This window comes from Centroberyx gerrardi, chromosome 22, assembly GCF_048128805.1.
Source record: "Centroberyx gerrardi isolate f3 chromosome 22, fCenGer3.hap1.cur.20231027, whole genome shotgun sequence".
Lineage (NCBI taxonomy): Eukaryota > Metazoa > Chordata > Actinopteri > Beryciformes > Berycidae > Centroberyx > Centroberyx gerrardi.
In genome coordinates this window covers 5,113,577-5,173,050 of record NC_136018.1, presented here as the reverse complement: position 1 = coordinate 5,173,050, position 59,474 = coordinate 5,113,577, and the positions used below count along the sequence as shown (strand labels likewise).

General features: G+C 42.5%; 2 protein-coding genes across 2 annotated transcripts; both read right to left on the bottom strand.

The window, feature by feature from the left end:
• Positions 1-1,312: 1,312 nt before the first annotated feature.
• On the bottom strand, positions 1,313-9,619 carry LOC139908675 (integrin beta-1-like). Its single transcript, XM_071895418.2, has 13 exons — positions 9,454-9,619; positions 8,208-8,378; positions 7,590-7,834; positions 6,790-6,945; positions 5,278-5,373; positions 5,033-5,122; positions 4,788-4,928; positions 4,424-4,629; positions 4,088-4,329; positions 3,688-3,910; positions 2,592-2,827; positions 1,768-1,895; positions 1,313-1,378 (listed from the first exon to the last, which is right to left on the bottom strand). Exons 2-13 carry the CDS (start codon positions 8,308-8,310, stop codon positions 1,313-1,315), a joined length of 1,932 nt encoding a protein of 643 aa, XP_071751519.2. The 5' UTR covers positions 8,311-8,378; positions 9,454-9,619.
• A 6,120-nt stretch (positions 9,620-15,739) lies between these two features.
• Positions 15,740-27,920, bottom strand: LOC139908676 (serine/threonine-protein kinase H1-like). The gene is made up of 3 exons (XM_071895419.2): positions 27,652-27,920; positions 25,084-25,792; positions 15,740-16,150 (listed from the first exon to the last, which is right to left on the bottom strand). Exons 1-3 carry the CDS (start codon positions 27,918-27,920, stop codon positions 15,740-15,742), a joined length of 1,389 nt encoding a protein of 462 aa, XP_071751520.2.
• Positions 27,921-59,474: the final 31,554 nt, after the last annotated feature.

The following is a 59,474-nucleotide window of genomic DNA, read 5'->3' as shown; positions in this document are numbered from 1 at the left end:
AGTGATGAGATGCAACAGCTACAGTGCTTTGCAAACATGGTTGCAGTGTTTGTTATGTAACTGTCTCTGGGGCTGGTCGCCTCCCTCCCTCCCCCCCCACTCACTCCCTCCCTCCTCCTCTCCCCCTGCCCCTTCACATCAGTCTTGTCGCAGGGCAGGGCTGCCTCCACCCCGGCTGCCTCTGCTGGAATCGGCTGACGCTGTGATATTTGCAGCCCACATTTTTCATCAGACACAGATGAAAGAGAGTGCTGCACGGTGGAAGCATATGGAATCATTTTCTCTGATGCTCCACCACCACCACCCACTGGCTGTTAAAGCTGCATGCACGCCTGCCCAGTGACACCGGGAGTGGAGGAGGCTGGCATCGCTATGATTAATATTGCTTTACTCAACTCTCCCAGCAAGGTCATCAGCAGCCATCTGTAGGCAGTGAGAAACCCCTTAATATCCATCTAGATTTCAGTATCCCATTGTTCCTTTTTTTACGCTTACACGATTCAGTCCAATGCACTGCCTGGCAAACCGCTCACACACCAGCCATTCTTCTGAACTCTATACAGCTATGGCTTGTACAGTCAGTGTATTGCAATGTATCAAGTCTGCAGCGATCTGAATGATGAATTCAGCGGTGTCTGTTGGACTATGAGAGCACCAGGGAGCGCCGGAGGCTTGGTTTCGTGTTACTGTCAAAAAATAGCTTGCTTCTATGACTAGGTGCTATAATGAACTGTAAATAAAATGGGAAGCTGCCCCGTCATTTCCAGCAGCATGACACTTTCTTCTCTTCTCATCTAGAGGGCAGTGGAGACCCATCTAAAGGCCTGTGTTTCACTGGCATCATGATGCATAATGCAGAGTGCTCACCTCCCTATCTCTCGCCTTCTGAGACCTCAGTAACACAGACGAACCCAAGCATCAGCATAAATACGAGATTTTCTTTACACATGGTTTACAAAATATTACACTCCACATATTTAGCAATTGAGAAGTAAAATAATGTGGGGATGTTAATTTTACGTGTATTCCACAGACAACTAACCTTGTAAAAGAAGCAGTTTATGTGAGAGGAAAGCTGTTTGAATTTGTGTGCGTGCAGTGCATGCAGGGAAGGGAAGGGAAGGGTTGGAGACTGACAGTCCAGAATAGCATATTAACATCAAAAGAGAATAAGTCAGACATCAACATCCGTTTCCACCCTGCCAAACAAGTTGGACCTACTGCTGACAACAGTTCAGGTGAAGGATGTTGTTTCATTGTGTTGCACAACAGGGATCCTGATTGAAAAGAGGATCTGTTCCCATTTCCGCTGTCACTGTTCTTTATACTTTGGGTTGACAGTAGTTGTGATGGCACTCTTGTAGATTGGATTGTCCCTCTGCAACAGAGTAGAAGCAAACATCATCCTATGTGTATTAATCTTTGTGTCACATTACTACCGGTAAATTGCAGGCACTTAAGCTGAATTCATGTTGTTACTGTGCCATAAAAGATCCATCTCGACATGTATGCATACAATACTGAATGTATATTTGTAGAGGAATATATTATATATACAGTCTGCTGCTTATTTTGTCTCACGCTGTTGCCTTGCACTCAATGTGTTCTTCTGTCGTCTCTGCACCATGTTTGCCAGTGTGCTCTTGTGTAACTGTGTTAGTTGTCAACATGTTCCTGCACCAATGTCACCAAGACAAATTCCTGCATTTATTGTACTGACTCTGACTGACAGACACTGACAGAAGGGTTTGTTTGGGCAGGGCTCACCCTGTTCCAGCGCCTCTTCTCCAGCTCGCTCTGGAAGCGGGCGAACTCCCTGCGGTCATGGATGCTGGTGAGTAGTTTCCATAGCAGCAACAAAGCCACACCCAGCACCACAACGGAGGCTGATACCACTGCGGTAATCACAACCACATTAGGACCTGATGGGCATTCTTGAGAGACAGAGCCAGCCATTAAAGTTTATTAGGAAAAGAACACTGTCGATGGATTAACTCCAAAAATGTATTTCAGATTAAATAACCATGTTTGCTGAATCTGTGTTATACACATTTAAAGCTGCACTAGGCAACTTCTCATGTTAGCGGCTCCAAATAGCAGTGATACGTAACTTTTAGGAAAATTTGAACTTCAATACCCAGAAATTATGTAATGTGACGTCAGTAAACTTCACACAGCACGCTCATGTTTACCAACCCGACCAGTCTGTGATGTTTTATACTAAAGAATACCAAACTGATGAGAGGCAAAAGATCTAACACTGGTGAGTCCAGCTTTCTCTGGATGGAGCGCTGCTCACTGCTGTTTAGGAGACAGTTTGCATTTCACTCTTTAGTTTGGATTTGTTGCTTCATGTGGGTGGTGAATTTCATTAAGGCAAATAGGGGGCCTCTAAGGGGTCTCAATTAGAGGGACGGGACACTTTTCTCTGTAGCAGCAGCACTTTGTGTTTTAGCCTCATAAAATGGGTGTATTTTTACATAAAAGCCTTGCCTAGTGCAGCTTTAATTGATAAACTGATTGGTTCTTATGTGTTATTCATAATATATGTTGATAGAGTCATTAAAAAATAGAAACTCTGGCCTGTCTACCTCGTTCCAGGGCTACCCGAATGTGGGCAGAGCCCTCTTTTTGTCCCGTCCTCAGCAGGAAGTGCACCCTGCAGCCCTCGGTGTCCAGTTCCATGCACCTGTGCAGACCTGCAGAGGGCGGCACCACTGCTAGCACAGCAGGCTGCCCCACCAGAGTGAGGTTCAGGTGGGCACAGCTCATCTCACACTCCCTCAGATCCAAGCCCCGGGAGAAGGCCCTGCACAAGATGCACTCCCTACGGAAAGGAAGCCAGTATCACCTAAACTGCAAATGTATTCTCAAACAAATAGCAGTGAAAGAACCAGGAAAGTGAAAACAGGGTTCACCTGTATCTCCTTGTAAATTATAAATATAGAGGACTTTCAGGTGATGTAACACTCTGGCGGCCATATTGGAGGGCCTCAAGAACAGTAGGGCTAGTTGTGTTTCTAACAGAATTGAATAGACATGGTTAATTTCTGTGGTTTTGGGAACTGATCATTTCGCCACAGATATGTCTGATCGACTTTGTGTTTAGATAATGTCAGCTTGTTAGCTAGCTAACCATAGTGTCTGGTCAGCTAACCATTGTCTTGTTGTTAACACATCTGATTTGCACACTAGCTAAGTAGTAGAAGTTAGCATTAGTAGTGGCTAGTAGTTGCATGTTTACATTAACATTGGTTTGTTTGCTAAATTAGCTTGCTGGCTAGTTAGCTCTGTAACAAAGCCAAAAAACAGCAGTTTGTTCAGGTTAACTGAGCTGACTAGCTACAAGCTCAACTCATAGTGCTTTGAAGTAGAGCCTAGGGCTAAAGACAAGACATTTTAATGTCTCAGTAACCTACATTTGGAAACAAATGTACTTAATCAGACTAGTCACTTTTACTTATGACATTACTGAACTGACCTACACCCACACCACAACAATCTTTTTCTGATATCCTGTCTTTTTTCAGCCCAGTTTTTATATATTTAGACATTTGTGCACAGCCAATTATCCAGCCTCCATGATGGCACCAGACATGGTTTCTAGCAGATTTGTTACATAACTGCAAAACCTATAGTCCATTCACATTTTGAATGAAATTAACTGAACTGGCATGTTCATAGAACCTGTGCAAGGTGCAGATGCTGGGGCAGGAAGGGCAGAGGTCACAGGTCGGGCCCTGGAAGCGGCGGTCCTGGCAGATGCAGGTGCCACAGTGGCAGACCCCCCTGCCGGCACAAACCTGTCCATCCTGAGACAAACATGGCTCCATGCTGAGAGGACACTCGCACGCTCGGCCGCTGAATCCTGGGAGACACTCACACACCCCACACACACACCTGCCCTGCCCTGGGACCGTAAAATAGATGTTCATGAAGAGTTGAGCTATTCAACACTCGGAAAATGCAATATCTGCTCTTATTTTACTGCTAGGGAGCACAAAACAAATATGAAAACATGATGAACTTCAGGTGTTTTTATGATGACCATGTATTGTGCAAGTGGTTGTCTGAGTCTTACCTACACCTCCGCACTGCAGCCCCTGGTACTGATCACAGTTGAAATCATTGCATTCGCAGTACTGGCCATAATAAGCACGGTTGTGCTTTTTGCTGCTCTTATGACAAACACACTTCCCACAAACACACTCTCCATGTCCGCCGCACTGCTCTGATGCGTTGTCACGGCGACAAACGTATGAGTCAACAGCCCCATCTGACTCCACTTGATCACATTCACACAATGTCCCGACTCGCCCCTCTTTACACCTGTAACAAAAACAAATGTCTGATGCTTGATTTCTTCGTTAACAACCTGGAATTAGGTTTCTCAAAAACAATTGATGCCATCAGGCTATTTCACCTGCATGCTCCACACTCCAGAGTGCCGTTGCCATGGCTACACGAAGGGCTGCGTGGGACCTTGTCCTTTTGACACGAGCAGTCACATATGGGGCTCAGCAGGACCTCCACCTCTTCACTATAGCCTTGGGGCTTAATAATAACACGGGACGGCCTCTGTGAACTAGTCACACACAGAGGTGCGGTAATGCTTACATTAAAGCTCACCTAGAAGGGAGGTGAAAATTCCTTGAGTGCAATCATAATGCTCCACTAATGAGGTAATCACAATCAGCATTACTGTCAATTTAACCGCGAATGGCCACATGCTAACAGCGGCACTTACACAATTTACCACACACAGAGCCAAGCACGCAGCTACGCACCTCGTCACCGATGGAGATGTTGGAGCACCTCCTCCCCTGCTCCCCGTCCCTCGGTTCGCGGTCCTTACAGTGTGAAATATAGGAGATGCGAAAGCCTGGAGGCAGCTTGCTGTTTTCCATAACAACCTCAGAGGTCAGTGCCTGGGGTCAATAGCACAGTTAACCTGTTAAGTTGAGGAGGTGTCAGCAGGCTACACATATGAGGCTAATGACCTGTGTAGGAAGGGAGTTTCTGCCTCACTTACATTGTATGCTTCGAGTATTATTTGCAGGATGTTGTGGGAGTTGTTGGAGAGCGTTCCGACGGCGCATTTTGGGAAGATACTTCTCAGGCCCTGCGAGCAAACAATCACAGCAGCAAAACAACGTTATCCTCGTCATAAATGAGCGAATGCCTAAAGGGAACCGTCTCGCCGTAGCATCAGCAGTCTCCATGTACGAAAAGAACCAAACAAACAATTGCACAGATTGGAGATTGACTCTGCTGTACCTTGTACAAGTGTGTGACGTCTTCAGTCACCGCAAATATGATCTGGATGTTCTTCTGTTTCAGCTTCTCGGCAACGTGAGCCACCGAAGGATAGTCCTAATGGAGGGAGTCAGGGAAGATGCGAAAAGCAATGCGTAATACTCAGGACAGAATATATATGCAATCAGTATTTAAGCACTCTCTGCCTCTCCCCTCTATCTCTGTCCTCCCCCTTTCCCTCCCATCTAACAACTCTTTCTGTCGCTCATTTCATTCACTCTCCCTGACAGACATTCCATTTCCCCCAAATAGATAAATAAATACCATTTAGAGAGGAGCGACATCCACATCTCGCACATCCATTTTCAGCCCTGGGTGGCCATTTATCCCAGACAGGAATAGATTAATAATGTATCTATATTCACTCCAACTGTCAACTGCCTGGACCGCTACGAGGTCAGGACATATAACACCCTCGTGAACCTAATGAGACGGCTATATAGGATGTGTAACGCACAGGGGCAAAGACACAGACGCACACAAGAGGATACACACACAAAAACATGCATGGAAATAGACACACACACACACATACACGCACAAGCACCCCCTCATGTACCAGCGGTGGAAAAAGTACTCAAATCCTTTAGCAATACCATAATGGAAAAACACTCCAGTAAAAATAGAAGTCCTGCATTCAAAAGTTTACTTACTTAAGTAAAAGTATAGAAGTATTATCAGTAAAATGTACTTAAGTATCAAAAGTAAAAATACTCTTAATTCAGAGAGTCCTCTTCTTTCAGAGTGTTAAATTATTGATGCATTAACCTGTAAGAAGTATTTTAATGTCAGTCTAACTGCTCCATATACTGTTGGGGAGTTTAAACTCTAACAATGCAACATATTTTATGAGCTTATCGTATGTTTTGCGCGTAAAACCTTATTCTGCAAAGTAACTAGTAACTCCAGCCGTCTGATAAATGTAGAGGAGGAAAAAGTACAATATTTCCCTCTGAAATGTAGTGGAGGAAAAGTAGAAAGTCTCACAAAATGGAAATACTGTATCTGAGTATTTGAGTAAATGTACTTAGTTACTCTCCACCTCTGTCACGTACACACCAGCACCCATCCACACACAGACACAGTCAGATTAAGAGATGAAAGCCTCGGTTTGGATTACTCCACAGCCACTCCAGCTGTTTCCCATCAGGGTGTGCCTGTCAGCATCCTCTTTACCCAGGGAACTGTGCTGTTGATTCTGACCTTTAAATCACTGTCTTTGACTTCTGTCTACAGCAGCTCGGACCTCTATTTCGCTGCTAGGATTGCAGACGGGAATCAATTTAACACGCGCTCCAATATCTATTCCATAGGATAAACATCATGCACTCTTCGGGGCGGCTGCTACGGAAAGCAGCAAGGGGCAACAGAGTGAAAAAAAAACGCCACTCCACTGTAATGGCTTGTTCTGCCGAATTTGAGCTTTGGTCTTTCTCTGTGAATAGCAAAAATGATCTAAGATTGATAATAAACCTGGGAATTTCCTCGGGTGTACACATTATTATGCAAGTGACACTTTCCGTCGTTGGGCAGAACGATGCCACCCAGCTTGCCGTCTCCAGCGAAGTGGAAGCCGGCGTCGGTGGAGAACACCAGCAGACGAGTCACGTTCCTCCAGCCGATCTGCTCCTGGAAGTGAAGAAAGGGACTGTCATATAACTGTCAATCAATAAACCACCAATTGGCGGTGAATTGGGAACCGTGACTGATATAAGTGTTTCTGACAGGCTTTGGGAAAAGAATCCCCCGTCTGCTTTTGTACATAACGATTTGAAAATGGCTGTAGATGAGTAATGGTCTATGCTTCCATGCTCTTCGGGCCTCGAATCTTAAAAAAAAAAAACCCTTATAATGAAATTATTATAATACAATTCTTCAATTCTTCATTCTTCATTCAATTGGTTCAGTTGAATGGGAGGGTTTTATTTTACGTGAGGGGAGCGGAGGGGCGGGATTGTTAAAAAATCTGATGGTTTTATTGATTAGAAATTTATATTTACGCCTGCTAATGTAGCATGAGGTCACCATGAAAGATACTGTGTTTTCCAGGGAGTAAAAGTAATGGGACTTTTCATTTCATGGGGACTTTAATGAGTTAAAAAATGCAGCCGAAACTGGTTAGTATATTTTCCCACAAAATGCTCAGTATTCTGAAATACACGTCTCATCTATTGTCTGCGCTGTTTCCACTTCCCCCAGCTCACGCCCACCGAAACAAAAAACAACAATCTCTGTATTGCAGTCCCGCTCCCCGCTGTGCGTCCTCACTGTACCTCGCACACGGCGGCCTGCATCAGGGCATCCAGCCCCCCCTCCGGTGAGTCCAGGTTGCCGGAGATCCGCTGCCCCCCCACCAGCTCTGTGAAGAGGCTTCCGTTGGCGGTGAGGCTCAGGACGTGGCGGTAGGCGAAGGGCGGGGAGCAGGGCCACGGCTCGCTTCTCTTGCAGGGGTTCTGGAGCATGTCGTCGGCGGCGCTGATGTACGGCATCACCGTCTTATCCACAAACGCGCCGAAGCCTTTCAGATTGGGGATGAATGGCAGACAGGTTGACGATGAGGGCGGAGGTACAGCGTAAAAGTTTGGAGAAGTGATCCTGTGGCTGAAGGGTGCAAAGTGAATGAGTAATGCTCTCCCCTCCCTCAACGGCGACCGGCGACTTGTCCTTGAGCAAAGCACTTAATCCCCAATCGCTCCAGTGGTGCTGCTCAGTGGCCAGTAGTAAGATTAAGATTGTACTGGGCAGCTCCCAGGTGTGTATGTGTGTAATGTAATGCAAGAGCATTGCTGAAAAAGAGCACGCCTGCGTAGCAAATCTTCTCGGATAAATAAAGATTAGAAACGGTAGACGTACATTTCTGGTGACAAAGAAACTGAAATCTTATGACAGACCCATTCTGAAGTCGCTGGTCGTGTTCCTCATCTCTTCCATCAGGTCGGCCCCCAACTTCTTGACGTTGGGCAGGTCGTCCTCCATGGAGAAGGAGAGGTCCATCAGGTAGTACAGGTCTATGGGGTAGTCCTCCACACGCTTGAACTTCACCTCAAACGTCTGGGGCTCGCCTAGAAAGGGCAAATCTTGAGTTGCACTACACAAACAACACCACATATTTTACAGGCAGAGTGGAAATCCCAAGACATCTTCTCATCCATCAAGTAAATAACACTTTTTCACAAGAAAGTATTCAAACTTCAGAGGTCAGTTAGACTGAGACAAACTTTAACATATATCAGCCAGTGGTTTTGTTAGTGCTAGTGTTTCTCTAAATTAAGAGGATGGTTTCCCATAAACCTGTCACAAAGAGGATCTTTGCTTCTTAGGCCAAAGGTTTCTCTTTTGCTTTACTGAGGATAAACATGTTGGAAGTGATTTTTCCATCGGCCTTTCACTCGTTCCACCATCTGCCGTCGCCAGAAACTCTGAAAGCTTTAGCTCCGTTTGCTCTGGAAGAACAGCGCCCTCTTCCTGTTTTGTGCCATAAAGCGTTCCAGCAGATTTCCCGCCAAATCCGACCCGGTGGTACACAATGTAAAATGCATATGAGTAGAGGCTGGTAGATGCTGCCAATCTTCTCAGCAGTGGTCTTGTTTGTTTACGGTAATTATGCTAATGTCTCAGAATTAATGTGGTAATGATTTATTGCTGTCAAAACATAGCTACACATAGCACCTTTATGTCAGACTTGCCATAGACATCTACATTTACCTGTGGCCTTGGCTCAAAATATGTCTTATAATCTTATATCTGACTGATTCTAGACAACTAACCATGCCAAGTAACCATGACCCATTATCCCAGTGGCTCTCAACCTTTCTGACCACTTAAAATTAAGTAATGCCTACTCACGGCCCCCTGCCACAGGCTGCATAATAGAGAGTTCAACCAAAGAATGATTTTCCCTTTTCAGGTTGTTTCATTTGATTAATTAACAGAGGAGGCCTAGAGGATGAATTCAGTATTTCACAAGAGAAAAGCAAAAATTTTAGTAAAATAAAAAAAAAAAGAGGCAAAAAAGAATAAGTTTCTTTCCTAGCCCATAAATCATCTCACGACCCCTCAAAATTATCGTGCGACCCCCTTGGGGCATCCCGACCCCCAGGTTGAGAACCACTGCATTCTCCTCCACACGACACCCACCTGGCCTGAGGTGCAGCCGGACGCTCTGAGGCTGGAGTTGGGTGACATGCCGGTGGTGCGGCCGGTGCCTTTGCTCTCTGGGATGGAAGGTGATCTTCCGGTTCTTCAGAAGGACGGCGGAGCCTCTGGGGTCCTGCAGGCGGTCTGAAGGACAGCCCCTCCTCAGCAGCGCCCCGGCCGTGCCACAGCGCTCCCATATGTGCTGACCCACTTCTGTGAAATTCTTGACACACAGGTTCTAGGTTTAGTTCATTTACACATACTTTAAGGTTAGCTGTTCTTTAAGGCAGGGTGACCCACTGCATCTGTGCAGTGGGAGGGGAAACTCTGGGACACATTACTGCCTTTAAATGAAGAATTAATTCCCCAAATCATCAATTACATGAACAAATGACCATGTACAAAGAAAATAAAGAGACTAAAAAGACTGTTTATGTAGCTGTGGTCAAGGAGGAACCTCCATCATATCAGCAGTGGACACATGACTGACTGATATCCAATATTTCAGTAAAGCCCAGACAATATATATGTATAAACGCTTGTGTTGTTTTTTTGAAAATGTACAATTTGTATTTTTGGCAGTGTTGCTCCTGACAAACAGTCATGCCAATAAAGTAATTGAACTGAGGATTGCATTTAAAAGCATCACACGCGTGCGTCGCCCCAGGCTATACGCAGGGATGTGTTTACAACGCTGCTTTTCAGAGGGAAGCAGCGAGTGTTTTCCAGCGCTCTCACCTCCTCAGTACACCAGGCACAGTGTGGCCCGGCTGCCAGGCACTCTCCGCAGCTCCTGACCCCTCGACTTTGGCACTCGTGATCTGAATGGTCTGGAGGTGGAATAGAAACCAGCAACGCTACATCTAAACAGGCAAAGCACGGTATTGTTTTCTGTTGTGGTTTGTGAACACTCTTCGTAGGGGTTCACTCCGTTTTTCATTTCCATTTTTGACATTTAGCTGATGCTTGTATCTTAGGCTGTTATGGGACGTTCACATTACGGGCTACTAAAGCTACAAAATGGTCCGTTGGATACAGAAATTAATAATGTCATACTGTCATAGCTTTGTTTTTGTCTCGTTTTTATTTTATTTGGCAAATAACCGTTCTTGTTAATTGAAATAATGAATCAAGTACATAATAAAATAAATGTACCTGGCTGATCCTACCTTCCCTCTACTCTGATTGGTTCATGCTTCACCGCATCAGCAGAGTGTGGAAAAAAGTTGAATCCAGCTGAAGTTTGTAGCTGCTACATTTTACACACTGGCGTTTGTAGCTTCATGTCACTTCCATTGAAAATGAATGACTTGCTGTTGCTTTGTAGCCCGTAGTCTGAACGTGCCATTACACTTGTTTCACTGTGACTTTTATCATTTCATCACGCCAGAAAACATCACTGTAACAAAACCAGATATGGAAGTGGAAATGCAGACACAGATTTTAAGAAGTACGGCCACAGGAGATGCTTAAAGGCCATGTGTGGATCCACAGCGATCTGATCTCATAAAATCTGATCTTTAGAATCACATGGAAATTCCTAGTGTAACCACAGCCTCACTCAGAGTTATAATGAGTGGGTAGGTGGGGGCTCAGCATCTTGCTACAGGACACATAGCTGTTGATGGCTGTTGTGGGGATCGAACCTGTGACCTTTCAGTTACAGGCCGGTCTCTCTAGCCACTAGGTCTCCCTGCCCGGGCCTCCTGGAAGCGACACCCAAAACATATCAGGTACTGGACCACTTTCAAAGGGTGTTTGAGAGGATATCGTCAAGTTTATGTTCCTTTCCTACGCAAACAGCACCAAACGTACTCGGTATTCCAATGTAATAACCATAGTAGGCCCAGTACAGATACAGCACAGTACTGAAAAAAACAAACCACTCACAATAATCCCGATCTTCACAATTTAAACCATGTTTGGATCCTACCCGTTTCATTTTATCAACATGACAACATGCTCTACTAAAATGTCAGACTGAAGGGAATGTATTTTCACCCGCTGCTGAAGTGTCACATCACGTCTGAATCCACTGAATCATCGCACTTTAAAACACAGCTGCCCAGCATTAAAGAGACAAGAAGTGCAAATTTAGAGTGGCAAACCACCGGTATAGGACCCGGGCTACAATCTAAATGAGAATTTCTGAATAGGAAAGAATAATGAGACAGTTTACTTTTATTGCATCCTCAATGAGAAAAGTATTGACCTACCTCGAGTTCCTGTAGCGTTGTATCTGCAGCACAATAACAGGACAGCGGCGAATAGCAGGCTCATCTAAAAAAAACAACAAAAAAAAGAGGAAAGCAATTTACTGACTAAAAATGTGGATCATTCTTTCCTTTCAAATCATTAAGGTGGAGTGGAGTTGTAATTGCTGTTTAAGGAAAATAATCTCTACAAAGGGGCCGGTCACAAAAGACCTCGATGGGAAAACCAATGGGTGTTTGGTTTACACAATCAAAATAAGAAGGAGAAGCACTTACCTTGAGAATGAGAGTGGCTGTGATGGAGCCTCAGATTCAACCATGTGGAGATAGAAATGGGAGGAGGAGGAGGAGGAGAAGGAGAAGGAGGAGGAGGAGGAGGAGGGGGGGGGGTGTCACTCCTCTCTGGGGGAGGGACTCTTTCTCTCTTCCTCTTTCTTACAGCAGCCACAAGTGGATCTGCCAGCTTATGTTTCAGGGAGCCGAGCACCAAATGATCTCTTCAAGTGAGGCCAAAAGATAAAGAGAATAAGTCCTCGATTTCTGCTGAGGAAAGCTGAAGAAAAGCAAAAAAAAAAAAAAGGGGGAACTCTCTCTCTCTCTCTCTCTGTCATACTTGTCCTCACACCACACAGCGGCGGGCTGATGCTGGAAAAACAAACGCTATCAACGCGATGATCTTTCCTATACGCTCTGCCTGCTCGATTGTTTGCCCTGGCTGCCCGCTGTGCGAGACTGAGGCCTACACAGGAAGACAACGCTGACCTGACCGCATCGCAAATCTCTGAGCCTTCTGAGGACACAGTTCTCTGCTCAAAATCCATCTTAAATATGCAGAGAAATCAGTTTCCCTTCTAGCAAAAAGGGTGGACCTCCGCTGCCTCAAACCATTGTGTTCATATCTAATGCCTTGTTACAGTAGATAGAGGAGTAAAATAAATGATATGAAAGATGATCCACGGCAAACGGCAGATTTATTTGCATCCAACTGGTGGGATTGTAGTTTTATGCCACAGACGAGCTGGTTCCCAGAACTATGTGGCAATAAACTGTCGAATGATCACATAGCATCACACGCTAAAATAATAGAAGGATTATGCACGGTACTCCATTATAGACTGGGAGTAAATAGGCTGAAAATTTCCTCAAGATCAAGCAGCTTTCACTGCCCACTCTAAATCCACTGTATCTGCAAAAGACAATGGAATTAGTATGTGCGCAGAAATGAGATGGCCAATATATTCAAGCGACAGCTGCTTGGTGTATTCCCTTTTAAAAGATAATGGCAGCGGGAATGGAATCATAATAGTTAGTGGAAGAAAAAAAACATTGTCCGTCATTGTTCAGTTCATTTCAATTTAATTCAATTCCAATCTTAATAGTTCTGTAAGGGAAATTTAGTTTGTAGACAGGCTTTGTAATAAAAATGCATAACAAATCACCTCTTTGTATACTGTGCAGACACACATCATTTGATAAGGCCAGAGAGGGAGTCAGTTGCACAATACAATGCAAAAAAGTCAATCAGTGGAAAATACAAAGTTGTTGTACAGGCACAGCAGGCTACATCATCCCATGTGCAGAAGAACGTTACTGTGCCTTAAAGGCAGAGAGCACAATGGTGAGTATTCATCAATACATAAATAAACTGTTTGCTTGAGCATTAAGGAGATTTCGTCCATGCCCGCCAACACCTTTCTTTCATTATGGTGCTTCTCTATGAATTAGACAACACAATAATTATCATAAAATTAAATATTTGACTAATTCAGTCGCTAATGCACTCGTTTCCAAAACACACAAGCGGTTCTCATCTCCTCCCCAAGGGGACATTGATCGTAGGTCATTGAGAATGGGCAGCTATTAGGAGGCATTATCAACTCTGCAATGCTCCCTGCTGGAGGAATAATGCATGAGCCGTCTCCAAAATGTCATCGTCTACATTCACAATTTATTAATGCACTAAGCCAGAACCATGTTGGATCTGTGAGTGAAGCGTCAGTGGTTAGTGTCAACCAGCCTAAATATGCATTACTGGAGCAGCCACTGAATTCATATTAACAACATGGAAATAACTTCCAAGACTATGGCAGAAGATCGCTGCCGCTCAACCCATCCGGTTGTCTTTGACTTGGATGAGCGTTGTATGAAGTATTTTTCTATGTGGCCCAAGATTAGGACAAAATAAAGGGTTTCATTCTGAAAATGTGACACCCAGCATTTGAAAAAAAACTGGCACCTTCTCGTATGAAATGATTGATTGCACAAAATTAAAATATATAATGGCACTTATTAATGTGAGCGCTGGGTGTGGCATTTAATATACATCTGATAATGTTGTTTGCATGGTTTGCATTGTATTTTTCTGTTTCTTTGACTGGAGTCTTGTTTTCACCAGTTATGAAAAATATTTCAAATTAAGTAATTTCTGTGTTTTATGAGTTGGAGAAAAATATCCATGTCTTTATTTTGTCTTGTAGAGGCAAGATGATATAGCTCTCGTTTTAGCCACGTTACCATCAGCCTTCAGTTGATTTAAGAATCCATTTTAAGATTGTGTTGACTACTTTTACAGCAATAAATGGTTTGACCCAATTTTAGATCAACTTGCCTGTATCTTCTATTACAAAACAACTGAAGACTCTGTCACTTTGTCAGTCAAGAGTAATAACAGAAATTAAGGATAGTGGCGATTTAAGTCCTAGATCCTCTATGTTTTATCATAAAGATGAACTTCAGGCAGTGATTCAAAACAGTATTTTGTAAATGAACTGTTTATATGTCCTCTAACAGTCCTTCACCTTTTCCTCTACAAGTCAGATTAGTGTGTCGGAAAGACGACCAGTCATCTGCAACTGAGAGCATTAATCATCCAGATTAAACAAAGAGGGGAAAAAATCCAGAATATAGTTTGTGATAATGCTAGACAAGATTGGACTTTATTGGTAATTATGCTTCTCATCCTATTTGCATTTTAATGCACTTTTGCAAATTTGGTTATTTTTTTCCCCCCTCTTGTCGCATGCTCATATTACCATTTTAATTTAAAAGTTCTCATTGGCATTGCAAATCCAACTTTTGAAAACACCAACTGAAAAAGGGGTGTTTTGAAAATGTTGTTTACTGTTGTTTACTGATTACATAATTACATGTTTGGGGAGAACAGAGAGCTTTTTAAAACCCATTTTAGCTTGATAGAGGCCTGTCAGGAAATGTTTGGGAAGTGGTTACCAACGGTTACATGGGACATGCTGCCATGTTGGAGGAGTGATAACAAAAGGAGAGATTGTCACATTATTGTTTCTTTCGCCCTCAAACAACAAACTAAATGACTCATTTTGTGGCAGGGTGTTCAAATTATATAATGAAAGAGGGGAAAAGATCAGAGAGGAAGAGGTGATAACAGTTTACTTTAGCTGTCAGTCTAACCACTATCCAAACGCTCTGTGACAGGCCTTTATTTCAAATTAATCCTGATAAATGTCCAGAATTGTAAGCAAATGAAGGGGTTTATCCCAGAAAAGCTATATCTCTATATAAAGCATGACATTTTTTAAGGTAAAGCGTTAAGATGCCCAATAACGTCCAACATTGGATAGTGAATTTTACTTTCACACCTGCAATTTTTTTTCTAAGATTAGCTCACATTTCTCAAATGACAAATATCTCATTTTGGAAAGGACCTCTTCGCAGGCAGCTAATGCGGTGACTCATAATGATCTAGATGAGACCCTCAACCCATTAGTTTGAGCTGTGTGAGTAACACCAGGGGCTGGAGACCTTGTGGAGGTGGACAGCTCTGTCTGAATATAGGCCTGAACCTGAAGCTGGGAACAACTATAATGCACTAAAGGCTTAATCCGACCAACAGAAACTAATGGAGGCTGGAGCTGAGCCTTCAGGGGAGCCGGGGTTATTAGTCAAGTAGAGAAGCTTGACTGCAGTCCAGACAAGGGAAAAACTTTTTTTTTTGTCACAACACCTGTTCCAGGCGCTCTGGCTCCCTGAACACTCACAGCTCTGAGGCCTGCGATAGTTATACAGGCTGAGTCGGGGCAGCTGGTCCCGTCCCTTCATTAGCCTTCCTGTGAATCTGATGTTCTGGCTGGAAGGCGTCGGCGGTCCCGGAGCCCTCTGGCTGAACCCGCGCCGGAGGCTGCCGCGCGGCTCTCCGAGGCCGAGTCGCGTCCTGATGCTCCGCCTGCCCCCAGCCGCTGAATCGCCTCCTGGTTCTTCTCCAGCGTCATTAGCCTTCCCGGTCCTGTGCAGAGGCTGCCGGCGCCGCTGGAGCGGGAGGAGGCGCGTGATGCCCGCTGCCTCAGGTTCTGGGAGATGGATCGATGCAGGTTCCTCATGGAGGAGCTGGCAGCCATGGTGACCACCCAGGGGTGACGGATGGCTTGCTCGGCAGTCGGACGGGCGGCCGGGTCCGACGCCAACAGGCGCTGGATGAAGTCCTTGGCCAGGTTGGACACAGACGGCCAAGGCTGCGGGATAGGAGGAAGCAGAGCAGGGCGATCACCCGCACTGTGAATATAATAGCACTCACCCCCAATTAAATCAATTCTGCCTGCGCGCTCAGGAGGTCTGGAAGTCCCAGTCCTTTGAAACGCTGGCTGGATGCTGGCTGGATATCTAGGCGAGGCGACTGCACGAATTCAAAGCCTCTTCAAAGTGGGATGCAAGATTTCATTCTAACAAAGCAATAAAACTATGATCCCTGCGCTCTGCAGGCCTAACAACCAGAACTAAACTCAAAGCACAGCTAAATGTCACTGGGCAAAAGGAAGCAGTCTTGGCGGAATGAACATGAAGTCTGGGAGACAGAACAGCGCTGGTGTGTGTGTGTGTGTGTGTGTGTGTGTGTGGGATTGGGATCCATGTTTATTCTTGGCTTGCTTCACAATACAGCCGCCACACACATGCTCCATTAGGATCTTTGTACTCTTTGTTAATTCAAATACCAAATCATTCCCCTTGTCAAGACCCAAACTGACATTCAGGAACACTTTGAAATCATACAACACCATGCTATGTTTCCAATGGGAGAGAATTAAAGAATCTTTTAAATAATTCATAATGCCTGTGGTTCTTTGTCATAGAGACAACATGTAGGCCTCCCTCAGGCAAATGATGACCTTTGTGTTGCCACCCTACTTTCAATAAAATACTGCTGATACTGTCATTGAATTAAATTAATGTGGCATCAGATTAAAAAGACGGGGTAAGGCAACTGGCTGAAGCATGACGGGCATGTAAACGATTGATTACAAAAAAAAATGGATGCCACAAGAACAGACCTTGACAGCCATCACACATAACCTTTATCAGTGTCAAAGAAGGAAAGATAATGACTTCTCTTCATCTCTCTCTCTCCATGATGTTATAGCTGTGATGGGCCCCAGTGCAAATGTTTTTGGCTTCCCTACATACACACACATACACTGCCACCTTCTGCATCACGTACAAATTAGCAGGTATATCACCGCAAAAAAAATCACTATACTACCAGTCAAAAGTTTGGACACACCTGATTGAATGTACTCTAATGTTTTTTCATTCTCTTAAAGCCATTTTGATCTAAAGGCTTCTGCTTAAATGCTTGAAATGTGTTTCTTAGACAAATATAAACAGTGAAGTTGATGCCTATGTATGAATTTCTTTCCAAAGCCTTTGCCTTTCCATCAAGGCAAAGGGCGGCTACTTTAAAGAATCTAAAATATAAGATAGTTTTGATTTGTTTAACACTTTTTTGGGTCACTGCATGATTCCATTTGTGTTATTTCATAGTTTTGATGTCTTTACTATTATTCTAAAATGTGTGAAATCGTAAAAATAAAGAAAAATGTGGTGTGTCAAAACTTTTGAGTGGTAGTGTACCTGGAGGTGCCTCTCATTCCACAAACAGTAACCTGTCAGCACCACGGACAGCACTCCTCTGATCAGGATTACATCAGGATCTCTCCATCATTTAGCCAACAGCTAAATGATGGAGAGATCCTGATGTAATCCTGATGTTTATATGGATGTGCTTCACTGGTATTCACTGGCTTGTGGTGCTAGACCAAACCATAAACTTCTAAAGACTCCAGGTAGCACTCACTATGATCTTCAGGACAAATCTCTATTTCACCAGTTAGTTTTGGGTCATGTTGAGAGAAACATGCTAACTTCTGCTCTGATGAAGGCCATCAGGCTGAAATGTAGCATGTTTCTCTTGACATGACCTAAGAAACTGGTGAAATAGAGATTTGTCCATCCTGAACATCATAGTGAGTGCTATCTGAAGTAATCTTTTAAATTACCTCTTAAAACCAATTTTTATAGACTTGATTATATGTGATGTCGTCTTTTTTATCTTCATTTTATCTTATTTATTTTAAATTATCCTTACTATTTATTTTGTATTTTATCTTACGCTTATCCCCGTATTTGCTTGAATGTTGCTCTTTACTTGAATGTCTACCTCTGTCCTCTTCTCTTAATTTAATTCCTGTTTCACACTGTTCCATTGCTTTTTTGAATTAATTTTGAGTGTTATGCTTTCATTTTGACTGTCAAAACACTTTGTAAACTGTTTGTGAAGGTGCTATATAAATAAAGTTATTATTATAATTTGACACTTGAAATTGACAAAACAAATGACAACAAACATGCAATTACTGTTTGCAGCCACAGGTGTTATACAAATGGAGAATAAATGATATATATATACTGTATATAGCACTGTGTGTTTAGTATGGGTGATTGATTGTGTATTGGTAGTGTATTATAGATGTCTCAGTGACTGTTTCCACCAGTTGGAGGCTCATCACAGATTCCTTGAAAGGCCGATGGGCCCTTTGGCGCTCTGGGCCCCCGGTGGGCCCCGGTGGGCCCCGGCTGCACCGGCAGTGGTTACGCCACTGACTCCACTGGCTGAGTTTTTATTCACAGGAGTAATGAGTGCCACTTTTTTCCAATAGTTTAATTTAGTGTCTTGGAGCGGCAAGTAATGATCAGCGTCATTCAGAGCTGAGAAGAGACTGATTGCCTTAATCAATTTTATCTCACTCACTTGTCCTTAAAATATTCCCATAATCAACCATCTATTTGTTCAAATATGTCTCTACCATGTCTGGCGGACGAGGATAAAAGCTAAATACAGGAAAAACTGCGCATGCAAAATTCTCTCATTCCCAACTCAACCTTGCACAGACTAAACTTCGCTCTTTAGGGAGGTCTCGCTCTCCATTTTAATCCTGAAATGCATTTCTCTCTCCTTTTTTTTGTCTCTCACCCAGTAATGACAATTAATCAAGCATGAAATTGACAATCGCAAGACTGTTGCCGGTGAGAGGAATTCAAAGAAGCAGGACTCACTCATTCTCACAGCGCACCGACTGGAGAGAAGTGTGCGAGCGGAGCAGAGAGTACAGAGCTGCCGAACGAGTCATAAAAACGCTTCTCACTCAAACTCAACTTTCTTTCATTGTGTTGTTATTTCACACCTGAAAGGCGGGCGGAGTGACACTCAGTTTCCCTGGAAAGAAGAGAAAGTGTTTGATTGAGCTCTCACAGCTATGAACAAGTCTGACTTTCCTCTTCATCTAGCACAGGAGGTGATTCAGTGAGGCTTCTCATTACCGCCCCTGAAATACACATTTGATAGCAGCCATGGCTAGCAGGTGCCTTGTGTCCTTCATCTGAAATGACGCATGCAATGCATGAGTTCAGCTTCTCAGCATCACCCTCAGCGCATCTTGGTTACAGACAGAGAGAGATGGTAAAGGCTTTACAAACTGGGAATGACTAAGAAAAAACTGAGAGCTCTTTGAAGCTGCAGAGAGAGAGAGAGAGGGAGAGAGAGAGAGAGACATAGCTGAGAGCTTCCTTTGGTAAGCTTTCTCTCTCCCTCCCCCTATCAATGTGGTATACCTGAAGAAGAAGAAGAAGAGACGCATCTGTGTTGTCTTCCTGGAACTGGGCCACCTGCGGAAGTTTATCTCTCTCCCTTATTTCGAACATTTTTCACGTCAAAATACACAAAGGCTTTATTGGGTTTAGAGGAAGGGGGCGAGAGCCAATGCCATATATCACTGTTGAGCAGAGAGCTAGTCGAAGAGGAGGGGGGAGAGATATTGAGTGCGGATATGGCATAAGCGGCGGGGGAAACCTACAGGGCCTTGGCTTATTGAGCAACATCTTGTTAGAGTGGATGAGAAGCTCCAATGACTGTGTTTGCAGCACACTACATCCTTACCTGACAAAGCCATAATTACAACAAACGAAGGAAACGCTAGAAGGTTGGATTACTCTAATGTGATCATGAGGATAATACACTTTTGAATAATGCACAACTCCACGCAAGCTTCTTAGCCCAGCACTCACTATTTATTCATTAGGCAAATCTGGATCGTTTGACAGCATTTCCTCAGCAGCAAAGCCAAGTTTAAATATCTCCTGTCATGATGAGTCCAAATGGGAAAGGTGAGCCTGCTGTTAATGCAGGTGAAAGTCACAGCTAAACCGCAATAATCGAAATATCAATACCCGGATGCAGGAGAGATTGGACTGTCATGTACAATACACAGCAGCAAGTGGACTCAGTATGGAAAACTGAATTAATTCATGTTACGCTCACTAGGGGGCAGACTGGGCTAACCATTACCCAGGATCAGCTAATCCTGTGGCTGAGACATGCAGATGTTTGGGTTGGGTCAGTAAAGTGTGGCTTTCATAACGCAGCAGCAGACTGCAGAGGAGGCACTGTGCTGCTGTCTGGCCTGAGCTAACGCGAGGATCTGTGCTTTACTCCGAAGAAGTCACGCGCACACGCACACGCACACACACACACACACACACTTTCCACCATCACAAACACACATCAGATGAGATGCCCAGATTAAGTGTGAACGAAGCACTCCGTCCTACGTGCAGCGAACAGGTTGAGCGATAAGGTGCGAAAGGCCCCGGGGCTACATCCTTCCCCCCCTCTGCCCTGCTTGTCCTCTGCTCCCCCCAACCCCTCCAACCCCTCCAACCCCTCCCTCCCCTCCATCCTTCCCCAAGTCCCCTAACCGCCTCCCCCCTCTTCCTACAGTTGAGTAAACGCAGTGTGAGTCTGTACTACAGCTCCTCAGGCCAGAGGCTGTCACACCTGTGTGTTGTGAGGGGGATGGGTGCAGTGTGTGTGTGTGTGTGTGTGTGTGTTAGGGGTGGGGACAGGTGGCGGGGGGTCTCAGGGAGACAGAGGGACCTGGTTCAGGGGCAGGTGCCAGGGGCTGTTTGCACTGCCGAGCGAATCTCACCTCCATCACACCGTTTAGCCCCAGGATCAGGCCATCAGTCTGCTGCTTCCTTCCCTCGACCTCCCCATCACACACACACACACACACACACACACACACACACCCTTTATTTGCACTGCTTCAAGTCAACTTCAATAAGTAGACAGGGTTACTGATGCGTTTGGAAGCATGTGTGCACCTCCGGCCCTTGTGTATTGCTTATGAAGAGTTCCTTTCCAAAACGTTACATATCCACTTTAGAAGTTTATCATTCATTATTACACTGATTTGCTGAATATTCAATTCTGATTGGCCAATGAAGGCATTCTGCTTTGTTGAACACTCAATTCTAAATGACTGACTGCTGTTTCACATCTAATTATATCACTCAGCAGTCACGAAGAGTGGTCAATATTAGTCAATTTTAGTTCGTTAATTTAACTAGTGACAGCCGGTGGGAAAAAGACGTTACCCAGTTAGCAGAGGTTAGGAAGAAGACATTTCCAATATTAGCCTACATTTAATTTATTCGGAGAGCATGAAACTTTTAATTGCTGGAACGTCAATCTTGTCAGATTTGTTTACGTTTCTATGGTTACAGTTCTGCTACAATAGAGAGCCTAAGTCCCTCCCCTTCCGGTGGACCACCATGGGACCTTATTTCGGAAAAAATATGTACGGTAGTCAACGGCGAGAGACAAATAATTGTTTGATCCCGTTTGAATTGTGCCATGAATTACACATATGATGTTTTGTCAATTTAAATGATAATTTTGCAAGTCAAGAAAGTCGCAGTTTGTCGTAAAACTGTTGAACTATAAGACTGTAAAAATACGTAATTAGAAAGACTACACACCCAAAAGTCGCGCAAGTGACGTAACTTCCTCTCTCCACAAGCTACCCAGAGCCGCTGAAGCTAAGTCCCTCTCAGATAGCAGGAGTATTATACACAACCTGGAAGGTAGACAGTAAGAATGGATTTAAACTGGTTTAGGATAGTTTTAGTACAGTGGGGGCTAACGTTAACGCGATGCCTGTGTGTTTCCTATGTTTCGTTCCATGTTGGTGTTGGTGACGTATATTGTGCGAGACGAGAGATGTAGTTCACTGAGCGGTTTCACACAAAACTAAACGTTACTGTACTGTTTTACAACAAACTGCGACTTTCTTGACTTGCAAAATTATCTTTTAAATTGACAAAACATCATATGTGTAAGTCATGGCACAATTCAAACGGGATCAAACAATTATTTGTCTCTCGCCGTTGACTACCGTACATATTTTTTCCGAAATAAGGTCCCATGGGGGACAGCGGAAGGGGAGGGACTTAGGCTCTCTATACAGCCCCAGCTACAAATGTTTCTGTGGTTACAGTTTTACTTTTGTCTGAAGCTTGTAAATTACTTTTGCTTGTAATAAAATCATTTTAAATCAATATTTTGTGTCAAATGATTAATGTCTTTAATAAGTAGCCGTGTAATAATCAGGATCACGTACAGGGAGCCAGTCATTATTGCAAAATAATTTTGCAATAATGTTCATTACCCCTTACATGTCTCTAAAGTATAGAGGATCCAGTTTGTGTCATCGTTTTGTCAACCAAGGACTTAAGTTACCCTCAATCCTTTGAAAAGTACCATAATTTGAATTTAATTGCATGCATTTTATAGATGTAGGTGTTACTTTTTTCTATTAGTGGATAGCTCACTTTGGAATTAAACTCTTCAAGTCAACATTAATATGTGAAAGAATTGCTGTGACTTTTGAGATCATGCTTGTCCCAAAGTGAAGCACTCTTGTCAGTCACATGAAGAACCCTTTTGATGGCACAGGCTCATACTCTGTGGACACTTGTGATGTATATGTGGAAACTTACAGTGATGGAGATGTCATCTAATTTACATCATTATCACAGTGTGCTTGTGTGTAACTGTGAGCTTGTCGGAGAGAGGGCGGATACTTGCACATGACAGTGAACAAATGTCGCCCGCCCTCTTGTCAACATGCGAAGGTGATTGATGGCTCATCCATCAGCGACGGAGGCCTGGATTGCTACTCAGCCATGTATGATGTCTTCATATTGTCCGTGTATGAATTCCAGATTGATAGTGTTTTCCCTTGACACTGAAACGCACTGGGACAATGTTAGGTCCTATATAAATGTGGCTTCCAGCTTTGTTCCCAAGGATTTCCCTCCTCCACCAGTGTGGCCTACATATGAGCTACATCGAAAGCCACCATGAAAAACGTGAAATAAGCCTTTGCATAAACTTTGGAAGGATTTTGCACTATTGTTCAGTTGGTGGTCAGTGCAGCGGTAAACATTGGGATAATAGTCCAGGGCCTATGTAAGGGAGCCTCTTGTATGGCGGACTAAAATGTCAGACTGCATCCCTCAGAATCAGGCCAGGCTTAAAGCCCATTGAATAATCCAGCCTTGGGTGTAATCAGCGTGAAAGAACAAGCCTGAACTCACCACTGAGCTCGACAGAATAGGCTGTTAAAAATACCCACTTCAGTTATATGACAGAGGAAAGGGAAAAAATAACATACAGGGCCCCCGTTTCCCCCTTTCTAAGCATTCTCAAAGAGCTAAACCAAGCGGAAACTTGAGACGCCACAACAAACTTTCGTATATCCATTCATGTGCATTACAATGCTGTAGAGGAAGGGATGAAAAAGAGGGAAAACTCACCTTACCACACCTAGACTGCGATATGCTCAGTTGAAATCGCTCTATTTTCTCTTGACGGGGCTGAAATAACATGGCTATATATGGTAACTCTAACATTATGCTTTACTTGTGAATCATATTTGTGTAGCAAGTAGATATGACAGCCTGCATCTGAACATATGTGGTGTTAAGGTTGGATAATTTCATAGCATGTACATCCTACCCAATCAACCCAAACAGATTGTGTTGTAGGGAAAACGGGCTGGATATCAAAGCTGAAATGGCAGATTGGAGTTTTAGTTACACAGACATTTCTCAGAGGCAGAGCTGCTCTGGAGGCAGAAATAATCTCATTGGTTGAGTTAAACCTCAATGGGCGGAGCCTAAAAAAACGTTTTTCTGGCAAGGACTGTGACTCTGAGTGGTGCAACTGTAATCAATGAAAGCTGCAATGAAAGCTGCTAAACCAGCCACAGAAGCTGCGTCAAAACAACAACCCTACATAAGACGTACATGTAATTAATCCTCGTAGCTGTGTCAACAACAACCCAAATTAGCCTAGTCCCTTATGGAACAGGTATGTTGCTGGTGTAGCAGGTAAAACACTGACACTGCACATTACTGCTGCGCAAATGTGACACATCTCTAATGTGCTGTAAGACTGAATCCCAGTGAAAAAGCCAAGGGGTAAGAGAAGAGTTAGCTAAGCCTAGCGCTCTGCTACTAACTGTAAAACTGCAGTCTAACCGTATTAATTTAACCTGGTTAGCTAGTTAGCCTAGCTGACGTTCCAAGTTCAAACTAGCCATACTAGCCAATAGCTATCTAGGCAAGATAGTTAGCTAGCTGCTGACCTCCCAAGACCATGGATCCCTTTGGTCATGAATGGATGAAAAAAACATAAGTCATTGCTATTTATATTTTTATTTGTATTTTCACCAGAGTTCCTTCTTTGCAGCTCAGGTTTGCCAGTTAGCACTCAGAAAAACTGTGTTCTTTGGCTCCGCCCATTGAGGTTTAGCTCATGTAATAAGAATATTTCTGGTTCATATAACTAAACTCCAATCTGCACTTAAAGTCACAATTAAACCACATTTTGAGAGCATCTTGTTTCCTTGATGTGTGGTATTTCCTGTTGAAACAGGATGTTGGGGCGAGACATAATGCGGGGAGGGATCGTTCAAAAGTGTAAATGGGATATCAGTTAGGGAGAGAAACACAGTTTTATTTGATGGGAGGGGCAGAGGGGCGGGATAACTAAAAAAATCTGTGATGGATTTATTGGTTGGAATTTTTATGTTCCCTCCTGGTACACGATGAAGTCATCACTAAAGATTTTCCATTTTCCAGAAACTAAAAGTAATGAGATTTTGATATAAAAATACAAGAAAATATATTTTTTTGTGACTTTAGTGGCATAAATTCTTCATTCATTCATTTTTAATTTCAGTGCAACTTAAAAACTTGGACAACTCACATCTCCATGGAAGCTGTACTTCCCTCTCAGAATGGCTCTGTAGAGCCGCGTGCGGCTGTCGTCCTCGAAGGGCATCGACCCGCTCAGCACAATGTAGGCGATCACCCCCAGCGCCCACATGTCCACTGCACAGGAATAGGGTTTCCTCAGCAACACTTCAGGGGCCAGGTACTCCGGGGTTCCACAGGTGGTTCTCAGGGACCAGTCTTCTCCGCTCCCACCTCCGTCAGCTCCCAAACCTTCACACTCGGGATCTCTGCCGCCGAAAGTGGCCAGTCCGAAGTCGGTCACCAGCAGCCTGGAGTCAGAACCAGGGTGATAGTACAGAAGATTCTCCGGCTTCAGGTCCCTATGGGTGATGCCGAGGGCGTGGAGGTATCCCACCCCGGCCAGCACCATCCGCAGAGCCTGGGTGGCGTCCCGCTCCGTGAAGTGCCCCCTGGCGACGACGCGGTCCAGCAGCTCTCCGCCCGTGGCCAGCACCAGCACCATGTAGACCCGCTGCGGAGACTGCAGCACCTCGATCAGCTGGACCACGTTGGCGTGGCTCACCCGCTGCAGCACCGCCAGCTCGGACGCGCACACCTCGCGGCCTTCGGGGGCCTCCACCTCCATCACCTTTATGGCGAAGGGCTGGCGCGTCGCCCTGTGCTCCACGCGCACGACCCGGCTGAAGCTGCCGCGGCCGATCAGAGCCTTGATGTCGTATCTGACAGGACAGAAGGGCGATGATGGCTCATTAGAGTGAAGCTACCTCATGATATGCTGTTTCAAAGCACTCACCGATAGGGCATAAGACCAAGAAAGAGTGAAACTGAGAAAAAGTCTTCCACCTCATTATCTCCTGTCCTGACAAAAGTATTCTTGGTAGAGAAATGGATGTATATATATCGTTTAGTAGCACCTATGGGTCTATTTTTTGTTAAAATGAAATCTAAACTTGAGTTATGTTTGACCTTTGAAAAACACAAAACAGTAGTTACTGCATCTTTCTCTACGCCTGCAGCCATGCTGTATGCTAATAATGGTAGAATGCTGAGATATATATACATATATATATATATATATATATATATGTATATATATATATATGTACAGTCATATAGTCTTGCTTATTGTTGTCTTGCACTGTACTAATATCGTCAAGGCAAATTCTTGTACATTTACTGTGCTTTGCAAATTAAATGATTCTGATTTAGATCACTGATGTACAGGGCAATAGTCTATATACACTACCAGTCAAAAGTTTGGAGACACCACATTTTTCTTTATTTTTACTATTTTCCACATTTTAGAATAACAGTAAAGACATCAAAACTATGAAATAACATACATTGAATTGTGAAACAAATCAAAACTATCTTATATTTTAGATTCTTTAAAGTAGCCGCCCTTTGCCTTGATGGAAAGGCAAAGGCTTTGGAAAGAAATTCATACATAGGCATCAACTTCACTATTTATATTTGTCTAAAAAGCAAATTTCAAACATTTAAGCAGAAGCCTTTACATCAAAATGGCTTTAAGATAATGACAAACATAGTACATTCAATCAGGTGTGTCCAAACTTTTGACTTTAGTGTATGTAGGCTGAGAATATTCAGCAGAGGTGGAAGGAGACATACACTTTTCCTTAAAATAGCAACAGTTTCTTTGGTTATTTTAGCGCTTTCATTTGACAAGTACAGGAAGACAGTCTCCAGGTGTTAATAAGGCCTAGGCCTGTGACATTCAAAGGCTCCCATAAACACTGCAAAAGTTCTTAACAAGACATTTCATCATGAACTGAGTGTTAAAAAAATATATTTTTTAAAACAAGTGAAAAATTGTTCTGATGAGGTGAGATGATTTCACTTGATTTCAGTGCAGCTTCAGTTGCTCGGTAATGTTTGAGAAATCGGTGACAATATCTTGTAATCAGGCAGAATATTGCAGATCACTCCACCAGCATCAAGATTCAGGTTCAATAGACATATCGGGCAAATGTTGTAAAATAAAATGTATTAAAAATCAACCACCTCTGTCCACCTCTGATGTGATAGATATGATTACATATTTATTGTATAATTGATCACTACTACACTGGTTGGCTAAGAGAAGCCCTTATTGATGCAACATTTCATGCAACAATGTGATATTTTGATCAGGTTCCACTCATGTTTACATGAATATGTATTATTATTATTATTATTATTATTATTGTCCTGGGTGTCAAACAGTTTGTGTCCCATGGTCTAAATGTTTAAAAAATTCAGTTTTTCCACTGCCAAGAATCTGGGGAAACACTGAATAGTTGCAATTTTTTGGCAGAAATTGTCAAATTGAAATATATTGAATATTGGCTCAAAATATCAGTTATAGACAGTTTCAATCCCAAAATATCAGCACTATTGGCCTTCACTACTGGCCTAATCAATATACCTGTAATGTGTCAAATGATTCAAGAAAATCTTGATGAAAAAGTTGATTTGCACTTGAAACGACTTACGTTTTTAAGACTTAATACTAGATTAATAGACTTTTTTTGCAGCACATTCATATTGATCTTGAATCCTAACTATTAAACTTTACCTTGCTGTCACACGGGGATCAAACTTGGCTCTGTACTTGGCAACTTTGTCCTGCTGTTGTCCGTCTCTGAGTGTCTGCTGCCGGCTGTTTGTCGGGGGCTGCAGACTCGCTCTGCCGGTGGCGAGCCACGGGCCCCTCCGCTTCTCCATACACTTCTTTAGCTCATCATCATTATGCGCCTTACTGAAGGCCACGATCGATTGCACTACACTTACATAGCCTTTCTTGGACGCCTCAGGCAGCACCTTGCTGGTCCCGCAGCCCATCATTCAAACGCAACCAGCCATCACCACGGAAAGGACAGATTCGTATGCCTATCGGTGAAAAAATCCTACATCTGCTGTCAAGTAAATTTAAGATGGAACTGAGACAGGAAACTTACACAGCAGCAGGTGACAACCGGCGCTGTGAATATGTGGAAACATTCACAGTGGGCTCCACCCACGCAACAGGTGGAAGGTTGGCAGGTGTGTGAACTCACTCACTCACTCACTCATGTGACAAATGTGGCATGTAAATAGAAATTGTTTTGAAGCTATTGTCATTCCTCAGTGTGGATTACCAGAGTAATCAGCCTACAGAAGCATTGTTGTGGGAGGCGCTGCAGCAGAAGCTCTTGATGGCAAAACAGTCTGAGCGTTCTGGGTCTCAGATAACATGTTGGACTCCATATTATGGCTCCATAAGGTGTAATATAATATAGATTAATGAAATAATTAATAATAATTGTTAGAAAAAGTGATCAAAGAGTGGTAGAGTGATGCTGAAGTTGGTGGATTACCTCAAGAATCAGCTGGAGTTAAGGGAGTTATGGGTTTATTCCTATTCAAGATTCAAGGTTCACCTATCTATCTATCTATCTATCTATCTATCTATCTATCTATCTATCTATCTATCTATCTATCTATCTATCTATCTATCTATCTATCTATCTATCTATCCATCTATCCATCCATCTATCTGAATGTTTCTTGCTGATGTTTGGATGCATGGTCCCTCAGGTACACCATGGGTATCCAAAGAGACAAGTTGTTATTTTATGCTATTAAATGGTTGATTTTGCAATTTTTCATTCTATGTTATGCTATTTGTTGTATTTACTGATGGTGAAAGTTGATTACCTGTTTCTCATGAATATCTTGTTGTTTTGTTTCATTTTATTTCCTGTGTAGGTTGTAGATTGGTTCCAGGTTGTGTGTAAATTAAGGCACAGTGTTCCTAATTTTTCATTCACCACCTTTCACAACTACAATTGATGTTTTGACTGACTATGCACAACAACAAGTTCTTCCCTGTTCATTGAGGGTCTAAGGTTGAATGAATTCATGTATGTAACTGTATGAGTGTCTATTTCCCATGTGGCATCGTACATCCATGACAGCTGTTTTTTTTTGGCTTGTCCAAAAAAGTCCAGCCTCTAGATGTTGGTATCGCCGGCTTTTGAACCACTTCATGTTGGCCCATTTACTTTTGGCCAACACCAAATCCACTGCTGATTGATTGGAAAGCTGACCTGGAGCGCATAGAAGCCCTTGTGAAAAGAGGGAGAGAATCATGCTGCCCGTATAAGATTGAGTTTTATACCAATTTGTTTGTTGCAGTTTCTTCTCAGTGACTTTTGTTGTTTGATGGTTACGGTTATGTTTAGCTTTTGTGTGTTTCTATCAATTTTTAAATCATTCATTAAGTTATTAGCTGCTGGGTGTTGTAGGGCATAAGGGAGGAGGAGAGGTGAGTTTTCTTTTTTGTAGTGTATGGTTTTTCATGTGTAATGACTAGTAAAAACTGAGTTACATATTTCACATAAATATCAAAAAGCTGCTGCATGGATTTCTATTTGCATTACATTTGTATTTGCAACAGCACTCATCAACACAAATTTATATGCATATGTTGTCATGTTTACAACTGACTTGTATAACTGCTTAAAGTAACAAACTCCAGCATATCAATTGCACACTCACTATTTCCAATAATTCCCAGCATCTGGGCCAAGCTGATGACAACATGACACAACAACAACAATCAGGAAGACCCAAGGCAAGCTGGCAATACTAATGGAGGCAGAGCTGCAGACAGCATCATCATCGCAATACTGATGAGTAAGGACAAAAATGATGATTATTTCACACAGTATTACAAACAAAACCTCAAACATAACGCAGCAACACTACACAACCTATACTTCAGCTTTGCTTGCATGCAAAATATGTTTTTATCACCAAACTTTAATGATGTTTACTGTTATGTTTCAGGTGATGGACAGCTAAGAGCAAGTCCACAAGATGACCATGGGACGACACACTGAAGGAATTTTTTATTTTTTATCTACAGATCTACAACACTTTCACACAGCTCAACATGCTAAAACAAATACATTTACATACATCCACATAAACAAATCAGCTCAAATTTGTATTTATTTGCTATATAAATCATCTTTGCCTGAACCAAATCCAGCTGAATCAACAGTATTCAACAGTAGTCTGCTTGAACACATCAAAAACTACCACGCCATTACACTACTTCATGTTATATTGTATCCTTTATGTTATATTGTATGCATCATGACAGTAATTATAGCTAACACTAAGCTTCATTTCACTTACTTCTTCTCTCACTGCCTTTTTTGTAAAAGGAAAATAAATAATACATTGTGTAAACAGACTTCTCTGCCTGATTAATTATTTCCATAGCAGCGATGTTCTCCAGAGCTGATTATGTTCATTGTATTGTTTGTATTTTTTATATATATTTTCTCCCTGTCAAGCCTGTAACTACCGCTAAACAAGTTTTTCTTGTCTCCGTCGAATGTCGTGCTGCTGTCATCGTGCGGCCATAATCTTTAGAGAGGGGAACAGGGAAGGAGGAAAATAACACACACTTTCCCTGCCTCTACGTGTTTTAAAAGAGCTAAACCCGGCAGAAACTGGAGACGCCACACAAACATACACAGATTTATTCATACAGTGCTGTAGAGGAGGGGATCAAAAAGAGGGAAGAAGCACCTTTTTACTGCAGCGAGCGTGCCATACGCCGAGTTTAAATTATTCTTACTCTCTTCACTTGAACGACAGCGCTGAAATAATGTGGTTATATGAGGTAACTATAATGAGGTTACATTATGCATAACTTGTGTAGTGAGCAGATCTGCACAGAGTTTGGTTCCAAAACAAGATATCCACTGTTTGAAAAGGTGATGCCTATACTCTAAGAAAAAGACAGACGGGGGGAACGAAAATGAAAACAAATTATGGAACTTTTAAAAGGATAGTAGTTTACTCAACAGTTTTAGAAATATTGAATGAAGGACTTACTTATTTATTTTTTTTACTTTCGATTTTTTCCCACCGAAATGGATACACAGCGATTTGGAAGTAAACTCCGATACTACGTTTTTTTTATTTCGGTGACATCTTTGTTGCTCGGCGCTCATCGCTGTGGTGTTTCTGCACTGCACTTCCCAGAGGTCACCTGTCAATCAAACGGTGTGGGCCGAGTGGGCATGCTAGCTACCCAGTTCTTCTTCTCTTTATTCAAAACAAACCGCTGTTGCTGCTTCCGGTGATGTAAAACGCATCACTTCCTGTGCACCAGACCCTTTTTCCCGGGATAGTCTTACCTGACTATCCCGGGAAAAAGGGTAAAAGCTTTCATGACCTGGCTCTGGGTTGAATCACTACTGTGTTATATCAGTTGGCGATAGAGAGCAGCAAAATGGACATTCAGTTATATGAAAATGTCATAGATGTTATTACTTTACGTGTCTTTTCGAAGGGGAAAATTGTGCCATGGGTTTGGACAGAGAAGCAGGCTACATCATCAGATGCTCGTCTACTCGGAAGAGGGTTTTATTCGCAGGTGCCAAGGGGGATGCTGGCTCTATCAGTTTGTTTTGCTGTCACACACTGTCTATCCCTTCACAAAGGACTGCACACTGGGGCACACACCCACACACACACAGAGAGAGAGAGAGAGAGAGAGAGAGAGAGAACCCCCACACATCCTCCTCCCATACACAGACACAGACACACACACACAAGCCAACAGAGGATACACATCACATCAGCACTGAGGTGGTAAATCGCCCTTCAGAAGCCTTCCTCGAGGGAGTCAGCAGTTCAGTGTTATCGAACCACTATCTGATTACTAAAAGGCTGTCCTAGGTTATAAATGAACCCGCAACATGTGTGTGGTATTGGTAACGCCGGGGCCTTGGGAGTAAAAGCCATTATGGGCTGCTGTGAATCAGATTAGGCCGGAGCGGCGGTCAGAGCGCAGCTGCCACTTGCCAGTCAGTTCATTACGGTTGTTATTGTTGTTGGAGGATGTGATACCTGCATGGCGGAGGAGTGGAGTGGAACCGCCGCAAAGCAAAGCCTTGGATTGAAGAGGCTCAGAAGCACAACCTGGTGAGAGGCTGCGGAAGGGTTGTATCTTGTTTGGAAGTAAAAAAAATAAAATAAAAAAATGCCTTTGAAAAAAGAAAATATTTCACTGAACACTTGAACTCAAAAAATATAAGCTTTAGGCGGGTGAGAGCGTGTTTTTGTGGTACGCACTTAACATCAGACCTTAGGGACAATGGGAAGCAGCATATTTCAACTGAACAAAAGCAGCGCCTCCCAAGAGATGCATACTTCTTCACCACTTTTAATATCAGTGTGTCCCTTCCCTGGACAAGCAATTTTTTTTCCACTGAAGCCAGTAAGTAGTAGGGTTAAAGTGATATATGGGTTGGCTGATATATCAGGCCGATACCGGTCTTGCCCACCGCCAATATCATGGAAGTGACAATGTGATTTTGCTCAACAGGTTGGCAGCCTGTAAAATCTGCAATGAAACCTGCCTCACTCCGCCTTAAAGAGCTGCTACCCAAACTAAAGCAATTTAATTAATATGGTTTTCAATGGAGAGTGTTAGTGTCCTATGATGGTCTAAATACTATTTCAGAGGCTTTTCCACCCTGCAAAGAATAAAATTATGGGGGAAATACTGAATACTTGTCTTTTTTTTTGGCATGAAAATTGTCAAATTTAAAAATGCAGAATATTGGCAAAAAAATACCGGCTATGGACAGCTTCAATCCAAAAATATCGGTGTTGGCCTTCAAAAACCCATATCGGTCGAACGCTAGTAATTAGCGCCAGCATGCCTTCTATGTGAAGTCTAAAAAAAAGCTCAGGCATGTAATAAAAGTCCAACAGATTAGTTCATGAGGAAGAGGATGCCCTAATATAATCTTCCCTGGAAGTGTATCATGGTGCAAATGTCAGATGCTGTTGCTGTCCTTTTGGCACGCCCATGTAGTGTTGTTGCTACCAGATACAGTGTAAACACACACACATACACACAAAGAGAGGGAGAGAGAGAGAGAGAGAGAGAGAGAGAGAGAGAGAGAGAGAGAGAGAGAGACCCTGCTTTCTGGTCCTGTTCCATGTCCTGAACTCAGTTTCCTGTGCACACCAGATAAGAAGTATTTCCGGAGAGACCAGGCGTGGGCTGATAAAATAACACTGCCGCTGTTGATCAATCTCTGAGATTTGCTCTCCCATCCATGATGAGCCAAGCCCCTCATAACCTCTTTCATCCGCACCAAGCCCATATGCAGTATTATCTAGCTGATTAATTAAAGCCATCCATGACTCATCAATGGAACAGTGGCCTGTAATTGTTGTTTTGCGGAGAGATACAAGTAGGTGGGGGCTGGACACGGGAAGTATGTTTGCTTATTACAAGCTGCTGAGAGCGGGAGAGATCAATGCTTGAGGAGAATACTTGTTTTTTTTTGTCCGGGCCAGGCAGTTTAACCCAGTCTGCTTTAATACAACACTGTGGAATGGGCCCCTACCACGAGCGGCTATGCAGCAATAAAGCAAGGCTGCTGAACACAATGGCAGCGAAACAAAACTAATTACAGTGACAAGTGAGGCGGGCACCAGGTCTGTCAACGGAGGGGGAGGATGCTACATCTCCCAAAGGCAGGACCCTTTGGGACGGCTGACGGATACTCTAATTTTCTTTTCTGCGAAGAGCTTGGCGGCGGCCGAGGGACGAGGGACGGCAGACAAATTGTCTGTGACGTCTTGATTGAACAAATCATGAGCGTTGTGCAAGTTGGCAAAATTGGATTCAGTTGACAGATTCGGTCACCTGCCCTGGCTATGCTCTGATGTCTGGCCATAGACTCACATGTGTAATTAATGAACAGCTCTGCTAATTACTCTTCATCAGTCAGAGGGATGGGAGAAAAAAAAACAACTGAGGGAGGGTCAGTTTGTCTAATTACTCTTATTTTGAATTTGCAACTCAAGTAGGAGCAATTTGGAGGAGAGAAACTGTGCTGTGCCTTGTGAACAAGACACATTGGATCATGTCCAGAGGAATCTATAAAGGAATGCTTCATTCACTGCAATGTTTATACTTGCATTAGTAAAAACTAAAAAGATAAATAACCAAAATAATTGATTCTATGGGGGTAATTATGCTGCAAACCCACAAGATTTTTGGACACAGTTTTCCTGCAATTTGCCATAGCCTCAAAGAGGTACAAATGTGCACAGGACACAGTACTCTTATTAAAATCTGTATAATACAGATCTTTAAAAAACCTTTAAAGAGAGAGATTTCAGAGAACTATCTTCTCAAATCTCAAACCTCACCCGTGGGAAAAGCTTCCCCCTGAAGGCTCATAGGTGAACAACTAGATACGTCCCTCCGTGCCTCAGATACCACAATTTCTCACCATCAAACTTGACCTTTAAAATCGCCTGGTCGTAAGGCAGAAATGTGGAAAAAGCCTCCTCAAACAAAGATCATCCAATAAGATATCAGCCAATCTCCAAACCTGTTAAACATAGGACGGGTGTCAAACTTCAAAAGCTCGCCCTAACGCAAGGAAGTAATTAACTTATGTGAATCTGTCATTACTGATATCCAGAAAATATAACACTCACTGACAATGACGAACAGTAAATAAATCAACAAGACTGACAGTGATAAACATGATTTGTCCTCAATATTGCAGAAAGAACTGAAGTTTGCGCTGAGTTTCATTTCAAAATTAGACATTCAAAGTTTTAAAAAAGACATATGCCAGAGAAAAGACTATAAAAAAAAGACTACACTAGACTATTCTTCACACATGGGTTACTATTACAGTTACAAGTCAAGTTAAGACCTTTGCTTACAGAATAGTTATGCTTTGGAGAATAGAATCATCTTTACTTTTGAAATATTGACTCATGAATTTGAGGAAGCAACATTTTTTTCCCCCCAAAATGGAAGAAGTCTTCAATTATTTAGTTACCCAGTGGCAGAAACTTCAGTGTTTGAATTGATGGAAATCTAATATCTGTATCACATCCATCAAGCCTTGAGGGAAGTTATTCAAACTGGGGATTTGCTTCCAAGAGATGAGCACACACTTCTCTCACCATGAACACCGAAATTTAATTTGAAAATGGGCAGCAGGATTATTCCCATTATCTGGCTCCCAGACACTCATTTTTAAATGACAGACAGAAATTTGCAAGGGGCTGTAATTATATTGCAAGCACTGAAAGGTTTTTTTTTTGTTTTTTTTCTTTTTTGGTCCTTTGAGAATAATACTGGTGGTGGTTAGATGGTGTGATTGGACACTGCATGGGAGTTTAATTGATCAACCGTTCATTTTCATATTAACACCTCAGATTAACAGAAAGGACATTTTCAAAGCGAGTTATTTGGTGTGATTATCTGTTTGCTTTCACAACACATTTTGAATGGCAGCATTGACCTGTGTGTGTGTGTGTGTGTGTGTGTGTGTGTGTGTGTGTGTGTGTGCATCACAAACTAAAAGCAGTTAGTATGCGCCGCCATACTCACCTCACAATTACACATTACAGTAAAACATAGCAACCCTTATTTAATACACAGTTTCCTCTGAACATGGCCAAGATGCATTCCATCTGCACTACCGGTTGCTATGCCAACTCTTGTGGTAACCAGGGAGCTGTTTTGCGATCTTTCTTGTTTTCTCCCATAATGTGTGCATTGCCACTTTGAGGAATTATTTTCAGCCGGTCCACATGCATTGGTAAGCTTTGTATAACAGTCATAATAGCCTTCGGGACGTTCTTTTTATGGGCCTTTTTCGGACTGCTGACAACACTTGGCTGCACCTGATACCTCGCAGCATCATAAATGTCGCACCCGTAATCACAGTAAAGAACGCCCTCTCAGGTGTTATTGCTATAGCGGGGCACAGACATTGCAGATATCTCTCTGAGGTCTCTTATCATCCCCCGGCAGCTCTACCGTGGAATATATATGTCTTCGGAGAAAAAAAAAAAAAATGGACTCATGCAGAAGGGCACCTTATTATCAAGTGAAATCATTGCCGCCCACTCGATGAGCGTGAGGTGTCAATATGGAGTCTAGGGGAAACATCTATCTTGTGTGAGTTATGAAGATAGGGCGACAGAGGCGATGCTGTGTGCGAGCTGGGAAGACATGGTTTTAGTGGTTGTTTGTGTGTGCGTGCGTGTGTGTGTGTGTGTAATGCGAGGTAAGGTAATGCGAGTGTAAGCATAGTTCCAGGTAATATTAGAATTCATCACCTGGTGTAAAGCAGTGATTGTAATGGGCGCAGCCACTCTACTGCCACACTGCTGCTCCACCGGGGGAATGAGATCTTTAGAGAAGTCAAGGGGGGATTCTATAATCAAGACAAGCTCATTTTTTTAGGTTAGTTGTACGAGTGTGTGCCAAACGGGGAAGACTGATGTTACCGCACATATACTGCTGGGGTTGCAGGGTGGTTAGAGATGCAGTCCCATAAAAGATTTTATCCCCGCTACAGCCAGTGTGTGTGTCCATCAACGGCCATGTGAGCTGTCAAAGTGTCCGCGAGCAAGACGCTGATGAGCAAGACGCCTAAATTAAAAAGCTGCACTCATGTCGGTTTTGAACAAAAACTAAATAAATTAGGATGCACATTAATTAACAGCCAGTGGAGACTAGGAGTCCCTGTTTTGTTTTCTTCTCTTATTTATTTTATTTTTTGTTGTTGTTTTTACTTTCACTTACGCATGTATGCGGTACTTACAAACGAGCATACATGGTGTATGTTGCTGGTCCACAAGGCCATGATGGCAATTATATAGGCCTATGCTGGTGTATAGCATCCTGAATAGATTTGTGTTTATATAGAGTTTTTTGATATCCCTAGTTTGAACTCAGGCGGTGAGAGGTAATCATCAAGACACTAGGGGCTTGATGGTTTCCTTCTCACCCCCCAAGATATGAAAAAGTTTTTGTTTTATTGTAAACATGCTTTCAAATGGCTTTAAGATAGGTATCCTGCACTCTCTGTCCCGAGCCTGGTCCCGATGGAGTGAAGCTGGGCACCTGACCTGTTGTTGTGCAGCCGGTCAGATGCTTAGTGCCTGCTTCACAGAACCAGGCCAATACCATTGTCTGTTTGTTTTATATTTTTGTGTGCGTGTGTGGGTGGGGGTGGGGGTGGGTGGTTGGGATGGGGGGTCGGGGTGGGGAGGGGGCAGGGGCTTTAATGTGTTATATCCTGCCCTGTCAGTGTTTCTGTATATTGTTTTTGTTGTATTATAAATCTGGAAAATAAAAAATCTATCTGGAAAAAACCCCCCCCCCAAAAAAGCTGCACTAGGTGCACTGCAAAAAACGAGATTTTCTGCAGTGTAACTCCACATGTTGATGGCTCCAAATGACAGTGAAAGGTGACTGTTTTAAAAATTGGAACTTCAATACCCAGAATTAGCTGCTGTTTAGGAGACAGTTTGGCATTTTGTTTGTCCTGAGGGCGGGTAGTCTGCATACCCAACACCAGAATTTAATTTGAGCAAATAGAGTGAATGGACAGATGGGACACTCTTATCTATCGCAGCCCCACTTTGTGATTTAGTCTAATAGGATGGGCGTATTTTTACATAAAAGTCCTGCCTAGTGCAGCTTTAATGCTTCACCCTTCCATGTTTTTCCTGTGCAAGACATGTGCAGAAATACTGACAATTTAATCTGGTTTAGTGATAATTGCAGCTCACTGATTGATAATTGGTTTGATTGACATACAGTGAGACACTAATTGAAAGCTTCTTGAACTAACAGAACCATTAGCGGTCGTCTTTGTCCCTCAGTTGATCGTTACGACGTACGACAGGTGATTGACAGACAGATGAATGGAGTATTCTGCCAATTTGACTCGAGTCTGTGAACACAAAAGCCACAAAAGTGTGCACACATCACACACATGCATGCTCACACACACACACACATACTTGCAAACAAACACACATGCACGCATATCCAGACACAGATGTGCTTTGCTTTAACCTGTGCATTCTGGTTCCTTTACCACAATTTCTGCTGGACCACCACACACAAACAGACACAGATATGCACACACACACACACACACAGACCAAAGCTCCATCGCTCAGCTGAAGCCTAGGCCGCAACCTTTCCAAAGCCACAGCACAATTCATTTGATCCGTGGTTCAATGTGTCAAAGGGCGAATGCTAACCTTTCACAATGACAAGACCATGGGGGAATCATGACATAGACAGAGGATCATCTCTTGCTACAGCTCCAGGTTAAAGACACAAAACAATGGCAGAGCAATTCCCCCTGTGTCTCAGTGTGCCCAACACCAGACTGACCACTGCTGCCATCTTATTACCTCCGCCAAGGAGGTTATGTTTTCGGTGCCGTTTGTTTGTTTGTTTGTCTGTTAGCAGGATTACGGAAAAACTACTGGCCCGATTTTCATGAAACTTCGTGGAAGAACCCATTAAATTTTGGAGCGGATCCGGATCCGACTCACAAACAAGCAATAATAGCACGAACCTTGGCGGAGGTCTGCGCTCTCCGAGTGCCCTTCTAGTTTTTCTTTTTTTACAAAGCGAAAGCATCTTCCAATTAGTGAGATAATTGCACTTGTTCCCACTTAAAATCAGCTTGTTTACTACAGTAGAATTGTCTTGGATACAGCTGGAGTGATTGGCCATATTTCAAGATGTTATCACTTGTTAAAGACAAATAAGTGAAACATCATTCAAAACAATATTTTTCACTTCTTATAAGCAGTGATCGCTGCTGTAGTGCTTACAGTAGATGCTGCCAAAAAGGGTATCAAATGTAATATGGAAATTCTGGGTGTAATTCACAGCTACTACAGCTAATCAGAGGCAAACAAACTGACAATTTTTATGTCCATGTACTTGACCCAACAAGAACACAGTTTGTTCTTCCAGCAAAATTCCTCCACTTAAAGGACTACACCGACTTTTTCAGAGTTTGGCCCACTTGTCAACTTATTGGAGGATTGGTACCAAAATCATCTCTGTGACTCCTGTAAATAGCTCTGCCTGGTGCACATGCTAATGCTTTAGCATACAGTATGTTAAGTAATCATAGGCGACTAGCATTCCAAAGTTGGTATTGGTTTTCATTCACTGGCCTGTAGATTCATTATCAATCTTGATCTTCATCATTAGTGAAGTCAATTACGAATAAACAACGCAAGAACTTTAGCTGTCTGGCTAGCTTTGCTCACTCTCTCTGTAAAAAAAACAAGTTACACTTAAAGTCTTACAAGAAGAGTGATCTTCTGCCATTGAAAGTACTTTATCTGTACTTTTTTTTGGCAACTTTTATGTCTATTTTACCAATCCCTTAAACAAGCCTGGAAGGTTTAGACGCCTGTCATTAATATGAACTAACCATCAGTGTTAGAGCTGCTACAAGTTCTCATTTTCTCACTTTTAGGATAAAGCTAATTGCTCTGATTACTTAATATGCTAAAGCGTTAGCACACACACCGGACAGAGCTATCTACCGGAATGACAGAAATGATTTTGATGTCAATCCTCTCGTCAGATATTGGGTAAGATGACCAATGGGCCAAACTCAAAAAAACTCAGTGTAGTCTATTAAAACCCCTAAAAGGAGATTACGTACTTGTGCTGCTCTATTTCCCATGACCACCGTCATCACATTACATCAAGACTTGTAAGTTTACAGCTGAAAATAGAGCTAACGTTAGCTAAGAGTTTAGCCATTAGCAGTCAAGTTATCAAGAAAAAAAAACCCCAAAACAAACGGACCACAAAGACTGAATGGGTCCAAGGATTTGGTTGCTTTACTACATAGTTGAAGCAGTAATCATTTTGCAAATGGTCAGATTTTGATAAAACATACAATCAATCCATGATGTAAAGGACTTGAAGCTAACTTGGGTCTTACTTCGCTACCTGAGGTAAATTTAGCTGGAAGTGACAATGCATTCAGAACACACAGAGCAAGAAGGGAAGATTGAATGCTGAAAATAATTTGGAGATAAAGTTATATTCCAGGGTGTGAAGGTTATGCACCCGAGGGATTAAACAGGGGCGGCTGACCAATAGAGGGCGATAGGGCGCCGCCCTCCTTGAGCCACAATAATAATAATGATGATAATAATAAATTATACACATTTTCAAGACAGTTTGTCCCTCTGAATATCATAGTCCAATCAGCCGCAGCGTCAAGTCGTGTTCCGTGGAGTACCGACCCTGTCGGGCGATTTCAGTCTGGTGGAAAATCGCCCAGATCGCTCTGATAGACTTTCATGTTAAGGCAATTTTTTTCGAACTGCAGGCACTGCAATGCAATCTCTATGGGTTCCGGGTGGGCTTGCACTAACGTGTTTTCGTCATACGTAACCTGGTGCATTCACGTGCTCCTCGGATGGTCCCATTTCCGTTGGGAAGTCGTTCTTCCGACTTCGGTGTGTTCATGAGCTTTTAAGTCGTAATGTGGAAACAACATGGACGCTACAAAGAAGATGTGTTGTATTTTATTTTATTGCTTAGAGCGTTTAAACAACACGTTGATAGCCGTTTCCACATTTGCTTTACGGTCGGGAACTCATTTTTCCGATTATTACGACACCACATGAATGCAGCGGTCACATTCAAGATCAACATGGCTAACGTTACCTCAACTCAGAGGAGCAACTCGATCGTGTCATCAAGAGAAATACTGTTCAGTCGTCGTAGTAATCAGGATAAATTGGCAACTAAAGAATTAGGACCACCCAGACCAAATTTAAACATCAAGCAAGTATCTACAAAGGGGGGGAAATCGTATAACCGGGGATTTTCGCGGAGCTGGTATGAGCGGAAAACGTGGCTAGCAGGATGCGAAGTAGCTAACGCTTCGTTCTGACTGCTAGCCATGCAGTTTGTTCCATCCTGATGGCAGCACGGACACCGCATGGACAACTACGGGTGTCACCGACATGCATCATCTCTCGGAGAAGGTGAAAAACGTTCATTTCTTTGTTTAATCAGAACACAACTAGCTACAAAATAAATTTTCTAGATTTGCTGCACCTAAAATAAAATGTTATCTGATGAAGCCTGAATCAGATTATTGCGAGAGTGAAGACCTTACTCAGGTCTCTCTTCACATTCAAAGGTATTTGTGAGGGCAAACTGATGACAATTTATCTGTTGATGACCACAGTGGATTGTTCAGTCATTGTAGAGCCAAAATAATTTTATTCAAGACATTTACAATGAACTCCTGGATGTAGCTGTCCACAAATACTACAGTATGTAGCCTAAGGAACAATCCTCATCTTATGTTGCCATCTAGTGGTTACTGGTGGTATTGCTACGTCAGGTGACCAGAAAAAACAAATTGTACAATGCAATGTGACAGTGTCAAGTTAGCTAGCTGACTTAGGTTAATTTACCCATTGAACGGGTCACCTTAGCCATCATCGAAACAATTGCCCCCCCCCCCCGAGAGATTTGGCAGGAGCCGCCACTGGGATTAAATACACACCACATCATGTTTGTTGATTGATTTTTGGTTGTGGCTATTTTTCTTTTGTGGGCACTGACATACTGTGCATTAAAACACACATAGGGCTAAACAAAATGGTAGATTGAACGGTGAAAATATTTTTTTAGATGTAGTTGTGTTCCAGGGCTTTATTTACTCGAAGGCAGCAAGTATACATCACGGGGCATTTGTTGACTGATTTCTGGCATAAGATGCGGATATTTTTCTTTTGCTCTCAGAATATATAGGTTGCATCATTGCTTTACCCTCTGCATCATCTTTATATAACGTTTCCCTCCTAACGTTTGTGATAAAAAACACAGAAACAAGATGATAAAGTGTGAAAGGGTTATTGATTAGTATATGCCCTTTCGAAATACCAAGAACACGGAATACAAAACAATCCCTTGAAAAGCCCAGTCTGGGATTGGAGTATGGTGCTCCTGTTGAAAACCTCTAGCCTTTTTCATTCGGAAAATGATTAACTGAATTTTCATGCAAGGACTGCCACCATGTGACTGCTTAACATGAGTCCTTTATATGTTTTAATGGTGTCAAATTTGCTTACATTGATCATGCGGGTAAACACTGATATTAAACATCTGTATTTACAATGGATTATTAAAGTTCTAAACAGCTATAAATGTATGAGGTCAAAGAAATCCTGGATTTGGAACTACATTGAACAGTTTTAGGCTTTCCAGTGGGGATAGAAATCTGGGTTGGACACAGCATTGAGTTACTTAGGGCTTGTACAACTCAAAAGCTAAAGCCTGGCACTGACCCTACCAGGGAGAGGGGTTCAATTCCCACTGGCTGAGAATGCATTTGTGTAGTGTGTTAAAATGTCCACCGAATGGCGTAGGTCATGTCATGTTATAAATGTTGTGTTATACAGTGGATAGTTTCAATCAAGCAATCAGACGGCTTGGAGTCTGAAACATTTCCTGGAGGCAGAAATAATCTTATTGGTTGAGTTATACCTCAGTGGGTGGAGCCAAAGAACCACAGGTTATTTTTGCTAAGTAATGTTAGACTGAAAACCAGTGGAAAAACGCAAGGGGTCAGAGAAGAGGTAGCTGAAATTATGAAGCTGAGCACTCTTGCTGCTAACTGAAAAAAATGGCATCTACCCACACTAAGTTAGCTAGGTTAGCTAGTTAGCCTGCTGACCTTCCAAGTTCAAACCATACGACCCTATCTAAGTAAGCTAGTTAGCTAGCCTGCCTACCTTCCAAGATCATGAATGCCATGGTTATGATTGAATGAAAAAATAAGTCATTGCCATTTGTATTTTTTATTTATATTTTGACCGGAGTTCCTTCTTTGCCTCTGAAGTTTTCCAGTACAACTTGCACTCCGGAACTAAAACTCCAAGCTGCCTGATTGGTGAAGACACGCTCCAACCACGGTGATAATTCCCATGAATTGCTTTGTTGGTTGCTAGGTCAACACTGTGGTGACCGGGGAGCTTGTTCATGATTGTTTTTTATTCCTATGTATTTAGTTTGAAGAAAACCATAATAGCCTTGAAGATGTTATTTCCTGTGATTATTATTTCCTGGGTAATTGGATGTTCTTTACCAATGTCATGAAGAAAGAAAAGCCAGCACTCTTAATGTCCTTTTATCATATATTTGAATGGGCAGCTATAGAGCACAAACGACGGACACGTTTCAGCAATAAGCCATCATCAGCCTTTACCAATGTCATGCCATGCTATGTTACATTACGGTTTGCACACCCGACAACGTAGGTCTCACAACACCGAATGCTGCTACTCCGCCTATCCTCCATGTTTGCTACATCTTAGCAAATCAATCATGCATTTTCCAATTACAGCCCTACAGTCACCAGCCCATTCACAATCACTAGAGCAGAGACAAACAAGAAGATTAAGAATAAGCGATATGACACACAATCACGTCTTTAACCAGACCATGACAGAACTAACTAACACAGCCTGCCTCTTCATAAGAAAGGGAAAAAATGGAAATCTTTAGAAATGATGTGCGCAAGGGGGGGGGGGAAGCAAAAAGATCTGTGGTGATGATAGAAGTTGTTGTGATTGATTACATGTGATGTAGAGCAATTAACAGAAATTAACAATTTGCATTTTAATAACATTATTATCATCAGTTAAATGAATTCATTAGTCTTGATTAGTTTGGTATCAGTATGACAAGTGCAGCTCAACAGAGCGTGATGACACTAATAGAAGGGAGAGGAACCCAGCAGAGCCGAGATAGATAGGAGCGATAGACAGACTGGATTGTGGTGATGAGGGAGTGGCGGTTTCTTCTTCACCAGGCAAAGCAGACTGTAAAGGGCGAGACTTTGAATGCACCACAAAAAAAAAAACCCAAAAAACCTCACCTGAAAGAGTCATTTGATCTAGGATTGAGCCCTGGAATCACTAAACAAGTGAAAACTAACTTTAGTGCTAGTTTCAAGCTCGCCACCTGTTTTGTCTGTGAAGCTGACCAATATAACAGCTTAAAGAAACAAATCCAAGTACATGAAGTGTACATTCAAAATTTCTAATAATTCACAACAACTAGGCTGATGGTGACATCACACAAACGACTAAAATCAAGAAGATCCAAGACAACTTGTTTAGGCCTATAAATGATTTTAGTCTCAGAATGGGTGAATATTGAAGTGCAAGACATCCACATCCATCTCTCGGTCTCTCTCTCTTGCACAAGCCGAACTGCCTCTAGAAGCGTAAAATATAATATAATATATAATAATATAGATAAAATATATATAATGCGAAAAAATGTGAAACAGTACTGAAATGAAAGAATCTTACCCCAGTGGAAGATAATAATTTTTTCCCCCCAAAAAAACATTTCAATACTCAAACATAGATTATGACTTTCTAAGACAGATGTTTTTTGCAGTGTTCATGTTTTACAACCTCCCCATTTTCCCTCTGTTCGAACAACATCGTGAACGCTCGCTTGAAATCAGGTTAGTGACGGTTGAGCGTGAATCAGTGAAGGAGTGCTAAACTTACAGCTGGTGCCATGCTCTATGGGAAGAAAATGAATCTATGTATAGATCAGTATCAGCATGATGTCCCATCTACTTTATTATTAGCGCATTTACTTACCTCAGCTCTTGTGTGACGCCTCAGTGTATATTCTGAGATATGATAAAACAGCATTTATTATTTCCTCCATCTACCAGCTCTCAATTCTCTCTCTCTCCCTCTCTCTCTCTCATCAACCTAACATCAAACAGAGCTTCCAACCGACCACATTCTCAACAATATTACAACGGTTGAGGACAAACATTTATTTATTTATTAATTTTTTTTTAAAGCTCTGCGTTTTCCTTGGGTGTTTCCCAAGTGCCTGGGCTTTAGGTAATTAATTATGTCAAAAGGAGGGCCACGCTAATTCTCTTTACTGATTATCATCAATTAATTAATGGTTACATGGTGAGATAAGACAACAGTAGCCTTTGTATGGAGTAATAACCTAACGATTATTCAGCCAAAGCCCATGAACAGCTGAAAATACTATTCCTACTCCTGGGAACTGCATAAACAGTCCAATCTGTCTGAGCCTCAGCATGGCGGTGCGCGTGTGTGTGTGTGTGTGTGTGTGTGTGCCTGTGTGAGCTATTACATATGTGCGTATGCATGTGTGTGTGTGTGTGTGCGTGCATATATCTCATTAGACACACAGGTTTAGTTTGATCATACGCCATCCATCAGGCTGATAACCCACGGCAACACTTGTCCTCCGTCTCTCCATTTTACCTGAAATTATGATAAGTCAAGGAGTTCATGGTTAACAAACGAAGAAGCGCAGATCCATGTTGCTGATTTATAACGGAGCCGCGATGCTCTTTTCAACCCCATGAGTCATCCGGATCCATACGGGTCTGAAAGAAGTGTTCGTTTGAAGGTAGACTCCGCCGGAGGACGTTAATGAATAGACGGCATAATGGCGTCTCGGAAGGAAGATATCGCTGACAATTTGATACATTAGGTGCATTTGCAAAGTACATCTTCATGCTGTTTGAAAATGTGCCTGTATGGATTTCTGCATACGTCTCACTGACATTTCTTTGCGCTGCGAGTCGGCTGATTTGACACTGAGCAAGACTGAAAGTCACTGCACAGGACTGGTTAAATGTCTGTATGTGCACTGGACATGAAATAGGTTATTGAGTGTTGAAGCAGTCGGATGTACATTCGTGGTCTGAGTGCTGTGTGTGTGGTGTGTCCATACATTGCAATCGTGTATGTGCATACCTGTGCGAATCTGTGGGATATATGTCCGCACAGCGAGGCACATATGTAATTGGATGTGAGAGAGTGTGTGTGTGTGTGGTGTGTGTGCGTGTGCCCGCCTGCTTGTATCTCTGCCCTTGCCGGTGTGGGTGGATGGATATGTGATGTGTATCAGTACTGACTGTCTGTGCAGAGAGGTCTTCCTCTAAAAGGCTTGCCTTCACAGGAAGAAGCACAGGACTGGGAATACCTTTCCTCCAAGATCAATAAACAGCTTAACCAAGTATTTCACAACACACTCCTGGGGGAGTCCTGGCCACCATGTGCATTTTGAAAATCCACCGCCGCCGCCGCCACCACAGCACCAGGTCTGTTTAAAATCCCCCAACTTCCTCGCACAATTGATATACAGCGGAGAGATCTCCACTCATTTGTGCGGTCATTTATATCATTATTGCCGTTCTGGTGGCGGGGAAGTCGAGGCGGTTGCTCCAAAGCATTTGGCGAGGCAAAGTAAATGGATTTCACAGGGGTTGAGGAAATTGAATGGATATATTCAGTGAAATGTTTGCGACAGGAGGAAATACGGGGGCAAATCAAGCTATGATTTCCTCCGGGGCGCCGTTGTGTTTGGATTTGTTGTGCCAAGGAGGAAGTTTTATGACAAACAATGAATATATCTTACCTGTAATGGAGCCACCCGCTAAAGTATTTAGTGTTTATATGACAACTAGTTCTTTTAAAACACAGGTCGGCTAATCCAGCACCTCTGGCAGCGCAGCGAGTTAGCGGCAAACCACCCAGCTAAGCAACAGACCAGCAAAAACAAGCTTTTCACCGATTTGTTTCTGTTACTAGCCAGTTATAATTTGAATGAGCGAATTAGACCCAAGAGCTGACAGGTGCTCTTAATGCACCGCTGATGGCAAAGCTGAGTGCCTGTTTGCCAATTTTCTCCCGCCGACTGACAGTGTCCTCAGGTGTTTTGCGAAATATGAATTTTCGGAGATGCTTACAAACAAACCACTGGAGGGTGGGAGGGGCTACGCTTCTGTCATGACAGACGCAGGAATCCTCGGTCTCTAAATGCACCTTTAATGAGATCCCGACCTGGTCCTCTTCCTCGCCTTGACAGCCCCCCCAATAATCAGATTATTTCACACTGATACTCAGCCTCCACACGCTGCAAATTAAAGACTTTTTCTCTTTTCACTTGAGTCTGCCATATACAGCCGGCTGTCAAACGCATCTCATAGGGCAGCTGAGGATATCATTTTTTCACCGCCGACACTCGGAGTGTTTAGTGGAAGCCAAAAATAGATTATGGCACTTGTATAATTGATGATTACGCTTTGATAGACTTTAATTACCTTGTGGATTGAACTGTTTTTAATAATGCCCTTGTATGGAGAGTCTTTCAAGGGAATTCTCAGAAAGATTCAATAAGTACATAATAATCATGATGAATGGCATGTTATCTCTGTTTGACTTGATTTGGCCGCCCTGAGGAGGAGGCACACTGAACTCCACCGAGAAGGCGTGTGAGCACAGACAATGACACAGGATTCAAAAATTCATATTTGACAAGCAGACCCGGGAAAAAAAGAATCTACTTTGGGAATCCTGGAAGTGATTTTCTTATTACTAATCCATATACACCAGCTTGCCCAATTAAGCGATGATTTAAAGGAGGGACCTCTTGACCCCGAAGACGGTTCATAATCACTGCAAAATCATTAAAGGGTATGCGAAGCGAAATGGATAGATAACGAGCTCTGATCGCTCTCACATTACAGCTGGGCCTGAGTCCCGGCGGCAGACCCACACACTGCTTCAGAGGCTTTGCGAGGGTAGGGAGGGCCGAGGGTGACATTGAAAGAGTGCTCAAACAAAGCCTTTGCCTTTATATGCAGGGGAGCGTGCCTTCGGTTGTGCACCAAAAGTGCAATTTATAATCTATCTGACAACTTCCCCCAGCCGGCGCAAAAAGGCATCACTCATAGCGGCCGCGCTTTGCATATTGCGAGTCAAAAGCGTTTAATGGTGAGATGTAACTTTCCTCTCTTCCCATTGATCATGTGGCAGCCTGCGACTCCCATGAGCAGTGCGCATTAAGGCCAGTGACAAGCGGAAAACATTACAAATGAGCTTTAGCAAATTTGCAAGGCAGTGTCACCTCTTTGATGTATAGATAAGTGGATGCTGGCTTCTTTCTCTCTTTCCTTTAGTCCTCTTCACTCTCTCCAGTTAGCTCTCCGTCTCCCTCTCTCCATCCCCTCTCTCTCTCTCTCTCGCCCTCTTCTCCTCTCCTGCTTTTGGATTAAACAAAACCGATGCCTGTGAAAAGTCCCTGTGATGAACGCGTCTTCGTTCTGATGAGGCTGAGGGCGAGTGTGTCATAAATCATGCCCTTGAGAGCGAGGCGGTGGGGGGAAATTGTACTATGATAAATATTGAGAGGTGCGAATGAGCAATAGTTTTGTCAAAACGCGGAGGCGCCTACATCCCCCTCGCCATGAAATGTGGCTTTGTGATTGGGCCTGGGCAGCGGCTGAGCAGAGAGCTGTAATTCAGGCAGCTCGCTGAGGATGGTTTTTGAAGCCACATGCATCCGTGCTACAAAAGCGAGTGATAAATTGTTATCCAAGTCGCGGATCTTATTCTTTTTACACTGTTCTGCCAGGCTTGGGAGACACATAATTGAGAGGGAACATGCAAACAAAGCTAATGATTTTCCTCCCACTTTACATTTCTTTCCCCTGGGCTCCCGTCTGCTGAGCTGTGCTCATACATCTTTCACTAAGTACAGCTCAATGTCTCCTGTCCCTCCTCGCAGACTCTGAGGCAGGGAGAGTTAAAATGTCTACTTTTCACTGACAAAAATAGAAGACAGTGTTTTCTCTTCTGATGAACTCATACTGTCTGGAACCTTCTGCTGTGGATGTGTTTGGTGTTATGGATGCCTGGGGGGTATTTTTCCTTCGATAAAAGGATATTTACAGTGCATGAGAGGACGAAATGTTCAAGCAAAAATAACCGTATTGAGTAAACAGTGGGGCACAATGTTTAATGTAAGTCAAACATGAAAAGTAAGCTTTCGCAAAATATTACATAATCACAACCTGTCACAAACAATTTCTCATCTTTGCACGGTAGCTAATAATAGCCTTATGATGGGCATCTGAGACATAGGCCAATTCCTGTTATTAGCTAATTAAGGAACATTAATGTACTATACAGATTTTTTTGCAGTATGTAAGTGTATTGTGAAGGCATGGCCACATTTTCACAGATCTGATTTGACCACAACCGTTACGGATTATACAGAGGCAGATCAGGCAGTCTTCAGAAAATGATGTTTTTTTTCCAAAATATGATGCCCAGCTGTTGAAAAATGTGACATCTACTTTTACAAAATGTTTCTTGGCACGGAAGTAAATACTCACTATTGAATATTATTGACATGGTTAGCTCTTCAGAGTCAGTAGTCTACATCTTAAGACTTACGCCTATGAAATATGGTTAAAAACCAATGTGGTAACAATATTAAAATATTACCCTGTCTTATTAACCTGACAGGGTTAAGGCAAAATGCTGTTTCTTTTAAAGCAGGATATAAAGTGTTGTTTGCACAGAGGCAACATTTGGGGAAAGGAAACTTTCAACTGCATAACATGCTAAATCTGTTGGATACAACTTCAGTACATGGAGTATTTTCCTAATCCAAACCCTAAAATCAGCTGCAAATCAGTTGCAACTAGGACAGTGAAGTCACAGCCGTGTGTTAACTAGACTCTAAACCCTGATCCGACAAATCTCATTCAAATCATATCTCATTATCAGCAACTTGCTGAATAATATTACCTTCATTGGGGGCGTAATGCATCCTTATATTGATTATCTTTGACACTAAAATATTTCTGCAAAGTTGGAAGGGGTTGTATTTATTTATTTCCTTTTTGGTTTGCATGTTGTGTTTGGTGGCAGGGTGGTCGCATAACCAGAAAGCCACAAGTCTGTTCCCTGCAACAGCCACTATGTGAATAAACAACCATGTTTCCTGTCAAATGGTCCGTGAGCAAGACACTGAAGCCCTACGAGCTCATTCATTGTAAATTGTTCTGCATAACAGGGTCAGCTAAATGCCTAAAATGGAAAAATGGAAAGTTTATTTCATGTAACTAAACTGTTAGGCTGTCGCAGATGTCCATAATCACAGTAAAAACATATATGACTATTATGTACCCAATAAGATATACACTGTGTATGCCATTACACATCGTTGTCATGTATCATATCATTACCGCCTATCACAATCTCCACAGAGCTCACAACACACATCCTGCCATGTTACCTGCATATCCAGCTATAACTTATCTTATTAGTGTTGACATTGCGCTGACTTAACAATCCAGTCACAGGCATTTACACACACACACACATAGCTGGCACTCACATGCAGTGTCTTCCTCAAGGAAACTTCAAAAGGACAACATGGCTGGTTTGGAAATTGAAGCTGTCTATTCACCTATGGAGCGGTTTCTCTACACTCGGTCAACCGCTCTAACCGTTAAGCTAACTGCCAGTGGGAAGGATCACTTGTTCCATGTAAACACAACCAGTCTCCTCATTAAGGCAGAGTTAGGCTGTGGTTACATAGGACACTTTTTTTGAACATGCCTTGCTGCATCGAAGGCAAACACTTACGCCCATCCGCCACTCCGACCACAACACTCTTACTTTCCTCAGGTTGCTTTTTTCAGGTATTTTTGATGACGTGGTCACGGCAGGCGAGCATCTCCTACAAACTACACGCCTCCCGTTTTTGGGGTGCTCCCGCTGGACGCTCCAAGTTGAACATGTCTCAACTGTTGCCGTGCATTGCATCAGTGCAAAAATAGTTCTTGAAATGGCAGCTATTAGGCAGAGGTCTTGATAAAAGATGATAAAACTTAGCTAGGGTTAGCTTGCAGACATCGCTCACTGCTTGGATCATTGAAATCATTAATACTCACCGATAGCCCCCACTGCCAGGCTTACAATTTGTCTTTTTACATTCAGGTTGTGATAATACTTGTGGCGACATACCACAAGGATGAGCTTTTCCTCTATATTTGTTTTGCAGTTTATCATCGATGTTGACTGGTCTGCTGTAGATCACATACCAGGCTCCCAACACTCGCTGCATGTAAAAGCAGAAGCAGCTTCAACTAAAACACGAGCTCACGGCTCCATAGAAAACAATGAAAAGGAGCGAGTGTGCGTAAACACATGCAAAAGGCATCATTTGAATCCGATATTTGGGGTGGCACTAGGACCCAGGGCGGAAGAAGTCTGCTGTCCCACTGTCCCACCCAAAGTCAGTTCTCCCTCTGAGCTCCACTAGCTAGCGAGCTATTCATACTATTCCCATGATGTCACATGCATTTCCGACCAATATGGTGCTTTACCATACACACAGCTCATTGGCTGTGGCTGTCATTCGATTATAATCACCTGTTATTTGATTACAATCACCTGCTATTTTCCTACCAAGATGGCTGTGTAGTGATGTAACTGAATACTATGAATTGTACCACTCCAGTTTAGTTAACAACAGCCCTGGATTGACTATACGACTGGCTAATCTGTAATTGGTAGTCAAGCCAGGGCAATTTCATCTTCTAGTAGCTAAGTGTGTGTGATTTTTGCCGCCCCCCCTCTCCGTCATCATCTGTCAAGCAGGTCAAATCAAGCTCACACACCTTTTCTCTCATTCATTATCGATATTACATACATACATACATACATACATACATTAATTCCATCTAAACTAACCAATTTTAATATGGTATCAAATGTCAGCTTCATTATAACCCAGGATACTGGAGAGAATTATCACGGGTAACGGCCTGCATTTTTCATTTTGCCTCGGGCGGCACACTGGCACGGGCCGGACCTGCCTGTGAAGGGATGTGATTGTCTCCTTTAGTCTCAGAGCCTTGGCTGTACAGATGTACTTCATTCAGCTCCACACACAGCAGCCTGTTCTGTCTGTCGAACTCTCTGCTGACACAAGCGCACTAATGTGTGTGTGTACACACACACACACACACACAAATACACACTCTCTGTACAGGCAGTGCACACACACAGCCGCAGAGCAATCTTTCAACATTCATGTGTGCACGCATACACACACACACGTGCACAAACAAACACTCAAGCAGGCAAGCAAGCATGCACCACACACACACACACACTATTGATGCTGTGCCATCCATTTCTGTAGGCAAGCAAGCATGCCACATACACATACACACACACACACACACACTCTGGGGCGGCGTCCTGCCTCAAACAAGGCACAAGAGCACACTCAATCCACACTGGAGCTGCCAACACTTTGAATCCACTGTCTTGGGCTAAAATTTGTTTGATTTCCCTGTGTGTGTGTGTATGTGTGGAGGAATGGGGGGTGTAGCAGTGATTGGGGGGAAGCCGTCTTTTTTCATAAATGATTAAATGCATGTTACTGTCGGATCCCCTGTATTTACACTGACATTCATTCGGTGGCGTGAAGCTTCTCAAGTGTCTGCAAAACACAATCTCTATAGCCCATTGTAAATATTAACCACATTTAACAGGATGGAAAGCAATTACACCGGGGCTGAATTAAACTATAATGACCACTGAGACAAACGAGGACATCACAAAGATACTTCTAATAAAGACTTAATGACCTGTTTTGTTTGTAACAAGCATATTTTCCCTACAGGAATGGCTTTGTCCGTGCGCTTAGGAGAACAGATAGCTGGACAATTCCTCCCAGTGATTGCACCGCATCTCATGAGCACAGCACTTACTGTAGTCTTTTACTTAGCATTGGAGCAATCATACAGCAAGAGCTAGACGATGTGGATTTGACCTGACAAAGGAGCCTTATTACCCTCCCATAATTGGAAACGCTGCGCGAGGAGGGGGCACAACATCATGATTCCATTTACAATATTTACAACTCAATAAACATTTCGTTTCATCCTCTGTCCTTCATGCCTGTGAATTCCAGATAACACAGAGGTTAAAGAGAACATTAAATATAAATTGGCTCAAAGCAGAGCATATGGAAGTGAGGACTGAAGAATCCCTTTGAGATTGCCACTGCTTTACCTCCGCATTACTGCCAAATGATATTGTGTGTGAGGCTTGAATTAGCATTGAAATCAGGCGTGGGATACAATCAGTCTGTTGAGGGTCTTGGAGCTCCTGGGGACTTGTTGGAGTAGTTTGGACTGCTGACTGACTCAGAAATGAGATGAGCATGTAGGACATATTAATGTCCACAATGGGCCACGTGCTTAAAGCGTGTTATCCTACCAGGAGTGAATCCATCCTCTCCTCTTAGTCTAAGATACAGCTGGATCAGAAAAGCTGGATGCACATTGTGCTGTGGGACTGTGGGAGTTTACCTAAGGGCAAAATCCAAAAGCCGTGGCCACACTAATCCGTCGGAAAGCGGACAGAATTATTGACGGATAGATTTCTGTCCGTTGGTTTGTTTTGGAACGTCAACATGGTGAGTGAGGCAGAAATACAGTAAAGCATTGCTACTTCATAGAAAAAAGAAGAAACAACTATACAGTATAAATTAAATAAGAAACTGACCCGGAAAACCTCCAGTCGTCCCAACGTTATACCGGCTTTCTCTGTTTTACCTTCGTTTTGGTCGGACCGTTGTCTGTGTGTTCGCTGCTAGATTTTCCAAAACAGATGTAGGAACGACTCTGATTGGCTAAATGAACTGTGATGAATCTGTCCGTCCAGATAAAGTTCAACTGGGTTGAACTTTCTGTCCGTCAAAACGGATGGAAATCTGACAGACGGAGCGTCATCAGCCCTGTCCGGACAGCTCTCCTTGAAAATGAATTGAAATCAAAGGAGACAGACAAAAAAACAGCTGGTGGTGATGTACCTCATATTTCTGGGCCCATTTTGTTTGTTTGGTGGTGTATTTTTTGGATTCCAACTGTAAGCATCAGGTGTTGGTGCTTCTTGGGCTTCATTTTGCACCAACGTTCAACAATCATACAGGGAGAAACCCATCGTAGAAGAGGCAGAGAGACCAATTTCTCCACCGACAGTAGCCTCAATAGACCAGAATGCAATGCAACCCTTAAGACATGTTGTGTTTTGAGAAAGGGGCGCGACTGTGATCATAGCCCAATGTTCATGAACTAGTTGGCAGACTAGCCATATTTATACGCTCACCTCTGAAAGCAAAAAGTTCAGGGAGGTTCTCTGGAACTTGTCAAAAGACATTCTGAGAAGTAGACAAGGCAGATTGAGAGTAAATTACAACACTTCATCACAAATGAACTAATAACTAGTAACCGTTTGAAAATGTTGAAATTCAGTACCCAGAAATCCTGTATGGTGGCGTCAGTAAACTGCACACAGCACACTCATGTTTACCAGCCCAGCCGGTCTGTGATGCTTTTGTAAGAACAACTCTTACAATGGATGTGTCATTTTCAATATATTTTCTTGTAGCTAATGTGGCTAACGTCTAACCTAAATGTTTGTGTCCACCTCTGTTCAAGTACCCATGTGCAAGGCATCCAAACGCATATATGCTCCCAGGGCACCACTTCATAATTAGACTGAGTTTAATAAGAATGATTGAAGTGCTCTAAAATTTCTAAAAAAATAAATAAATAAATAAAAAAAATAATGAACATCTGCTGCTGAAGCTCCTCCAAGTGAAGCAACACACCCAGTCTTCCCTCGGTGTAATCTTGTGTATACAGTGGACTCCCAGTGAGGACTTGGAGGGGTGCTAACAGACCTGCTGGTTGGATCTACAGTGTATTAGCCTTGATGAGGATGCAGCGGTGTGTAGAAATGAGGGGCTTCTGCTGTGGAGGTTGTACACTACATTAGCATCTGCTGGGCCATACGATGGGAGATAAATCTGCAACAGGCGTGATGCATCTTCATTAAAGCCACCACTTACTACCTCACAGATAAACTGCCAAACTCTCTCCATAGCCAGATGCTACATTTAAGCTTTGTTTTTTTATTTTTTGGGTTTTTTTTTTTTTACAGATCACTATGGTTAAACAAAAACAAGGAGAGCTGACGTGGATGGTGAACGCCGCGAGCGAGAAGGGCACCGCTTGGGAGAACGCCTCCTGCCACTGCCAGGCGAATTCAGACATCAATCTTGGTTAAACAATTACATGCTAACATGGTAATTTACGCACAGCTTAATGGCATGCTGTGACCCTCCAGCACTGCACCGTGGCAGCAGCGAACAACTGTGGTAGCTATAGTACAAGCTCCCTATCCTGCACCTGCTTTGCATTAGCAAAACACTTTGGATGATTCTTTCTCAAATGTTACTCAGTCAAACAAAATCAGTAAACTGTAACGGAAAAAACTGAGTGTTTCTCCTTGGTTGCAAGATCATTTCGTGTGTCTTCTGACAGCTGAGAGGAGAACAAAATTGGATTTTTTGCAACAACTGCTTTTGATGTGGAGCAACATTTAAGCGTTTTACCCTTGCAGAGAGTGAGCATTAAGTGCCATGAAATATTAAGGATTAAGTTTCAAGGACACCTGAACAGGACAAGTGGCTGTTCATAGACACATCAGCAGTTGCACACTTGCACTTTAACTCTACATATCACTGATCATATAATGTACATATGTAAACTGTACTTAACATTGTACATTTCTCATTGCACATATCTGTACATAACTCAATGCACATATCTTTTATCTTTATTGTATTCTATTGTACGCTACCGGTCAAAAGTTTGGACACACCTGATTGATTGTACTATCTTTTTCATGATCTTAAAGCCATTTTGATCGAAAGGCTTAGGATTAAAAGCTTGACATTTGTTTCTTAGATAAATTGTTGATGCCTATGTATGAATTTCTTTCCAAAGCCTTTGCCTTTCCATCAAGGCAAAGGGCGGCTACTTTAAAGAATCTAAAATATAAGATAGTTTATGTTATTTCATGGTTTTGATGTCTTTACTATTATTCTAAAATGTTAAAAAAATAGCAAAAATAAAGAAAAATGTGTGTCCAAACTTTTGACTGGAAGTGTATATATTGTTTTTTTTTTAATTTTTCTTATTCTTAGTGGATTTGCACCAAGAGAAATTCCTTTTTCTTTTTTTTTTCACCTTTATTTATTCAGGGGGAGTTTCACTGAGAGCAATGCTCTCTTTTTCAGGAATGCCCTGATCACATTCACACACATTCACACCTGGAAGCTGATCAGTACAACCACAGTCTGATCTGCTGGCCACTGAGCAGCTTTTTGTGTGTATCCAACCTGTGACCTTTCAGTGACGGGACAGTCTCTGTAACCACTAGGCCACCCTGCCACCCAGGCACCTACCTACTGGCTACATCTATATGAAGGTGGGAACAGTAGTGTGTGTGTGTGAGGATAAAAACACTGTATCTGATGAAAACATGGCCTCACAGACTCTATTAGACAGATTAAAGAAACACAGATCTCCTGGTGTGGCTGGTAGGGAGTTGGACTGATCAAGGAACATGCCCATCGTCAGAAGATTTTCTTCAGACGTAGCTATCTTCCCCAAGACTGCCCCAGTCTCCCTCTGATCACTCTGCGTTTGGCAATTGACATTTCATCTATCTGTTGAAATGATTAATGCACCTTGGAATTCATGTCATGCGAGCAGGGAAGGTCACTGGTATTTGTTGTTGGGCTCAAAGATTACCTATAACCTCAGCAAACATAAAGCGGGTGACATTCACAGAACAAGACAGACATCGAGGCTGGACTCCAAACCTGCATTATGTCTTCAAACGAGGAGCTCAAAACGGAGATACTGAATTTGAAAGAAAGTGAAACCTTCTCTTACAAAATTAGAATAGATTCTGGCATATTTTGAAGTAGCAATCCTCATTTTATACATTTTATTTTGGCAAAAACTTTGATGCGAAACTCATTACTGTGGTGTTTCTGCACTGCACTTCCCAGAGATCACCTGTCAATCAAACCGTGTGGGCGGAGCTTGGATTTTCTGTTGATGCAGTTTGAGTTTCTCTTTTCTTTGTTCAGCCATAGTGGCTATCAATGCTCATGCTAACTACCCAGTTCTTCTTCTGTTTATTCCAAATCACTATTTCTGCTGCAGGAAACGTAAAACACATCACTTCCTATGACCAGAGGATTTTTACGGTGACAGATCTACCCGAGACCAAGTCTTAGAACAGCAAATGAACAGCAAAATGGACATTTATTTATCTGAAAATGTTGTGGAATATTACTTATAAAGGATAGTAGGTTACTTATATCCATGGTTGACCAAATGGTGACATTTTTACAAACTGAATTTTGTATTTACAGATATTGTAAATATAGAATTGTAGATATACTGTATTCTTTTTACAAATTGGTCATAAAGCATTTTGGAAGAGAGGTCTTCAGTTTAAAACAGCTTTATTTGGATACAATAACAGCAACAATATGCCAACAACGCATATAATAATAGTTTCTGAAGCGTACTGGTGGTACTTGTATGTCTGGCAAAGCCTTTTAATTTGAAGTAGTGTGTGAAAAATCCTGGACAGACTGAAAAGGAGGAGCACAGATCTTGGTCAAGGTGTTGTGTTTCTGCTTGACTCCCCTTTCTCGAACGATAGCGTAGGCAGATGTTCGGACTCTTTAATCGCCGCCACATAACTCAGCAGTGAGTTAGAGGTGAGCCGTCCATGCACTTCGCATGCACTCCAACATATCAATAATGCATGGAGAAAGATGTTACGAATCAATAATCTATATCACCACACACGTTAACGGCCAGTGTGAAAGATCGAGCTGTTGTATGACCGAAGCGGACAAGGTCGCACACACACCCTCAGACTTGCTCAAACACACTTCAAATCCATCACATTAAATTCGATAAAAGGCTTTGCAGTTTAGCGGTATTCTCAAATGAGGATCTGAGAGACCGGGAAAAAGGGCAAGTGCGGTTCAAGTTCAAAGCCAAAGTCTCATCTTTCATCCCGTGACACTGAGGGACGCGTTAGTGCGCCGCTGTAACAACGACCTGTCAGTGTTAATGAGTGACGAGTGCTGATTTATTTTTTGCTGCAGTGCTGTGTTAAACAAATCACTTGATAATCCAGTCTTATAATATTCTCCATCATGACAAGGATACTTCTATCAGTATTTATGAGTGGGAGACACACACTCATAACCAAATTACCATTTGATCCCTGGAAGATAAATCTGACAGTTTCTAAGAATTTACTATGGATTTTTATTGAAGTTATTCCCCCACGTAAAGGCCTTTTCTTCCAAAATAGTAGCAACTGATGTTCTTATAATCAGTTGAATTTTTGAAGTATTGGGTAAAGAACCTTTCCAAAAGTTTACATACATACATGTTTTTGGAAAATTAGGTAAAGTTCTTGTGTTTTTTTTGTTTTGTTTTTTTTGTTTGTTTATTACAAAGCTCTGGTTCTGCTGCTAGTGCATGTATGACAGAAAGAGAGAGAGAGAAAGAGAGAGAGAGAGAGAGAGAGAAGGGATGAATGAGCAGTACCATTCCTCGAAATTGAAACTATTCATCTGTGTAATGTTTGCATTTCAACAAATGTCTAGCAAATGTCAGACAGGAAATGAAAAAAATAAGAGTGTGCATAACTGCATAATCACAGCATTATGATATATATGTAGCTTTGTAAAGGTTAACAAGACTTTATTCAAACACCCAATGACGCCGCATGGATTGGACTAGAATGTCATTTGTGTTAGGTTATCAACTCTAAATTTACACAGCCTGGGAAAATTCATAATAGTAAACACAGCGGACCTTACGACAGCTCCCATTGCAAAGTCAGGCGAGGCTTCACACATTTCAAACAATATGACAAATACAGTAAGTCAAGCAAGACATTAAAATGCAGAACCTACAAGTGGTAATCCTCAAGATCCTCGAGTTTTTTATTATTTACGTTGTCTCCATCTTTGTTGCTAAGCGCTCTCTGCTGTGGTGTTTCTGCACTGCACTTCCCAGAGATCACCTGTCAATCAAACAGTGTGGGCGGAGCTTGGGTTTTCTGTTGATGCAGTTTGAGTTTCTGTAGGTGGCGCTCTCTTCTTTGTCTGTTCAGCCATGGTGGCTATCGCTGCTCATGCTAACGACCCAGTTCTTCTTCTATTGATTCCAAACCGCTATTGCTGCTGCAGGAAACGTAAAACGCATCACTTCCTGTGTACCAGAGGATTTTTTCCCGGGAAAGACCTACCAGACAAATAAGCAAATCCAAAAACTGCCATGAACTGGGTATAGCTTAAATCACGATAGAGACATTTATTTATATGAAAATGTCACGTATTATTACTTTAATAATAATCTGTGTGTCTAACATGGGCAGACACACATTTGAGTCACTTTTCAACACAACATATAACAACACGCATGATACTTACATGTTGCTTTCAACATCTGTTGTACTGAAAAGTAACAGAAATGTGTTTTGTCCCAATCTAGAGACACAGATGTGTTGCAAATGACAGATCCGTTTTAAGTAGATACAGATAGTGGTGTGTGAGGAAAGAGGGTCAGAGACGCCAGCTGGAGGATTGACAGTAGAAAGTGATCGTGCTCGTCAGTCAATCATCTGACACATGTTTCTCCGATGGCACCACAGATGACTTCATTTATCCCATTATCCCTCTGCACCCTGCCA

Bases quoted from the DNA above. Each gene is read 5' to 3' on its own strand.
- LOC139908676 (XM_071895419.2), bottom strand. From the start codon at position 27,920: ATGATGGGCTGCGGGACCAGCAAGGTGCTGCCTGAGGCGTCCAAGAAA. The intron at 25,793-27,651 runs GTAAAGTTTAAT...CTGTCCTGTCAG, and splicing joins GATCCCCGTGTGACAGCAAG to ATACGACATCAAGGCTCTGA. The intron at 16,151-25,083 runs GTGAGTTGTCCA...CCTATCCCGCAG, and splicing joins AGTACAGCTTCCATGGAGAT to CCTTGGCCGTCTGTGTCCAA.
- LOC139908675 (XM_071895418.2), bottom strand. From the start codon at position 8,310: ATGGACCTCTCCTTCTCCATGGAGGACGACCTGCCCAACGTCAAGAAG. The intron at 7,835-8,207 runs GTCTGTCATAAG...CCAATCTGAAAG, and splicing joins GACCAGCGACTTCAGAATGG to GCTTCGGCGCGTTTGTGGAT. The intron at 6,946-7,589 runs GTACAGTGAGGA...CTTCACTTCCAG, and splicing joins TGCAGGCCGCCGTGTGCGAG to GAGCAGATCGGCTGGAGGAA.